Genomic DNA, 72089 nt, shown 5'->3' with positions numbered 1-72089 from the left:
AGGAATGAATAGAAAATATACAGAAGATGAATACTGTATAATGACGCTTTGGGATAGACAGCATATTGGCTTTGTAATGTTGGGAATTAGGCTTCTGCTTAGTTAGAACATTCAACTACCATCACTCAGGCTAGCCTGATCCCAGATCTGTTTGTGCTGTTTAGTCCTATGGTGGTTGTCACAAACAGACCAGGAACCAGGCTACTCGGGCCAACTCATGTGAGGTCATTCTTTACTATTCTGGTTCTTGTTATTATCAGATTGTAACGCGACCATGCCTTCGGTCTGAGCACACTCCTCTCGTGCCGACCCGAACTAACCAACCAGGCCAGTCCAGTACAGCTTGGCTCAGTTCGGTTCGGCTCAGTCGTGTGAAACAACTTATAAAGATCCTTACTGAGCCATCAAGCATCAATAGATAGAATCCACTGTATGTTACATTCCATCAAGCATAGACAGAGAGAATCTGACTGTGGACAGAGATTGAGAAGTACTCTGAATAGTTATTGTTTCGATATTCTCATTTTCTACTGAATTAATGAGTGATTTGATTAATCAAGGGTTATTAATAACGTCGGAGGGTTTGGGCCCATTGTGTTTCTCATCTGACTTTCCCCTTACCTCTATAACCCCTGAGGTCATCAGACTGTCTGACCTTTCACCTCTGACCCCTGAGGTCCTAAACTCATTTGTTGTATTTTCATCAGACACAGGTTGGGGGCTGCTGGCGACTAATGGGGGTTTATTTTGTCGGTTAGCTAAGTGGAAGATAAAAGAGAGGCAGGGATTGTCAGGCACCTTCTGTGACATCATGAAGTTGAGGCTTTTCTGTAAAATGGTTTTGGAAAATATTATTTTTTATTTAGGTGTGTTGTTGTTGGTCAAATACGACATGGTTTTGTGCACCGATGCTGCCAAATTCAGCGACGTGTAAGTTACTACATGTGGTCAAGTTAAGAGTTGTGGACTTTTGTCTCAAATAGGCCTCAAAACATGTTAACTAATCATCTTTGTCTCACCTGTCACAGTTGCAATATGTTTAACAGTTGGACTTGTGTTCATAACCTTCTACTCTGAATACAGACCCTTCAAATGATTAACTTATTAACCTAAGGGTCCACTATGATAGTGGGGTCCAATATATATATATATATATATATATATATATATATATACACAACTGAGCAACGCTCTCAGAAACCACATGCAGAAACTAAGTCCATAGAGTGGTACAGATTATAAACTTAAAAAAGCCATAAAGTCACAATGCATTACACTGCTAGCTAATTGTAAATATACTCATGCATAAAATCTGGGCTCTAGCAGTTGTTTGGCAGTGGCTAATTGTAATGCTACACTTCAACACAGAAGTATAGGTCATAAAGACAAAGAAGGAATGCGTGAAAATTAACAAAATGGCGGTCTTAAACTTTTAACAGAAGAACAGATTGTTTTGTTTTTGTAACGTGTAAAACTGTGGGCTCATTCTGCAACTATTCCCAATCCAGAAAGCCAAGTGAATATAACTGGAGTCCCTCAAAAAAAAAAAAAAAAAAAATAGATAACTGAAAAAAAACAACCTCAAACAACAAAAGATGAGAAAAAATTGTCACATTAACAAGAGAGCATAAGACGAGTATTTGTTTTTTGGTAAGCGCACCTCTTCAACTATTACAAATATCACAACTTAAAATGTATAAAGCTTTTTTTTTGTTTGTTTGTCTTGTACAGTCACAGTTACCAAAAGAAGAGCAAGTGAATCATTTATTACATACGCTAGAATAACATTACCCTAACCACTAGTATCTATGAGGTATATCCCATAACATTAAGGAGAGCACGGTCTGCGCTGTTGTCATGCCACACATTTTTTGTTCTTTCATTTAAAGCTTTGCAACCATTTGGAGGACGAAAGAAGAAGAGGGAAGGAAACATAGATGTGGAAATCCTTTGGTATTATTTATCTTAGTTGTTTGCTTAGTGATTAGCATTGCAAAGCACCACAGAGACGGACCAACACACAGTCCACTAGTTAACATGCTGTCTGGCTAGTCTAGACGCTGAGCACCGCAGAGACAGACCAACACATTGTCCACTAGTTAACATGCTGTCTGGCTAGTCTAGACGCTGAGCACCACAGAGACGGACCAACACACAGTCCACTAGTTAACATGCTGTCTGGCTAGTCTAGACGCTGAGCACCGCAGAGACAGACCAACACACTGTCCACTAGTTAACATGCTGTCTGGCTAGTCTAGACGCTGAGCACCGCAGAGACAGACCAACACACAGTCCACTAGTTAACATGCTGTCTGGCTAGTCTAGACGCTGAGCACCGCAGAGACAGACCAACACACAGTCCACTAGTCAACATGCTGTCTGGCTAGTCTAGACGCTGAGCACCGCAGAGACAGACCAACACATTGTAGTCTAGACGCTGAGCACCGCAGACCAACACACAGTCCACTAGTTAACATGCTGTCTAGCTAGTCTAGACGCTGAGGTATTCACAGGAATAAAAAGTACAGAGGTGTTCACTTCGCTTTGGTACAAGCAAGGCACTCGTCCCCCATGGCCCCATTGGTTATCTCATACTTTGCAACAAAAGCCCTCTCTCTATGTCTTTGTTACAGCATCCCCATTGGAAAAGTAACATAGCTGGCTGAATATGTAAGAGATAATCAACGCGGGGCTGTGCGTCGTGTGGGAAATAATAAACGACGTGGAAGGTGTTACCGGAACCTTCCGCAGAGTTGTAAATTAGTTTCCAAAGAGCACATAAGAGTTTATTATCCTTTTTTTTATACAAAGCTATGTTAGAAATGTGTTCATTTTTTTGGGGTCACTAGAAATGTTTTCGACATTCACTGAAGTAGCTTGCAAGTTTACTAGATAGCTACAGTAATTGCTTTGGTAACCAAACAAACAAGTCTAGTTTAGCGAGAATTGTGATTCAACGATACCATGAATGTTTTAAATTCTACTTTTTGCTTTCAAACAAAGCTGAAACATATTACACGTACCAAATGAACTTCCTAGCCCTCGTTCAGAGTGCTGATTGGTTGACAGTCATGGTATATCAGACCGCCCTTGAATTATACCGTTGGAAAATAATTTGATAAGGTCTATATGCCTATGTTATTTAAGCAATAAGGCCCGAGGAGGTGTGGTATATGCCGCGATGCGTCGTGCTTAAGAACCGCCCTTAGCCGTGGTATATTGGCTATATATCACATACCCCCCCCCACACACACACGTGTCTTATTGCTATTATAAGCTGGTTACCAATGTAATTAGAGCAGTAAAAATACATGTTTTGTCATACCCGTGGTATACGGTCTGATATACCATGGCTGTCAACCAATCAGCACTCTGGGCTCGAACCACCCAGTTTATGAAGGGCCTTTATACCATGGCATTGTTGATGACTCGTTTCTGATGGGCTTGAAGGGCATTCTAGAGCGTGCATTTGTTTCCCTATGGAGCAACGGAATAATTCAATGGACAAGAAATTCATTTATACATGTGACTATGTTTGAAATGCTTTTGAAAGCAAAAAATACTTTTTTAAAAACATTATTGGCATTGTTGAATTCGATTAAGTAACATAGGCATATAACCCTATTTTCTCAGCTAATAAGGAGAGAATCAACTGTGGTCTCAGTATTATCATACCACTCCATTGAGTCCCAGATCAACTGTTGCCACTCTCATCTCTCAAGTCTATTTGCATAATTCCATTTATCTTGTAATATATATGCTGAATTGTAATAGGCTACACATAGATGAACATGGCAACACTTGATGAAGTCGTGTCTTTTCATAAATGATAATGGTCCCAAGTTCCAACAGATTCCACATGATTTGTCTCTCATTTGAACTCTATATTACCTTTCCAAACAGGAGCTGGGGCATGATTAGTATAAGTTCTAAGGAGGACACTACTAATTGAATTATTACAGGTGTTCTGTTTTGGCTAACCCTTAACGCGTCAGGGTAACATCCTAGTATGTATCGTTCAGAGCCCCTTCACCAGTGCCTTTGGTTTCTTTGTGTTGAGGTGTCTTTGGTTTGGTTTAAATCACAACGTTGCACTGAAGCAATAGGCAGGGAAAAGGGTTGTGGTTTTGGAATTCCACACACTGTTTGTTTTTCATTGCTTGATTTGTCTGATTGTTAGCTTGATATTTGGGGATTGAGGTGAGGCATTTTAAATTGATTGGACTGCAGCCCTCTCTTCCCAGGCAATAGAAACAAATATAGCTAATATAATTTTAGTTTGATAAGATGGACACAGTGTTTTTGACTAATTATTCGGACTTTTGTGTTTGTAGATTTCAGAAACATTTTGTTTTCCGCCATTGCTTGTTTGGTCCTTACATTTAAAACAGGAAGAAAAATCCAAAGTTTGGGAATATTATTATTATATATATATTATATTTGGGGATATTATTGTAGTTTGTTCTTCATGTGAAGCAGCGTAACCAGCCCGTTGGGCTGCCTTAATGCTTTAGCGCAAAATGGTGTTGTTTTTTTTGTTTTGTTTTTTTCACAACAACTCAATGTGTGGTTTGGACACATGTGTACTGTGATCTGGTGAAGGGCTTTCTGAAACACATAGCATTGATCATACATCACCAACACACACCCTCACCTTCCCTAACCCAACACACACCCTCACCTTCCCCTGTACACCTGTTATTGTAGGGGAGGAGAAGGCATGCACGAAAGAGAGAGAGAGGGAGAGAGAGGGAGGGAGAGAGAGAGAAAGAGAAAAAGGAGGGGAGAGGGAAGGAGAAAGAGAACGAGAGATAATATCAAAATGAAAGCATGGGCCAAGCGCAGACCGTACTAGAGAAAACATCTTTGGTATCTTTGGTTTCATCAACACGATTCAAATGGAAAGGTCCTTTTTGCTTCTCACTATAGAAATAGAAATGTTTTTGTTTTTTTACAAGCCAGTCTTGGAAGCAGCTAGTTTACAGGAATCCTCTGTTTTCCATCTATATCAAGTGAAACAACGAACAACTTCTCAGCGTTCCAGTTATCTTTGGTGAGTTTGTCTGTCTCAATCAACGTGTGGCACCTGTCCTATCAGAGGTGAGTCTGTCTGTCTCAATCAACGTGTGGCACCTGTCCTATCAGAGGTGAGTCTGTCTGTCTCAATCAACGTGTGGCACCTGTCCTATCAGAGGCACAAACATCTTGTCCATCATGGTAAGCAGAATAATGCAAATGTCTCACAAATAAAACTAAATCATTCATTAATAAATCACAGAAGAAGAAAAACGATGCAGTGCTCATTCATTATCTTTTCATCAGCAGATTGAGTCATTCTCTTTTCATGAACAGATTGATTCATTATCTTTTCATGAACAGATTGAGTCATTATCTTTTCATGAACAGATTGATTCATGATCTTTTCATCAGCAGATTGATTCATTATCTTTTCATGAACAGATTGAGTCATTATCTTTTCATCAACAGATTGATTCATTATCTTTTCATCAACAGATTGATTCATTATCTTTTCATGAACAGATTGAGTCATTATCTTTTCATCAACAGATTGATTCATTATCTTTTCATGAACAGATTGAGTCATTATCTTTTCATCAACAGATTGATTCATTATCTTTTCATGAACAGAATGAGTCATTATCTTTTCATCAGCAGATTGATTCGTTATCTTTTCATGAACAGATTGATTCATTCTCTTTTCATCAACAGATTGTTTTCATCGGAAATAAGAAAGTAAATGAAAAATCTAAATGAGTTGTAATAATGTAGTGGCAACATTCATCATTCCAGCTACCCTGACATTACTACAATTGGAAAACATTCTTCTGTCATTATTAACTAAACAATTAAACACAGGCTCTGTTGCTCATTAAAGTAAAGCTAACTAATAATAAATTAACTGGGTAGGACATAAGCACTGTAGCATTCTTAAATACCCATAAATATTAATCCAAAAAATTACATCTAATTAAATAACATTAAATAATTAAGTTTTAAAAAACTATAATGTGTACTAACACACCTCAAAAAAAAAACATTTCTTTGACAGCATCATCAAAAGAAAACAGGACAAACAATGTAAACTTTGACAAGCTAATCAGGGTAAAGGGTTCCAAGGGAGATTTGGCAATATAAATTAATTCTCAATTAATTAAAACAAATATAAATTACATGAAAAAAAAAAAAAACATATATTGAAAAAAAAACTAGGAAAGACAACGTAATTGTATATTAGGCATTGGTAAAAACGAACGTAAGCACTAAAGTCAAGCAATGAAAACCTCTTTGGATTTTGCTTTCATACCCATGGTTGGTGCATGTTCCTCAAGACCAGGGTTAGGACCAGACCAGGAGAGCTAGGGCCGTGGCAGAGCATCTTTGGACTAGAAGCCTTACAATGAGACAACTAGGAAAGGATAAAGCTATTCGACCGATACATGAGCAGTTTCACTCAACAGGTTGAACTACTGTTCTGTTTTCTATATTTGGTTTTGCTTATTGTGAACGTGTGGAGTAGTTGTGTTTTTTGTTTTCCCCAAAAAGAACTGAAGTCATACAGGATGTGCCTAAGAGCACCCAACCCCTCTGTCCCCTACTGTACCCTCCTTCACAAACATGGACGCTGTGGAGAGTAAGGTAAACAGATGAGATGACAGACCCGACAGAGAGGTGTGTGTAGTGTACCACAAAGTGTGACTGATTGTAAGTCTGAGTACAACAGCATGTTAGTTAGTGGATCTGGAAGGATTGTGGTGTGCTGTACACCAGTTATCTTTGGTGTGTACTGTAGTTTCACATAGTTTCACAGAATCATGTTTCTCTACAGACTGCAGTGACAGATACACCTGAATCCTCCGGGCATGATGTTCCCTAGTGGACCGGACAGACGGAGAAACCGAGGTAGTCAGTGTCCAGTGAAAGGGAGTGATGGAGAGGATGTATCATACCTACTGAATCACACAGTGTCATGTTGAAGAAGGAGCGTACCCTTAAAATCCCACATACATGTACTAATATGCATGCATGTACTGGGTAGCGCTAGCTATACAGTATGGATGCATGTATAGTCGACATTGTCAGGAAAATAAACGTTGGGGTTGAAACTGCTATAGGAATAATTATGAATCTTTGGTTTTGTAGCTGATGAGGTTTTCGTTGTTCTTTTTCCATTTTTTTTTGTTGAAAAACTGCATAGGCACACGTTAAAGACAACCTTCCAACTTTCAGAGACGCGTCATTCTGCTACTGCATCGGCATTGCCTCCACACGTGTTTAAACCCTTTCAGTCCTATCCTGCTTCCCCTTGAAATGTCATGACCAATCAGAACGGAACAAAGCTACTTCTCTGTTCCCTCTGACGTCTGTCCTCCACTTCCTCCTCTTTCATCATCATCATCATCATCATCGCCGCTCACGTTTATAATTATCATCCTCTTTTTTTAGGACAGTTTTGTTGTAGAACAGTTAGGTGCAGAAAAAGTTTCTTTGGTTTCGATTTGTCAATAAATAGAAAAAGTCTCAAGTGTCCATTTCTGGTCCTTCAAGCCTTCGGCTTTTGCTTCTGTACCACGAAAAACCTGTGTTCTACGGGACAAGGGGCTGCTTACCAGTGACTTTACTTCTGCTGTTTGATCGATGGCTGATAGACAGCGATAGGAGTTTGACGTGATTGAACTCTTAAGGGGTTGACTTGACAGGGAGGGCGGTATATTTACAGAATGCGTAATATATTGCATGATTTTTATTGTGTTTTAATGGAGTCCTCAACACAAAAATGAGTTGTCTGTATAATCATTAGTGTTGTACCATAACGGGTAAATGCTCAGAATAGTTCAGGTAAGGGGGTTCTTTCTTAGCCTGGCGCCCAAGGTGTTGGCTGTACAAGTCGACATAGCCAGATCTGGGACCCAGGCTAAGGCTGTCTGTCACCTATAACGTACTGAGCATCCATCTGACATATCAGCGACAGAACCTTGTCAAGAGACGGAACCGACAGCGATCGTCTTTGAGATCGTCCTTTTTTTCTTTTACAAAAGGCCCTGATCAGCCCAACCTAGTTTATCTCACAGAGGTCACAGAGACCGCTGACTGGTCCAGAGTCTTATGCTGGCGTCCCAAATGCCATTCTATTCCCTATAAAGTGCACTATTTTTGACCAGAGGCCTATGGAACCCTAGTCTAAAGTAGTGCACTAGAGGCCTATGGGCCATTGCTCAAAAGTAGTGCACTTTATAGGGAATAGAGTGGCATTCCACACACAGTCCTACTGGTACGTTAGTTAGGAGGAAGGCTAGCATGGATCTGATTGATGTTGTTATTAAAATATAATGGTTGTTATGGTTAGATCAACCATATTAAGCTTAGGTAGAATCATAACTTTTGTCTTATCAGAGACGTTCTATAATATAAAGCCAGGAAACTGTGAGGAAAACGTCTCCTCAGGGGTGTGTCCTACTGTAGCTTAGTGTGTATGTTAATGTGTGGATGTGTCCTACTGTAGGTTAGTGTGTATGTTAATGTGTGGGTGTGTCCTACTGTAGCTTAGTGTGTATGTTAATGTCTGGGTGTGTCCTACTGTAGGTTACTGTGTATGTTAATGTGTGGGTGTGTCCTACTGTAGGTTTGTGTGTGTGTGTGTGTGTGTGTGGGTGTCATGATTACACTATGGAGATCATAGTACTATACTGTGTGTGTGTAAGAGTGGGTGGTCTAGTAGTAGCAGTAGTAGTAGTAGCAGTAGCAGTAGTAGTAGTAGTAGTAGCAGTAGTAGTAGTAGTAGCAGTAGTAGCTGTAGTAGTAGTAGATGTAGTAGTAGATGTAGTGGTAGTAGGTGTAGTAGTAGTAGATGTAGTAGATGTAGTAGTAGTAGATGTAGTAGTAGTAGATGTAGTGGTAGTAGATGTAGTGGTAGTAGATGTAGTAGTAGTAGATGTAGTAGTAGTAGATGTAGTAGTAGTAGATGTAGTGGTAGTAGTAGTAGATGTAGTAGTAGTAGATGTAGATGTAGATGTAGATGTAGTAGTAGTAGCAGTAGATGTAGTATATGTAGTAGTAGCAGTAGTAGCAGTAGCAGTAACTGTAGTAGTAGTAGATGTAGTAGTAGTAGATGTAGTAGATGTAGTAGTAGATGTAGATGTAGTAGTAGTAGATGTAGTAGTAGTAGGTGTGTTGTAGTTGTAGATGTAGATGTAGTGGTAGTAGGTGTGTTGTAGATGTAGTAGTGGTGGTAGTAGGTGTGTTGTAGTTGTAGATGTAGTAGTAGTAGGTGTGTAGTAGTAGTAGATGTAGTAGTAGTAGATGTAGTAGATGTAGTAGTAGATGTAGTAGTAGTAGGTGTGTAGTAGTAGTAGATGTAGATGTAGTGGTAGTAGGTGTGTTGTAGATGTAGTAGTAGTAGGTGTGTAGTAGATGTAGTTGTAGATGTAGATGTAGTAGTAGTAGGTGTGTAGTAGATGTAGTAGTAGTAGGTGTGTAGTAGATGTAGATGTAGTAGTAGTAGATGTAGTAGTAGATGTAGTAGTAGTAGATGTAGTTGTAGATGTAGATGTAGTAGTAGTAGATGTAGTAGTAGTAGTTGTAGATGTAGTAGATGTAGTAGTAGTAGATGTAGTAGTAGTAGGTGTGTAGTAGTAGTAGATGTAGATGTAGTAGTAGTAGGTGTGTAGTAGTAGATGTAGATGTAGTAGTAGTAGGTGTGTAGTAGTAGTAGATGTAGATGTAGTGGTAGTAGGTGTGTAGTAGTAGTAGATGTAGATGTAGTGGTAGTAGGTGTGTAGTAGTAGTAGATGTAGATGTAGTGGTAGTAGGTGTGTAGTAGTAGTAGATGTAGATGTAGTGGTAGTAGGTGTGTAGTAGTAGTAGTAGATGTAGTAGTAGGTGTGTTGTAGATGTAGATGTAGTAGTAGTAGGTGTGTTGTAGATGTAGATGTAGTAGTAGTAGGTGTGTAGTAGTAGTAGATGTAGATGTAGTGGTAGTAGGTGTGTAGTAGTAGTAGATGTAGATGTAGTGGTAGATGTAGATGTAGTAGTAGGTGTGTAGTAGATGTAGTAGTAGATGTAGTAGATGTAGTAGATGTAGTAGTAGATGTAGTGGTAGTAGGTGTGTTGTAGTAGTAGATGTAGTAGTAGATGTAGTAGATGTAGTAGATGTAGTAGTAGATGTAGTGGTAGTAGGTGTGTTGTAGATGTAGTAGTAGTAGGTGTGTAGTAGTAGTAGGTGTGTAGTAGATGTAGATGTAGTGGTAGTAGGTGTGTAGTAGTAGTAGATGTAGATGTAGTGGTAGTAGGTGTGTAGTAGTAGTAGGTGTGTAGTAGATGTAGATGTAGTGGTAGTAGGTGTGTAGTAGTAGTAGATGTAGTAGATGTAGTAGTAGATGTAGTGGTAGTAGGTGTGTTGTAGTTGTAGATGTAGTAGTAGATGTAGTAGTAGGTGTGTAGCAGATGTAGTAGATGTAGTAGATGTAGTAGTAGATGTAGTGGTAGTAGGTGTGTTGTAGATGTAGTAGTAGTAGGTGTGTAGTAGTAGTAGGTGTGTAGTAGTATGTAGAGTAGTAGATGTAGTAGTAGGTGTGTAGTATGTAGTAGAGGTGTGTTGTAGTAGTAGGTGTGTAGTAGATGTAGTAGTAGATGTAGTGGTAGTAGGTGTGTTGTAGATGTAGTAGTAGGTGTGTAGTAGATGTAGTAGTAGATGTAGTAGATGTAGTAGTTGTAGTAGTAGATGTAGTGGTAGTAGGTGTGTTGTAGTAGTAGTAGTAGTAGGTGTGTAGTGGTAGTAGGTGTGTAGTAGTAGTAGGTGTGTTGTAGTAGTAGGTGTGTTGTAGATGTAGTAGTAGTAGGTGTGTAGTAGTAGTAGGTGTGTAGTAGTAGTAGATGTAGATGTAGTAGTAGTAGATGTAGTGGTAGTAGTAGTTGTAGTGGTAGTAGTAGGTGTGTAGTAGTTGTAGATGTAGTGGTAGTAGTAGGTGTGTAGTAGTTGTAGATGTAGTGGTAGTAGTAGGTGTGTAGTAGTAGTAGATGTAGATGTAGTGGTAGTAGGTGTGTAGTAGTAGTAGGTGTGTAGTAGATGTAGATGTAGTGGTAGTAGGTGTGTAGTAGTAGTAGATGTAGTAGATGTAGTAGATGTAGTAGTAGATGTAGTGGTAGTAGGTGTGTTGTAGTTGTAGATGTAGTAGTAGATGTAGTAGTAGGTGTGTAGTAGATGTATGTAGTAGGTGTGTATGTAGGTGTGTAGTATGTAGTAGTAGTAGTGTGTGTTGTAGAGTAGTAGTAGTAGGTGTGTAGTGTAGTAGGTGTGTAGTAGTAGTAGATGTAGTGTAGTAGTAGTAGTTGTAGTGTAGTAGTAGTTGAGTGGTAGTAGTAGGTGTGTAGTAGTTGTAGATGTAGTGGTAGTAGTAGGTGTGTAGTAGTAGATGTAGTGGTAGTAGTAGATGTAGTAGATGTAGATGTAGTGGGTAGTAGGTGTAGTGGTTGTAGTTGTAGATGTAGTGGTAGTAGGTGTGTAGTAGATGTGTAGTAGTAGATGTAGTAGAGGTGTAGTAGTAGTAGGTGTGTTGTAGTAGATGTAGTAGTAGAGATGTAGTGGTAGTAGATGTGTAGTTGTAGATGTAGTAGATGTAGTAGGTAGATGTAGTAGTAGTAGGTGTGTAGTAGTAGGTGTGTAGATGTATGTAGTGGTAGTAGGTGGTGTAGTTGTAGATGTAGTAGTAGTAGTAGATGTAGTGGTAGTAGTGTGTAGTAGTAGTAGTGTGTAGTAGTAGTAGGTGTGTTAGTAGATGTAGTAGTAGTAGTAGATGTAGTATGTAGTAGTAGATGTAGTGGTAGTAGGTGTGTTGTAGTTGTAGATGTAGTAGGTGTGTAGTAGTAGTAGTAGATGTAGTAGATGTAGATGTAGTGGTAGTAGGTGTGTTGTAGTAGTAGTAGTGGTGTGTAGTGGTAGTAGATGTAGTGTAGTAGTAGTAGGTGTGTGTGTAGTAGTTGTAGATGTAGTGTGTAGTAGTAGGTGTGTGTAGTAGTAGTTGTAGATGTAGTAGTAGTAGTAGTAGTAGGTGTGTAGTAGTAGTTGTAGTAGTAGTAGTGTGTAGTAGTAGTAGTAGGTGTGTAGTAGTTGTAGATGTAGTGGTAGTAGTAGGTGTGTAGTAGTTGTAGATGTAGTGGTAGTAGTAGGTGTGTAGTAGTTGTAGATGTAGTGGTAGTAGTAGGTGTGTAGTAGTTGTAGATGTAGTGGTAGTAGTAGGTGTGTAGTAGTTGTAGATGTAGTGGTAGTAGTAGGTGTGTAGTAGTTGTAGATGTAGTGTTAGTAGTAGGTGTGTAGTAGTTGTAGATGTAGTGGTAGTAGTAGGTGTGTAGTAGTTGTAGATGTAGTGGTAGTAGGTGTTCTTCAGCCTCTGTTTAGAAATGGCATCCTGAGTTTTCTAATATGTGAAGAACATTCTGCATTGAGCTGCAGCTTCAGTTCTATTGCAAAGAATATGTGCTTCAATATTGTGCTCACATGCTATACAGACCACGACATATGTTGAGAGAGAGCTAAGTTTAGTAGTCGCTTTACACTGTATAGAGTGTGTGTGTGTGTGTGTGTGTGTGTGCGTGCGTGCGTGCGTGCGTGCGTGCGTGCGTGCGTGCGTGCGTGCGTGCGTGCGTGCGTGCGTGCGTGCGTGCGTGCGTGCGTGCGTGCGTGCGTGCGTGCGTGCGTGCGTGCGTGCGTGCGTGCGTGCGTGCGTGCGTGCGTCTAGTCATGCGTTGTGTTTACATATTTTGTCGGTAGCTGGTTGTGGAAGAGTCTCCAAGTCAAATACCTCCCTCTCCTCTCATAAGACTCTGATGATGCTGTTGTAGAAACCTCTCTAATATCACATCTCTATTCTAAGTTATAATACCAGATAAGGTTTTGCTTATAGGTATGTATGTATGTATGTATGTATGCATGTATGTATGTGTGTATATAGATATATTTAATATGTAGTCTGCATTATTCCAGTTATTATGTAACCGAAAGGTTGCAAGTTCAAATCCCCGAGCTGACAAGGTACAAATCTGTCGTTCTGCCCCTGAACAGGCAGTTAACCCACTGTTCCTAGGCCGTCATTGAAAATAAGAATTTGTTCTTAACTGACTTGCCTAGTAAAATAAAGGTAAAATACATTTTTTTTAAAATAAAAAATACTTATTACTGGAATTTAGAAAACATAATACTGGGTAATTGGATTGTTAATATAAGTATCCTATATGATGATGTCAAGAAGTCCTGCTCCGAGAGATTTTTAGGACATTCTGTGGTTAATTCTTTGGTGGGTTAGCTGTGGTTTCAATCCAATATTGCATATATATAATTGACATCATATATATATATATATATATATATATATATATATATATATATATATTAGCATATAATACTTGGTCTATGGTTTGTGGGCTAATGTTTTGAGGGACATTATAAAAAACTAGAATAGAGCAAATGAACTGTGTTTCATTATGATAAAGCTTTAGTTTTCAGATAGACATTAGAATAGCCTTGGACTGGTGGTATCATTCAGGCAGTGTGCAAAGGGCGGTGGGATTTACTCTGTTCATCAACGCATAAATCTTTTATAAACGGATCTGATTTCATTTTGCCAGTAAACAGCCCCTTTCCTTTTTAAACTCATTTTGAAAAAGAAAAATGTAAAAAGTTTTTGGTTTCCTAGTGGTGGATCGACGTGCCCCTTCCTTGGTGCACTGACCCCCTCCCCCCCCCCTTCCCAGCCCCTTACCCCCAACCGGACCCGTCCCAACCCTCCCACAACCCTAACTCCCCCCCACACCCACCCACCCACTATCCATCACACTTTGGTACAAGAGCTGGAGGCTGTGGAGGCTCCTCCCGGACTCCCCTCGTCCATCCATTTGTCCAGGCTGCGCCTGCGGGCGTTCATGAAGAAGTTGCTGACGGTGGTGAGTTCCAGTCCCAGCTGCTGAGAGATGGTCATCTGCATCTCTTTGGACGGACGCTTGTTCTCCTTGAAGATGGCCAGCAGGGTGCGACGTTGCAGGTCAGTAAAAACCAGCCGGGATTTCTTTGGTGTGTTGTTCCTTTCCTTGCTTGGGTCTTGTTCTTTTCTTTTGCACGCTTTAGGAGGGAAGGGAAGACAAAACACAGAGAGACAGGGTAGGATGAGAAGAAGAAGAAGAAGAAGAGAGAATATGTTAGTAGTCATATGTAGGAATGATCCTACATAGAGAGAGAGAGAGGTGAAGATGTGATTTTGGGTGAGGTAGAACAGACCTGTGTACCTGTCTTAGATAAATATCAGGTTATAAACATACACTACACCCCCTCTATGACGTGTGTGTGTGTGTGTGTGTGTGTGTGTGTGTGTGTGTGTGTGTGTGTGTGTGTGTGTACATCATTCTTGTTAAGTTTTTCCGCATATATACATAATTTATAAAGTTATATAACAGTAATATTTATGTAAAACGTGCAGTGTCAATGATATAAACATTTCAATCATTATTAGATCTGAAAAGCCAACATCTTCTGTAAATGTTGGTCGTGCACTATAACCACAACCTCAATTTTTCACATTCTACCATGAGTCCAGACAGTGCAGCCATGTGTAAGATATGTTGTGGAAGAACCACTCTGCCCTCCAAGTAATTGCTTTTAGTGCCCTCTCTCTCTGTTCCAAACTAACCTTACACGTGTCAGACATTTTCATGTCTGCCTGACCTGTCTAGAGTTCTCGAAGTGTTGCAATGTGAACAGCTTAATAACTTCGACAGGTCGGCTTACATGTAGCCAATAGTTTATAACATCAACAGGTCGGCCTATGTGTAGCCAATAGCTTAATAACATCAACAGGTCGGCCTATGTGTAGCCAATAGTTTAATAACATCAACAGGTCGGCCTATGTGTAGCCAATAGTTTATAACTTCAACAGGTCGGCCTATGTGTAGCCAATAGCTTATAACTTCAACAGGTCGGCCTATGTGTAGCCAATAGCTTAATAACATCAACAGGTCGGCCTATGTGTAGCCAATAGCTTAATAACTTCAACAGGTCGGCCTATGTGTAGCCAATAGCTTAATAACATCAACAGGTCGGCCTATGTGTAGCCAATAGCTTAATAACTTCAACAGGTCGGCCTATGTGTAGACAATAGCTTAATAACTTCAACAGGTCGGCCTATGTGTAGCCAATAGCTTAATAACATCAACAGGTCGGCCTATGTGTAGCCAATAGCTTATAACTTCAACAGGTCGGCCTATGTGTAGCCAACAGCTGATAAGATGCAAAGGAAAAACAAAATATCGAGGTAGAAAAACACTCTTCTACAGCACAGAACCAAACACTACCCATTCAGAAGTCTTCAGTCAGTGGGCTAGAACCAAACACTACCCATTCAGAAGTCTTCAGTCAGTGGGCTAGAACCAAACACTACCCATTCAGAAGTCTTCAGTCAGTGGGCTAGAACCAAACACTACCCATTCAGAAGTCTTCAGTCAGTGGGCTAGAACCAAACACTACCCATTCAGAAGTCTTCAGTCAGTGGGCTAGAACCAAACACTACCCATTCAGAAGTCTTCAGTCAGTGGGCTAGAACCAAACACTTACCCATACAATAGTGTCACACCCTGATCTGTTTCACCTGTCTTTGTGATTGTCTCCACCCACCTCCAGGTGTCACCTGTTTCCTCATTAGTCCCTGGGTACTTATTCCTGTGTTCCCTGCTTGTCTGTTGCCAGTTCGTCTTGTTTGTCAAGTCCTGTTCTCCTGCTTTTTCCTTTTCTCTGTTTGTGCTAGTCCTCCCAGTTTTGACCCTTGCCTGCCTTGACTCTGAACCCACCTGCCTGACCATACAGCCTGCTCTGACCTCGAGCCTGCCTGCCACTAATGGACTCTGACCTTATGAACTTTTGCCTGTCCACGACCATTCTCATGCCTACCCCTTGGATTATAATAAATATCAGAGACTCGAACCATCTGCCTCCCGTGTCTGCATCTAGGGTCTCACCTTATACTATGAGTCTGGGTCTTGACTTGTGCCCATATACAGTAGTATTCAGTCACTGGGTTAGAACCAAACACTACCCATACAGTAGTCTTCATTCAGAAGGCTGGAACCAAACACTACCCATACAGTAGTCTTCAGTTGGTGGGCTAGAAACAAACACTACCAATATAGTAGTCTTCAGTTGGTGGGCTAGAACCAAACACTACCAATATAGTAGTCTTTGGTCAGTGGGCTGGAACCAAACACTACCCATATAGTAGTCTTTAGTCAATGGGCTAAAACCAAACACTACCCATACAGTTGTCTTCAGTCAGTGGGCTAGAACCAAACACTACCCAAACACTAGTATTCAGTTTTTGGGCTAGAAATAAAACCTCTCCATGAACTAGTATTCAGTCAGTGGGCTAGAACCACACACTACCCATACAGTTGTCTTCAGTCAGTGGGCTAGAACCAAACACTACCCATACACTAGTATTCAGTTTTTGGGATAGAAACAAAAACTCTCCATAAACAAGTATTCAGTAAGTGGGCTAGAACCAAACACTACCCATACAGTAGCCTTCAGTCGTAGGGCTAGAACCAAACACTACCCATATGGAAGTCTTCAGTTGGTGGGCTAGAACCAAAAACTACCCATATAGTAGTCTTCAGTGGGTTGGCTAGAACCAAACAAAGCTAATATTGCAGTATTCACTTAGTGGGCTAGAACCAAACAATGCCAATATAGCAGTATTCAGTCAGTGGGCTAGAACCAAACACTACCCATATAGTAGTCTTCAGTCAGTGGGCTAGAACCAAACACTACCCATACAGTTGTCTTCAGTCAGTGGGCTAGAACCAAACACTACCCATACACTAGTATTCAGTTTTTGGGCTAGAAACAAAAACTCTCCATAAACAAGTATTCAGTAAGTGGGCTAGAACCAAACACTACCCATATAGTAGCCTTCAGTCGGTGGGCTAGAACCAAACACTAATTAAATAGTAGTCTTCAGTTGGTGGGCTAGAACCAAACACTACCCATATAGTAGTCTTTGGTCAGTGGGAAAGAACCAAACACTACCCATATAGTAGTCTTCAGTAATTGGGCTAGAATACAACACTACCCATATAGTAGTCCTCAGTCAGTGGGCTAGAACCAAACACTAATCACATAGTAGTCTTCAGTCGGTGGGCTAGAACCAAACACTAATTAAATAGTAGTCTTCAGTTGGTGGGCTAGAACCAAACACTAATTAAATAGTAGTCTTCAGTTGGTGGGCTAGAACCAAACACTACCCATATAGTAGTCTTTGGTCAGTGGGAAAGAACCAAACACTACCCATACACTAGTATTCAGTTTTTGGGCTAGAAACAAAAACTCTCCATAAACAAGTATTCAGTAAGTGGGCTAGAACCAAACACTACCCATATAGTAGCCTTCAGTCGGTGGGCTAGAACCAAACACTAACCACATAGTAGTCTTCAGTCGGTGGGCTAGAACCAAACACTAATTAAATAGTAGTCTTCAGTCGGTGGGCTAGAACCATAAACTACCCATATGGTCGTCTTCAGTTGGTGGGCTAGAACCAAAAACAACCCATACAGTAGTCTTCAATCAGTGGGCTACAACCAAACACTACCAATATAGTGGTCTTCAGTTGGTGGGCTAGAACAAAACACTAGCCATGTAGTAGTCTTCAGTCAGTGGGCTAGAACCAAACACTACCCATACACTAGTATTCAGTCAGTGGGCTAGAACCAAACACTGCCAATATAGTAGTCTTCAGTCAGTGGGCTAAAACCAAACACTACCCATATAGTAGTCTTCAGTCAGTGGGCTAGAACCAAACACTACCCATATAGCAGTATTCAGTCAGTGGGCTAGAACCAAACACTACCCATATAGTAGTCTTCAGTCAGTGGGCTAGAACCAAACACTGCCAATATAGCAGTATTCAGTCAGTGGGCTAGAACCAAACACTGCCAATATAGTAGTCTTCAGTCAGTGGGCTAGAACCAAACACTACCCATATAGTAGTCTTCAGTCAGTGGGCTAGAACCAAACACTACCCAATATAGTAGTCTTCAGTAGTAGAACCAAACACTACCCATATAGTAGTCTTCAGTCAGTGGGCTAGAACCAAACACTACCCATATAGTAGTCTTCAGTCAGTGGGCTAGAACCAAACACTACCCATATAGTAGTCTTCAGTCAGTGGGCTAGAACCAAACACTACCCATATAGTAGTCTTCAGTCAGTGGGCTAGAACCAAACACTGCCAATATAGCAGTATTCAGTCAGTGGGCTAGAACCAAACACTGACAATATAGTAGTCTTCAGTCAGTGGGCTAGAACCAAACACTACCCATATAGTAGTCTTCAGTCAGTGGGCTAGAACCAAACACCACCCATATAGTAGTCTTCAGTCAGTGGGCTAGAACCAAACACTACCCATATAGTAGTCTTCAGTCAGTGGGCTAGAACCAAAAACTACCCATATAGTAGTCTTCAGTCAGTGGGCTAGAACCAAAAACTGCCAATATAGCAGTATTCAGTCAGTGGGCTAGAACCAATCATTGCCAATATAGTAGTCTTCAGTCAGTGGGCTAGAACCAAATACTACCCATATAGTAGTCTTCAGTCAGTGGGCTAGAACCAAACAGTGCCAATATAGTAGTCTTCAGTCAGTGGACTAGAACCAAACACTACCCATATAGTAGTCTTCAGTCAGTGGGCTAGAACCAAACAGTGCCAATATAGTAGTCTTCAGTCAGTGGACTAGAACCAAACACTACCCATATAGTAGTCTTCAGTCAGTGGGCTAGAACAAAACACTACCCATATAGTAGTCTTCAGTCAGTGGGCTAGAACCAAACACTAGCCATATAGTAGTCTTCAGTCAGTGGGCTAGAACCAAACACTAATTAAATAGTAGTCTTCAGTTGGTGGGCTAGAACCAAACACTACCCATATAGTAGTCTTTGGTCGGTGGGCTAGAACCAAACACTAATTAAATAGTAGTCTTCAGTTGGTGGGCTAGAACCAAACACTACCCATATAGTAGTCTTTGGTCAGTGGGAAAGAACCAAACACTACCCATATAGTAGTCTTCAGTAATTGGGCTAGAATACAACACTACCCATATAGTAGTCCTCAGTCAGTGGGCTAGAACCAAACACTAACCACATAGTAGTCTTCAGTCGGTGGGCTAGAACCAAACACTAATTAAATAGTAGTCTTCAGTTGGTGGGCTAGAACCAAACACTACCCATATAGTAGCCTTCAGTCGGTGGGCTAGAACCAAACACTAATTAAATAGTAGTCTTCAGTTGGTGGGCTAGAACCAAACACTACCCATATAGTAGTCTTTGGTCAGTGGGAAAGAACCAAACACTACCCATATAGTAGTCTTCAGTAATTGGGCTAGAATACAACACTACCCATATAGTAGTCCTCAGTCAGTGGGCTAGAACCAAACACTAACCACATAGTAGTCTTCAGTCGGTGGGCTAGAACCAAACACTAATTAAATAGTAGTCTTCAGTTGGTGGGCTAGAACCAAACACTACCCATATAGTAGTCTTTGGTCAGTGGGAAAGAACCAAACACTACCCATACACTAGTATTCAGTTTTTGGGCTAGAAACAAAAACTCTCCATAAACAAGTATTCAGTAAGTGGGCTAGAACCAAACACTACCCATATAGTAGCCTTCAGTCGGTGGGCTAGAACCAAACACTAACCACATAGTAGTCTTCAGTCGGTGGGCTAGAACCAAACACTAATTAAATAGTAGTCTTCAGTCGGTGGGCTAGAACCATAAACTACCCATATGGTCGTCTTCAGTTGGTGGGCTAGAACCAAAAACAACCCATACAGTAGTCTTCAATCAGTGGGCTACAACCAAACACTACCAATATAGTGGTCTTCAGTTGGTGGGCTAGAACAAAACACTAGCCATGTAGTAGTCTTCAGTCAGTGGGCTAGAACCAAACACTACCCATACACTAGTATTCAGTCAGTGGGCTAGAACCAAACACTGCCAATATAGTAGTCTTCAGTCAGTGGGCTAAAACCAAACACTACCCATATAGTAGTCTTCAGTCAGTGGGCTAGAACCAAACACTACCCATATAGCAGTATTCAGTCAGTGGGCTAGAACCAAACACTACCCATATAGTAGTCTTCAGTCAGTGGGCTAGAACCAAACACTGCCAATATAGCAGTATTCAGTCAGTGGGCTAGAACCAAACACTGCCAATATAGTAGTCTTCAGTCAGTGGGCTAGAACCAAACACTACCCATATAGTAGTCTTCAGTCAGTGGGCTAGAACCAAACACTACCCATATAGTAGTCTTCAGTCAGTGGGCTAGAACCAAACACTACCCATATAGCAGTATTCAGTGAGTGGGCTAGAACCAAACACTACCCATATAGTAGTCTTCAGTCAGTGGGCTAGAACCAAACACTGCCAATATAGCAGTATTCAGTCAGTGGGCTAGAACCAAACACTGACAATATAGTAGTCTTCAGTCAGTGGGCTAGAACCAAACACTACCCATATAGTAGTCTTCAGTCAGTGGGCTAGAACCAAACACCACCCATATAGTAGTCTTCAGTCAGTGGGCTAGAACCAAACACTACCCATATAGTAGTCTTCAGTCAGTGGGCTAGAACCAAAAACTACCCATATAGTAGTCTTCAGTCAGTGGGCTAGAACCAAAAACTGCCAATATAGCAGTATTCAGTCAGTGGGCTAGAACCAATCATTGCCAATATAGTAGTCTTCAGTCAGTGGGCTAGAACCAAATACTACCCATATAGTAGTCTTCAGTCAGTGGGCTAGAACCAAACAGTGCCAATATAGTAGTCTTCAGTCAGTGGACTAGAACCAAACACTACCCATATAGTAGTCTTCAGTCAGTGGGCTAGAAAAAAAACACTACCCATATAGTAGTCTTCAGTCAGTGGGCTAGAACCAAACACTAGCCATATAGTAGTCTTCAGTCAGTGGTCTAGAACCAGACACTGCCAATATAGTAGTCTTCAGTCAGTGGGCTAGAACCAAACACTACCCATATAGTAGTCTTCAGTCAGTGGGCTAGAACCAAACACTACCCATATAGTAGTCTTCAGTCAGTGGGCTAGAACCAAACACTACCCATATAGTACTCTTCAGTCAGTGGGCTAGAACCAATCACTACCCATATAGTAGTCTTCAGTCAGTGGGCTAGAACCAAAAATAACCCATATAGTAGTCTTCAGTCAGTGGGCTAGAACCAATCACTACCCATATAGAAGTCTTCAGTCAGTGGCCTAGAACCAAACACTACCCATATGGTAGTTTTCAGTCAGTGGGCTAGAACCAAACACTACCCATATGGTAGTTTTCAGTCAGTGGGCTAGAACCAAACACTACCCATATAGTAGTCTTCAGTCAGTGGGCTAGAATCAAACACTACCCATATAGTAGTTTTTTCAGTCAGTGGGCTAGAACCAAACACTGCCAATATAGCAGTATTCAGTCAGTGGGCTAGAACCAAACACTGCCAATATAGTAGTCTTCGTTCAGTGGGCTAGAACCAAACACTACCCATATAGTAGTCTTCAGTCAGTGGGTTAGAACCAAACACTACCCATATAGTAGTCTTCAGTCAGTGGGCTAGAACCAAACACTACCCATATAGTAGTCTTTAGTCAGTGGGCTAGAACCAAACACTACCCATATAGTAGTCTTCAGTCAGTGGGCTAGAACAAAACACTACCCATATAGTAGTCTTCAGTCAGTGGGCTAGAACCAAACAGTGCCAATATAGTAGTCTTCAGTCAGTGGGCTAGAACCAAACACTACCCATATAGTAGTCTTCAGTCAGTGGGCTAGAACCAAACACTACCCATATAGTAGTCTTCAGTCAGTGGGCTAGAAACAAACACTACCCATATAGTAGTCTTCAGTCAGTGGGCTAGAACCAAACACTACCCATATAGTACTCTTCAGTCAGTGGGCTAGAACCAATCACTACCCATATAGAAGTCTTCAGTCAGTGGGCTAGAACCAAACACTACCCATATAGTAGTCTTCAGTCAGTGGGCTAGAACCAATCACTACCCATATAGTAGTCTTCAGTCAGTGGGCTAGAACCAAACACTACCCATATAGTAGTCTTCAGTCAGTGAGCTAGAGCCAAAAACTACCCATATAGTAGTCTTCAGTCAGTGGGCTAGAACCAAACACTACCCATATAGTAGTGTTCAGTCAGTGGCCTAGAACCAAACACTACCTATATAGTAGTTTTCAGTCAGTGGGCTAGAACCAAACACTACCCATATAGTAGTCTTCAGTCAGTGGGCTAGAACCAAACACTGCCAATATAGCATTATTCAGTCAGTGGGCTAGAACCAAACACTGCCCATATAGTAGTCTTCAGTCAGTGGGCTAGAACCAATCACTACCCATATAGTAGTCTTCAGTCAGTGGGCTAGAACCAAAGCACTACCCATATAGTAGTCTTCAGTCAGTGGGCTAGAACCAATCACTACCCATATAGTACTCTTCAGTCAGTGGGCTAGAACCAAACACTACCCATATAGTAGTCTTCAGTCAGTGGGCTAGAACCAAACACTACCCATATAGTAGTCTTCAGTCAGTGGGCTAGAACCAAACACTACCCATATAGTAGTCTTCAGTCAGTGGGCTAGAACCAAACACTACCCATATAGTAGTCTTCAGTCAGTGGGCTAGAACCAAACACTACCCATATAGTAGTCTTCAGTCAGTGGGCTAGAACCAAACACTACCCATATAGTAGTCTTCAGTCAGTGGGCTAGAACCAAACACTGCCAATATAGTAGTTTTCAGTCAGTGGGCTAGAACCAAACACTACCCATATAGTAGTCTTCAGTCAGTGGGCTAGAACCAAACACTACCCATATAGTACTCTTCAGTCAGTGGGCTAGAACCAAACACTGCCAATATAGTAGTCTTCAGTCAGTGGGCTAGAACCAATCACTACCCATATAGTAGTCTTCAGTCAGTGGGCTAGAACCAATCACTACCCATATAGTAGTCTTCAGTCAGTGGGCTAGAACCAAACACTACCCATATAGTAGTCTTCAGTCAGTGGGCTAGAACCAATCACTACCCATATAGTAGTCTTCAGTCAGTGGGCTAGAACCAAACACTACCCATATAGTAGTCTTCAGTCAGTGAGCTAGAACCAAACACTACCCATATAGTAGTCTTCAGTCAGTGGGCTAGAACCAAACACTACCCATATAGTAGTCTTCAGTCAGTGGGCTAGAACCAAACACTACCCATATAGTAGTCTTCAGTCAGTGGGCTAGAACCAAACACTACCCATATAGTAGTCTTCAGTCAGTGGGCTAGAACCAAACACTACCCATATAGTACTCTTCAGTCAGTGGGCTAGAACCAAACACTACCATATAGTAGTCTTCAGTCAGTGGGCTAGAACCAAACACTACCCATATAGTAGTCTTCAGTCAGTGGGCTAGAACCAAACACTACCCATATAGTAGTCTTCAGTCAGTGGGCTAGAACCAAACACTACCTATATAGTAGTCTTCAGTCAGTGGGCTAGAACCAAACACTACCCATATAGTAGTCTTCAGTCAGTGGGCTAGAACCAAACACTACCCATATAGTACTCTTCAGTCAGTGGGCTAGAACCAAACACTACCCATATAGTAGTCTTCAGTCAGTGGGCTAGAACCAAACACTACCAATATAGTAGTATTCAGTCAGTGGGCTAGAACCAAACACTGACCCATATAGTAGTCTTCAGTCAGTGGGCTAGAACCAAACACTACCCATATAGTAGTCTTCAGTCAGTGGGCTAGAACCAAACACTACCAATATAGTAGTATTCAGTCAGTGGGCTAGAACCAAACACTACCAATATAGTAGTCTTCAGTCAGTGGGTTAGAACCAAACACTACCCATATAGTAGTCTTCAGTCAGTGGGCTAGAACCAAACACTACCCATATAGTAGTCTTTAGTCAGTGGGCTAGAACCAAACACTACCCATATAGTAGTCTTCAGTCAGTGGGCTAGAACCAAACACTACCCATATAGTAGTCTTTAGTCAGTGGGCTAGAACCAAACACTACCCATATAGTAGTCTTCAGTCAGTGGGCTAGAACAAAACACTACCCAAATAGTAGTCTTCTGTCAGTGGGCTAGAACCAAACAGTGCCAATATAGTAGTCTTCAGTCAGTGGGCTAGAACCAAACACTACCCATATAGTAGTCTTCAGTCAGTGGGCTAGAACCAAACACTACCCATATAGTAGTCTTCAGTCAGTGGGCTAGAACCAAAAACTACCCATATAGTAGTCTTCAGTCAGTGGGCTAGAACCAATCACTACCCATATAGTAGTCTTCAGTCAGTGGGCTAGAACCAAACACTACCCATATAGTAGTCTTCAGTCAGTGGGCTAGAACCAAACACTACCCATATAGTAGTCTTCAGTCAGTGGGCTAGAACCAAACACTACCCATATAGTAGTCTTCAGTCAGTGGGCTAGAACCAAACACTACCCATATAGTAGTTTTCAGTCAGTGGGCTAGAACCAAACACTACCCATATAGTAGTCTTCAGTCAGTGGGCTAGAACCAAACACTGCCAATATAGCAGTATTCAGTCAGTGGGCTAGAACCAAACACTGCCAATATAGTAGTCTTCAGTCAGTGGGCTAGAACCAAACACTACCCATATAGTAGTCTTCAGTCAGTGGGCTAGAACAAAACACTACCCATATAGTAGTCTTCAGTCAGTGGGCTAGAACCAAACAGTGCCAATATAGTAGTCTTCAGTCAGTGGGCTAGAACCAAACACTACCCATATAGTAGTCTTCAGTCAGTGGGCTAGAACCAAACACTACCCATATAGTACTCTTCAGTCAGTGGGCTAGAACCAATCACTACCCATATAGTAGTCTTCAGTCAGTGGGCTAGAACCAAACACTACCCATATAGTAGTCTTCAGTCAGTGGGCTAGAACCAAACACTACCCATATAGTAGTCTTCAGTCAGTGGGCTAGAACCAAACACTACCCATATAGTACTCTTCAGTCAGTGGGCTAGAACCAAACACTACCCATATAGTAGTCTTCAGTCAGTGGGCTAGAACCAAACACTACCCATATAGTACTCTTCAGTCAGTGGGCTAGAACCAATCACTACCCATATAGTAGTCTTCAGTCAGTGGGCTAGAACCAAACACTACCCATATAGTAGTCTTCAGTCAGTGGGCTAGAACCAAACACTACCCATATAGTAGTCTTCAGTCAGTGGGCTAGAACCAAACACTACCTATATAGTAGTTTTCAGTCAGTGGCCTAGAACCAAACACTACCCATATAGTAGTCTTCAGTCAGTGGGCTAGAACCAAACACTACCCATATAGTACTCTTCAGTCAGTGGGCTAGAACCAAACACTACCCATATAGTAGTCTTCAGTCAGTGGGCTAGAACCAAACACTACCCATATAGTAGTCTTCAGTCAGTGGGCTAGAACCAAACACTACCCATATAGCAGTATTCAGTCAGTGGGCTAGAACCAAACACTACCCATATAGTAGTCTTCAGTCAGTGGGCTAGAACCAAACACTACCAATATAGTAGTATTCAGTCAGTGGGCTAGAACCAAACACTGACAATATAGTAGTCTTCAGTCAGTGGGCTAGAACCAAACACTACCCATATAGTAGTCTTCAGTCAGTGGGCTAGAACCAAACACCACCCATATAGTAGTCTTCAGTCAGTGGGCTAGAACCAAACACTACCCATATAGTAGTCTTCAGTCAGTGGGCTAGAACCAAACACTACCCATATAGTAGTCTTCTGTCAGTGGGCTAGAACCAAAAACTGCCAATATAGCAGTATTCAGTCAGTGGGCTAGAACCAATCATTGCCAATATAGTAGTCTTCAGTCAGTGGGCTAGAACCAAACACTACCCATATAGTAGTCTTCAGTCAGTGGGCTAGAACCAAACAGAGCCAATATAGTAGTCTTCAGTCAGTGGACTAGAACCAAACACTACCCATATAGTAGTCTTCAGTCAGTGGGCTAGAACCAAACACTACCCATATAGTAGTCTTCAGTCAGTGGGCTAGAACCAAACACCAGCCATATAGTAGTCTTCAGTCAGTGGTCTAGAACCAAACACTGCCAATATAGTAGTCTTCAGTCAGTGGGCTAGAACCAAACACTACCCATATAGTAGTCTTCAGTCAGTGGGCTAGAACCAAAACTACCAATATAGTAGTCTTCAGTCAGTGGGCTAGAACCAATCACTACCCATATAGTACTCTTCAGTCAGTGGGCTAGAACCAATCACTACCCATATAGTAGTCTTCAGTCAGTGGGCTAGAACCAAAAATAACCCATATAGTAGTCTTCAGTCAGTGGGCTAGAACCAAAATAACCCATATAGTAGTCTTCAGTCAGTGGGCTAGAACCAATCACTACCCATATAGTAGTCTTCAGTCAGTGGCCTAGAACCAAACACTACCCATATAGTAGTCTTCAGTCAGTGGTCTAGAACCAAACACTACCCATATAGTAGTTTTCAGTCAGTGGGCTAGAACCAAACACTACCCATATAGTACTCTTCAGTCAGTGGGCTAGAACCAATCACTACCCATATAGTAGTCTTCAGTCAGTGGGCTAGAACCAAACACTACCCATATAGTACTCTTCAGTCAGTGGGCTAGAACCAATCACTACCCATATAGTAGTCTTCAGTCAGTGGGCTAGAACCAAAAATAACCCATATAGTAGTCTTCAGTCAGTGGGCTAGAACCAAAAATAACCCATATAGTAGTCTTCAGTCAGTGGGCTAGAACCAATCACTACCCATATAGTAGTCTTCAGTCAGTGGCCTAGAACCAATCACTACCCATATAGTAGTCTTCAGTCAGTGGCCTAGAACCAAACACTACCCATATGGTAGTTTTCAGTCAGTGGGCTAGAACCAAACACTACCCATATAGTACTCTTCAGTCAGTGGGCTAGAACCAATCACTACCCATATAGTAGTCTTCAGTCAGTGGGCTAGAACCAAACACTACCCATATAGTACTCTTCAGTCAGTGGGCTAGAACCAATCACTACCCATATAGTAGTCTTCAGTCAGTGGGCTAGAACCAAAAATAACCCATATAGTAGTCTTCAGTCAGTGGGCTAGAACCAAAAATAACCCATATAGTAGTCTTCAGTCAGTGGGCTAGAACCAATCACTACCCATATAGTAGTCTTCAGTCAGTGGCCTAGAACCAATCACTACCCATATAGTAGTCTTCAGTCAGTGGCCTAGAACCAAACACTACCCATATGGTAGTTTTCAGTCAGTGGGCTAGAACCAAACACTACCCATATAGTAGTCTTCAGTCAGTGGGCTAGAATCAAACACTACCCATATAGTAGTTTTTTCAGTCAGTGGGCTAGAACCAAACACTGCCAATATAGCAGTATTCAGTCAGTGGGCTAGAACCAAACACTGCCAATATAGTAGTCTTCAGTCAGTGGGCTAGAACCAAACACTACCCATATAGTAGTCTTCAGTCAGTGGGTTAGAACCAAACACTACCCATATAGTAGTCTTCAGTCAGTGGGCTAGAACCAAACACTACCCATATAGTAGTCTTTAGTCAGTGGGCTAGAACCAAACACTACCCATATAGTAGTCTTCAGTCAGTGGGCTAGAACAAAACACTACCCATATAGTAGTCTTCAGTCAGTGGGCTAGAACCAAACAGTGCCAATATAGTAGTCTTCAGTCAGTGGGCTAGAACCAAACACTACCCATATAGTAGTCTTCAGTCAGTGGGCTAGAACCAATCATTGCCAATATAGTAGTCTTCAGTCAGTGGGCTAGAACCAAATACTACCCATATAGTAGTCTTCAGTCAGTGGGCTAGAACCAAACAGAGCCAATATAGTAGTCTTCAGTCAGTGGACTAGAACCAAACACTACCCATATAGTAGTTTTCAGTCAGTGGGCTAGAACCAAACACTACCCATATAGTAGTCTTCAGTCAGTGGGCTAGAACCAAACACTGCCAATATAGCAGTATTCAGTCAGTGGGCTAGAACCAAACACTGCCAATATAGTAGTCTTCAGTCAGTGGGCTAGAACCAAACACTACCCATATAGTAGTCTTCAGTCAGTGGGCTAGAACAAAACACTACCCATATAGTAGTCTTCAGTCAGTGGGCTAGAACCAAACAGTGCCAATATAGTAGTCTTCAGTCAGTGGGCTAGAACCAAACACTACCCATATAGTAGTCTTCAGTCAGTGGGCTAGAACCAAACACTACCCATATAGTACTCTTCAGTCAGTGGGCTAGAACCAATCACTACCCATATAGTAGTCTTCAGTCAGTGGGCTAGAACCAAACACTACCCATATAGTACTCTTCAGTCAGTGGGCTAGAACCAATCACTACCCATATAGTAGTCTTCAGTCAGTGGGCTAGAACCAAAAACTACCCATATAGTAGTCTTCAGTCAGTGGGCTAGAACCAAACACTACCCATATAGTAGTCTTCAGTCAGTGGGCTAGAACCAAACACTACCTATATAGTAGTTTTCAGTCAGTGGCCTAGAACCAAACACTACCCATATAGTAGTCTTCAGTCAGTGGGCTAGAACCAAACACTACCCATATAGTACTCTTCAGTCAGTGGGCTAGAACCAAACACTACCCATATAGTAGTCTTCAGTCAGTGGGCTAGAACCAAACACTACCCATATAGTAGTCTTCAGTCAGTGGGCTAGAACCAAACACTACCCATATAGCAGTATTCAGTGAGTGGGCTAGAACCAAACACTACCCATATAGTAGTCTTCAGTCAGTGGGCTAGAACCAAACACTGCCAATATAGCAGTATTCAGTCAGTGGGCTAGAACCAAACACTGACAATATAGTAGTCTTCAGTCAGTGGGCTAGAACCAAACACTACCCATATAGTAGTCTTCAGTCAGTGGGCTAGAACCAAACACCACCCATATAGTAGTCTTCAGTCAGTGGGCTAGAACCAAACACTACCCATATAGTAGTCTTCAGTCAGTGGGCTAGAACCAAAAACTACCCATATAGTACTCTTCTGTCAGTGGGCTAGAAACAAAAACTGCCAATATAGCAGTATTCAGTCAGTGGGCTAGAACCAATCATTGCCAATATAGTAGTCTTCAGTCAGTGGGCTAGAACCAAATACTACCCATATAGTAGTCTTCAGTCAGTGGGCTAGAACCAAACAGAGCCAATATAGTAGTCTTCAGTCAGTGGACTAGAACCAAACACTACCCATATAGTAGTCTTCAGTCAGTGGGCTAGAACAAAACACTACCCATATAGTAGTCTTCAGTCAGTGGGCTAGAACCAAACACTAGCCATATAGTAGTCTTCAGTCAGTGGTCTAGAACCAGACACTGCCAATATAGTAGTCTTCAGTCAGTGGGCTAGAACCAAACACTACCCATATAGTAGTCTTCAGTCAGTGGGCTAGAACCAAACACTACCCATATAGTAGTCTTCAGTCAGTGGGCTAGAACCAAACACTACCCATATAGTACTCTTCAGTCAGTGGGCTAGAACCAATCACTACCCATATAGTAGTCTTCAGTCAGTGGGCTAGAACCAAAAATAACCCATATAGTAGTCTTCAGTCAGTGGGCTAGAACCAAAAATAACCCATATAGTAGTCTTCAGTCAGTGGGCTAGAACCAATCACTACCCATATAGTAGTCTTCAGTCAGTGGCCTAGAACCAATCACTACCCATATAGTAGTCTTCAGTCAGTGGCCTAGAACCAAACACTACCCATATGGTAGTTTTCAGTCAGTGGGCTAGAACCAAACACTACCCATATAGTACTCTTCAGTCAGTGGGCTAGAACCAATCACTACCCATATAGTAGTCTTCAGTCAGTGGGCTAGAACCAAACACTACCCATATAGTACTCTTCAGTCAGTGGGCTAGAACCAATCACTACCCATATAGTAGTCTTCAGTCAGTGGGCTAGAACCAAAAATAACCCATATAGTAGTCTTCAGTCAGTGGGCTAGAACCAAAAATAACCCATATAGTAGTCTTCAGTCAGTGGGCTAGAACCAATCACTACCCATATAGTAGTCTTCAGTCAGTGGCCTAGAACCAATCACTACCCATATAGTAGTCTTCAGTCAGTGGCCTAGAACCAAACACTACCCATATGGTAGTTTTCAGTCAGTGGGCTAGAACCAAACACTACCCATATAGTAGTTTTTTCAGTCAGTGGGCTAGAACCAAACACTGCCAATATAGCAGTATTCAGTCAGTGGGCTAGAACCAAACACTGCCAATATAGTAGTCTTCAGTCAGTGGGCTAGAACCAAACACTACCCATATAGTAGTCTTCAGTCAGTGGGTTAGAACAAAACACTACCCATATATTAGTCTTCAGTCAGTGGGCTAGAACCAAACACTACCCATATAGTAGTCTTTAGTCAGTGGGCTAGAACCAAACACTACCCATATAGTAGTCTTCAGTCAGTGGGCTAGAACAAAACACTACCCATATAGTAGTCTTCAGTCAGTGGGCTAGAACCAAACAGTGCCAATATAGTAGTCTTCAGTCAGTGGGCTAGAACCAAACACTACCCATATAGTAGTCTTCAGTCAGTGGGCTAGAACCAATCATTGCCAATATAGTAGTCTTCAGTCAGTGGGCTAGAACCAAATACTACCCATATAGTAGTCTTCAGTCAGTGGGCTAGAACCAAACAGAGCCAATATAGTAGTCTTCAGTCAGTGGACTAGAACCAAACACTACCCATATAGTAGTCTTCAGTCAGTGGGCTAGAACAAAACACTACCCATATAGTAGTCTTCAGTCAGTGGGCTAGAACCAAACACTAGCCATATAGTAGTCTTCAGTCAGTGGTCTAGAACCAGACACTGCCAATATAGTAGTCTTCAGTCAGTGGGCTAGAACCAAACACTACCCATATAGTAGTCTTCAGTCAGTGGGCTAGAACCAAACACTACCCATATAGTAGTCTTCAGTCAGTGGGCTAGAACCAAACACTACCCATATAGTACTCTTCAGTCAGTGGGCTAGAACCAATCACTACCCATATAGTAGTCTTCAGTCAGTGGGCTAGAACCAAAAATAACCCATATAGTAGTCTTCAGTCAGTGGGCTAGAACCAAAAATAACCCATATAGTAGTCTTCAGTCAGTGGGCTAGAACCAATCACTACCCATATAGTAGTCTTCAGTCAGTGGCCTAGAACCAATCACTACCCATATAGTAGTCTTCAGTCAGTGGCCTAGAACCAAACACTACCCATATGGTAGTTTTCAGTCAGTGGGCTAGAACCAAACACTACCCATATAGTAGTCTTCAGTCAGTGGGCTAGAATCAAACACTACCCATATAGTAGTTTTTTCAGTCAGTGGGCTAGAACCAAACACTGCCAATATAGTAGTCTTCAGTCAGTGGGCTAGAACCAAACACTGCCAATATAGTAGTCTTCAGTCAGTGGGCTAGAACCAAACACTACCCATATAGTAGTCTTCAGTCAGTGGGTTAGAACAAAAACACTACCCATATAGTAGTCTTCAGTCAGTGGGCTAGAACCAATCACTACCCATATAGTAGTCTTCAGTCAGTGGGCTAGAACCAAACACTACCCATATAGTAGTCTTCAGTCAGTGGGCTAGAACCAAACACTACCCATATAGTAGTCTTCAGTCAGTGGGCTAGAACCAAACAGTGCCAATATAGTAGTCTTCAGTCAGTGGGCTAGAACCAAACACTACCCATATAGTAGTCTTCAGTCAGTGGGCTAGAACCAAACACTACCCATATAGTAGTCTTCAGTCAGTGGGCTAGAACCAAACACTACCAATATAGTAGTCTTCAGTCAGTGGGCTAGAACCAAACACTACCCATATAGTAGTCTTCAGTCAGTGGGCTAGAACCAAACACTACCCATATAGTAGTCTTCAGTCAGTGGGCTAGAACCAAACACTACCCATATAGTACTCTTCAGTCAGTGGGCTAGAACCAAACACTACCCATATAGTAGTCTTCAGTCAGTGGGCTAGAACCAAAAACTACCCATATAGTAGTCTTCAGTCAGTGGGCTAGAACCAATCACTACCCATATAGTAGTCTTCAGTCAGTGGGCTAGAACCAAACACTACCCATATAGTAGTCTTCAGTCAGTGGGCTAGAACCAAACACTACCCATATAGTAGTCTTCAGTCAGTGGGCTAGAACCAAACACTACCCATATAGTAGTTTTCAGTCAGTGGCCTAGAACCAAACACTACCCATATAGTAGTTTTCAGTCAGTGGGCTAGAACCAAACACTACCCATATAGTAGTCTTCAGTCAGTGGGCTAGAACCAAACACTACCCATATAGCAGTATTCAGTCAGTGGGCTAGAACCAAACACTACCAATATAGTAGTCTTCAGTCAGTGGGCTAGAACCAATCACTACCCATATAGTAGTCTTCAGTCAGTGGGCTAGAACCAATCACTACCCATATAGTAGTCTTCAGTCAGTGGGCTAGAACCAAACACTACCCATATAGTAGTCTTCAGTCAGTGGGCTAGAACCAAACACTACCCATATAGTAGTCTTCAGTCAGTGGGCTAGAAACCAAACACTACCCATATAGTACTCTTCAGTCAGTGGGCTAGAACCAATCACTACCCATATAGTAGTCTTCAGTCAGTGGGCTAGAACCAAACACTACCCATATAGTAGTTTTTTTCAGTCAGTGGGCTAGAACCAAACACTGCCAATATAGAAGTCTTCAGTCAGTGGGCTAGAACCAAACACTACCCATATAGTAGTCTTCAGTCAGTGGGCTAGAACCAAACACTACCCATATAGTAGTCTTCAGTCAGTGGGTTAGAACCAAACACTACCCATATAGTAGTCTTCAGTCAGTGGGCTAGAACCAAACACTACCCATATAGTAGTCTTTCAGTCAGTGGGCTAGAACCAAACACTACCCATATAGTAGTCTTCAGTCAGTGGGCTAGAACCAAACACTACCCATATAGTAGTCTTCAGTCAGTGGGCTAGAACCAAACACTGCCAATATAGTAGTTTTCAGTCAGTGGGCTAGAACCAAACACTACCCATATAGTAGTCTTCAGTCAGTGGGCTAGAACCAAACACTACCCATATAGTAGTCTTCAGTCAGTGGGCTAGAAACAAACACTACCCATATAGTAGTCTTCAGTCAGTGGGCTAGAACCAAACACTACCCATATAGTACTCTTCAGTCAGTGGGCTAGAACCAATCACTACCCATATAGAAGTCTTCAGTCAGTGGGCTAGAACCAAACACTACCCATATAGTACTCTTCAGTCAGTGGGCTAGAACCAATCACTACCCATATAGTAGTCTTCAGTCAGTGGGCTAGAACCAAAAACTACCCATATAGTAGTCTTCAGTCAGTGGGCTAGAACCAATCACTACCCATATAGTAGTCTTCAGTCAGTGGGCTAGAACCAAACACTACCCATATAGTAGTCTTCAGTCAGTGAGCTAGAGCCAAAAACTACCCATATAGTAGTCTTCAGTCAGTGGGCTAGAACCAAACACTACCCATATAGTAGTTTTCAGTCAGTGGCCTAGAACCAAACACTACCTATATAGTAGTTTTCAGTCAGTGGGCTAGAACCAAACACTACCCATATAGTAGTCTTCAGTCAGTGGGCTAGAACCAATCACTGCAATATAGTAGTATTCAGTCAGTGGGCTAGAACCAATCACTACCAATATAGTAGTCTTCAGTCAGTGGGCTAGAACCAAACACTACCCATATAGTAGTCTTCAGTCAGTGGGCTAGAACCAAACACTACCCATATAGTAGTCTTCAGTCAGTGGGCTAGAACCAAACACTACCCATATAGTACTCTTCAGTCAGTGGGCTAGAACCAAACACTACCCATATAGTAGTCTTCAGTCAGTGGGCTAGAACCAAACACTACCCATATAGTACTCTTCAGTCAGTGGGCTAGAACCAATCACTACCCATATAGTAGTCTTCAGTCAGTGGGCTAGAACCAAAAACTACCCATATAGTAGTCTTCAGTCAGTGGGCTAGAACCAAACACTACCTATATAGTAGTTTTCAGTCAGTGGCCTAGAACCAAACACTACCTATATAGTAGTTTTCAGTCAGTGGTCTAGAAATGAAGGGTAAAAATCAGCTCCACTTTGTTGTATGTCATCAAATGTCAACATTCCGTTCCAAGATGGCTGCCATGCCTCCCAGACACAAATACATTGCTTTCTAGCAAACTCGCCATGCACCTCAGAATCCACACAGACAGACATGCTGGTGCACAAACATACTAGCGAACAAGCCAATGGACAGACACAAGACAAAACACACATAGCATTACTCATCATGTACCATTAAATCTGAAATCCCAACCCTGTATGGAAAAAAAATCCTTCCGATATCATATTTGCTCTTTTTCATCAGCCTGCTGACATGAACTATTTTATTCATTTACAATAGCCCTTCAATCCATTCTTGATGTTTCACATCATTATTCTGTATAACCATTATTCTGTATAACCATTATTCTGTATAACCATTATTCTGTGTATAACCATTATTCTGTATAACCATTATTCTGTGTATAACCATTATTCTGTATAACCATTATTCTGTGTATAACCATTATTCTGTATAACCATTATTCTGTGTATAACCATTATTCTGTATAACCATTATTCTGTATAACCATTATTCTGTCTTTCACCATTATTCTGTATAACCATTATTCTGTGTATAACCATTATTCTGTATAACCATTATTCTGTATAACCATTATTCTGTGTATAACCATTATTCTGTATAACCATTATTCTGTGTATAACCATTATTCTGTATAACCATTATTCTGTATAACCATTATTCTGTATAGAACCATTATTCTGTGTAACCATTATTCTGTATAACCATTATTCTGTATAACCATTATTCTGTCGTTCACCATTATTCTGTATAACCATTATTCTGTCGTTCACCATTATTCTGTATAACCATTATTCTGTCGTTCACCATTATTCTGTATAACCATTATTCTGTATAACCATTATTCTGTATAACCATTATTCTGTATATAACCATTATTCTGTGTATAACCATTATTCTGTATATAACCATTATTCTGTATAACCATTATTCTGTATATAACCATTATTCTGTATAACCATTATTCTGTATAACCATTATTCTGTATAACCATTATTCTGCATATAACCATTATTCTGTATATTACCATTATTCTGTATATAACCATTATTCTGTATATAACCATTATTCTGTATAGAACCATTATTCTGTAAATAACCATTATTCTGTATAACCATTATTCTGTATAACCATTATTCTGTATAACCATTACTCTGTATAGAACCATTACTCTGTATATAACCATTATTCTGTATAACCATTATTCTGTATAACCATTATTCTGTGTATAACCATTATTCTGTATAAACATTATTCTGTGTATAACCATTATTCTGTATAACCATTATTCTGTGTATAACCATTATTCTGTATAACCATTATTCTGTGTATAACCATTATTCTGTATAACCATTATTCTGTATAACCATTATTCTGTCTTTCACCATTATTCTGTATAACCATTATTCTGTGTATAACCATTATTCTGTATAACCATTATTCTGTATAACCATTATTCTGTGTATAACCATTATTCTGTATAACCATTATTCTGTGTATAACCATTATTCTGTATAACCATTATTCTGTATAACCATTATTCTGTATAGAACCATTATTCTGTGTAACCATTATTCTGTATAACCATTATTCTGTATAACCATTATTCTGTCGTTCACCATTATTCTGTATAACCATTATTCTGTCGTTCACCATTATTCTGTATAACCATTATTCTGTCGTTCACCATTATTCTGTATAACCATTATTCTGTATAACCATTATTCTGTATATAACCATTATTCTGTGTATAACCATTATTCTGTATATAACCATTATTCTGTATAACCATTATTCTGTATATAACCATTATTCTGTATAAACATTATTCTGTATAACCATTATTCTGTATAACCATTATTCTGCATATAACCATTATTCTGTATATTACCATTATTCTGTATATAACCATTATTCTGTATATAACCATTATTCTGTATAGAACCATTATTCTGTAAATAACCATTATTCTGTATAACCATTATTCTGTATAACCATTATATTCTGTATAACCATTACTCTGTATAGAACCATTACTCTGTATATAACCATTATTCTGTATAACCATTATTCTGTATAGAACCATTATTCTGTATAACCATTATTCTGTATAGAACCATTATTCTGTATATAACCATTACTATATACCTGTTATTCTGTATAGAACCATTACTCTGTATAGAACCATTATTCTGTATAGAACCATTACTCTGTATATAACCATTATTCTGTATATAACCATTACTATATACCTGTTATTCTGTATAGAACCATTACTCTGTATAGAACCATTATTCTGTATAGAACCATTACTATATACCTGTTATTCTGTATATAACCATTATTCTGTATAGAACCATTACTATATACCTGTTATTCTGTATATAACCATTATTCTGTGTATAATCTCCCAGTGGAGACAGAAGTGTCTGGAGCTGTGTCCCTGACACTCATCTCCAGGCCTGGGTTTAAGGTTTGATCCCCCTTAATTAGGTATGCACAACTGAGACCCAGATAGATCGATAAAAACTCAATTGAGTACAAAACTATTATGTAAGGGGAACTATCCAAGGAAGAGGGTTGAGGGTTGTAAAATAAACATGGGTCTATCCCAACATCTCCCCCTAATCCTCCTCTTCCCCCTATCCTCTTCTACCCCATATCTCCCTAATCCTCCTATCCCCCTAATCCTCCTCTACCACTATCTCCCTAGTCCTCCTCAACCCCTATCCTCCTAATCCTCCTATCCCCCTAATCCTCCTCTCCCCCTATACCACTATCCCCCTAATCCTCCTATCCTCCTAATCCTCCTCTCCCCCTAGTCCTCCTCTACCCCTATCCCCCTAATCCTCCTCTCCCCTAGTCCTCCTCAACCCATATCCCCCTAATCCTCCTATCCCCCTAATCCTCCTCTCCCCCTAGTCCTCCTCAGCCCCTATCCCCCTAATCCTCCTAAAATTTCTACCCTAAACCGCCTCCAACCACATTTTAGAGAATTTGGCAGTATGTCCAACCGGCAGAGCCCAAGACCTCTACATCCGGCTTCTTCACCTGTTGGATTGTCTGAGACCAGCCACCTGGGCAACTGATGAAACAGAGGAGTATTTCTGTCTGTAATAAAGCTATTTTGTGGGGAAAAACTCATTGTGATTGGCTGGGCCTGGCTCCCCAGTGTGTGGGCTTGGCTCCCAAGTGGGTGGGCCTATGCCTTCCCAGGCCCACCCATGGCTGTGCCCCTGCCCGGTCATGTGAAATCCATACATTAGTGCCCAATTAATTTATTTAAATTGACTAATTTCCTTATATGAAGTGTAACTCGGTAAAATCGTTGAAATTGTTGCGTTTATATTTTTGTTCAGTATAGTTAAATAAAACATATAGGCCTAGTTTATATCTAGTTTTAGGCATTAATATACCACTCACACAGCCGCTAACTGATGTAGGCTGAATATCCAGCTAGGAAACAGAAGGCTATGAAGCATGTCCAAGATGTAAAAATAAAGACACAAGGTTTACTTAATAGGCCTAATTAGAAATAATGTCATTTTATACCGTTCATAGCAGAAACCAATTCGTATGTTTATAGCCCAGAGGGCTCTGTCCTGTTTCTCTCTCACACCCATCATAACACTTGAAATGTGAAACTAAAAACAATTCCACCAGGAGGTGGCAGTATTCACTGACAATTCTCTCAGACAGACACCACTGATATGCTTGTAATTGTAACGGGGGAGTTTCTTCTTGCTAACTAGGACTAATCCTAGCGCATCATTACAGTTTTTCTCAGTCGAGTTGGTGGTGCATTTCTTAGATCAAAAGTGCAATTCTTGATACTACTTGTACAAATTCCAAATCATCTAGTCACTTGTGCACATCATTAAAGCAATTTTTTATTCCTTTGAACAAATTGCAATTGATAATGTACCAAGTGTCAGCTTTTTTTCCCCACTGGTTGTCCAGTCTCTTTCAATCAATAACCCACATACAGTAATATGTAAATAGCACTGTTGAAATTGATATATGCCATAGAAGTGCAGCCGTGTGCATTTTCAATACAGTAACTGTAAACTAGGACTAATCCTAGCGCATCATTAGAACAGACGAAACTGCCTGCGTATGATGATGGATTATGTCACAATTATTACGGAGACGTTTCACAATAACACAATTTAGGCTAGCCCATCCCAGCTATAAGGTCAAATAAATGTAAACCTACTCATATAGAAACTGAGATCTCTGTAGTGCATCAAAACAATGAAGAATGTTGCAGTGGTTGTTGTCTTTAACAGCTGTATTCGAGCTCCATTTTGTTTTGGTGCAGAATTGCAGTTTAGTTTATAAATGCATTGATAAAGGGGTACATGGGACTGACAACATGAAATAGGCCGACTATGAAGCTTCAAACATAGGCTATTCACTCACCCTGTGGTTGCAACATGCCAACATTATAATGTAGCTATAGACTAACAATAGAAACGGGAGACTTATTGGTGGTTGCTAAAAATTAATTGGTGACTAATCTAAGTATCTCATCGAACAAATCCCAATTCAAATTTCATGACCGTAAATTGTTACATACAGTAAATGATGTTACTAAAATACTATTGCCTAGGTTTATGTCAGATTACTGATAAAACAACATCAAAAAGGCTTCCTGGTAACCATGTTACAAAAAGGCTTCCTGGTAACCATGTTACAAAAAGGCTTCCTGGTAACCATGTTACAAAAAGGCTTCCTGATAACCGTAAAACAAAAAGGCTTCCTGGTAACCATGTTACCAAAAGGCTTCCTGGTAACCATGTTACCAAAAGGCTTCCTGGTAACCATAAAACAAAAAGGCTTCCTGGTAACCATGTTACCAAAAGGCTTCCTGGTAACCATAAAACAAAAAGGCTTCCTGATAACCATAAAACAAAAGCACGTTAATTAAGGCCAACACCTTCATGTGATGATGAAATTATCTATTATGTATATTAGTATTATATCTATTATGCCTCATAATGTTCTATCATGCTTAGGCTACCCAGGATGCATAAAAACGTCAGGCCCATGTAAAAGTTTCAATCTCCTCCGTCAATGAAAGTCTATGCTCCAGTGATTCAATCAAGGTTCATTCCGTACATACCTACACGTACGCTAAGGTCACAAGACACAGGCCTCCTTACTGTCCCTAGAATTTCTAAGCAAACACTTGGAGGCAGGGCTTTCTCCTATAGAGCTCCATTGTTATGGAACGGTCTGCCTACCCATGTGAGAGACAACGACGCGGTCTCGACCTTTAAGTCTTTATTGAAGACTCATCTCTTCAGTAGGTCCTATGATTGAGTGTAGTCTAGCCCAAGGGTGTGAAGGTGAACGGAAAGGCACTGGAGCGACGAACCGCAGGTTCCCCTCTCTCCAGTTGGATTCTCTGCCTCTAACCCTATTATTACAGGGGCTGAGTCACTGGCTTACTGGTGCTCTTCCATGCCATCCCTAGGAGGGGCGCGTCACTTGAGTGGGTTGAGTCACTGACGTGATCTTCCTGTTGGAGTATTTTACCTGTCTTATCAGGTGTCCTGTGTGAATTTAAATATGCTCCCTCTAATTCTGTCAGTCTCCCCCTCCCCTGAGCCCTGGGAACATGCCTCAGGACTACCTGGCCTGATGACTCCTTGCTGTCCCTGGTCGACTCTCTCTCTATTCCGCAACTGCTGTCTCTAACTCTGAATGATCTGCTATGAAAAGCCAACTGACATTTACTCCTGAGATGCTGACCTGTTGCACCCTCTACAACCATCTGACCCTGCTGGTCATCTATGAACGTTTGAACATCTTGGCCATGTTCTGTTATAATCTCCACCCGGCACAGCCAGAAGAGGACTGGCCACCCCTCATAACCTGGTTCCTCTCTAGGTTTCTTCCTAGGTGTTGGCCTTTCTAGGGAGTTTTTCCTAGCCACCGTGCTTCTACACCTGCATTGCTTGCTGTTTGGGGTTTTAGGCTGGGTTTCTGTACAGCACTTTGAGATATCAGCTGAGGTAAGAAGGGCTTTATAAATACATTTGATTGATTGATGGATCAATGAGGTAGGCTTCCCTCACTCTTTCGTCAGAGGGATAAGTAGCCTATAATAGGATGTGGTATGTTTCTAACGGGACACTGCTAAGGAAGATCCTCAGTGAAGATATTATACCACATCTAACCAGCGTAGAGCTGTCTGATTTGTCACGTTTTGAGGTGCTTCTTGTAGCTTTTTTTTGTTGGAGTCAAACCATGAATTCGTTGAATTATTTTCTACCAGTATTTCATATCGATTGTCACGAATATCACCCCTTCTTGTTCGGGTGGCGCTCGACGGTCCCGGTCGCGGTCGCCGGTCTACTAGCTGCCACCGATCCTTTGTTCTGTGTTCGTTTTGGTTTTGTCTAATTGGTTTCACCTGTTCCTTGTTTGGTTGTTAGGGAGGGGTTATTTAAGTTCGTTTAGCCCGCTTCTGTTTGTGCGGGCTTGTTCTTCTGTATTTGTGAGAGGTGTTAGTGTTTTGTTGGGTTTTCTCGCTGTCCTAGTATTTCACAATAGGGTACTATTTTGTTTTATAGTTACACCTGTGTTGGGTATAACTATTTTGTTTTATAGTTACACCTGTATTGGGTATAACTATTTTGTTTTATAGTTACACCTGTGTTGGGTATAACTATTTTGTTTTATAGTTACACCTGTGTTGGGTATAACTATTTTGTTTTATAGTTACACCTGTGTTGGGTATAACTATTTTGTTTTATAGTTACACCTGTGTTGGGTATAACTATTTTGTTTTATAGTTACACCTGTGTTGGGTATAACTATTTTGTTTTATAGTTACACCTGTGTTGGGTATAACTATTTTGTTTTATAGTTACACCTGTGTTGGGTATAACTATTTTGTTTTATAGTTACACCTGTGTTGGGTATAACTATTTTGTTTTATAGTTACACCTGTGTTGGGTATAACTATTTTGTTTTATAGTTACACCTGTGTTGGGTATAACTATTTTGTTTTATAGTTACACCTGTGTTGGGTATAACTATTTTGTTCCTGTGATTTGTTTGGACATTAAAGCGTGTTTTTCCCCGCATCCTCTGCTCTCTGGCCTGACTCCACCCCCTCTGCTCTCTGGCCTGACTCCACCCCCTCTGCTCTCTGGCCTGACTCCACCCCCTCTGCTCTCTGGCCTGACTCCACCCCCTCTGCTCTCTGGCCTGACTCCACCCCCTCTGCTCTCTGGCCTGACTCCACCCCCTCTGCTCTCTGGCCTGACTCCACCCCCTCTGCTCTCTGGCCTGACTCCACCCCCATTCACTCATTGAGCGTTACATCCTCTGCTCTCTGGCCTGACTCCACCCCCATTCACTCATTGAGCGTTACATCCTCTGCTCTCTGGCCTGACTCCACCCCCATTCACTCATTGAGCGTTACATCCTCTGCTCTCTGGCCTGACTCCACCCCCATTCACTCATTGAGCGTTACATCCTCTGCTCTCTGGCCTGACTCCACCCCCATTCACTCATTGAGCGTTACATCCTCTGCTCTCTGGCCTGACTCCACCCCCATTCACTCATTGAGCGTTACATCGATGTTGCGCACCATAGGCTAATGAGAATAGAATGATGAGTGTCATGTCTTGGGTTCTCTGGCTGTTGGTTTCTGGTATTAATATCCAATTGGCCCAAGAGAAAACTATAGTAAAGGTAAATAAAGACTATTTCTATATGTGAAAATCCTCTACTATAAATTACGCATATTAATTCTGATTTTTCTATGACATATAAAGATCTACAGTTGAAGTCGGAAGTTTACATACACCTTAGCCAGATACATTTAAACTCAGTTTTAAACTATTCCTGACATTTAATCCTTGTAAGAATTCCCTGTCTTAGGTCAGTTAGAATCACCACTTTATTTTAAGAATGTGAAATGTCAGAATAATAGTAGAGAGAATGATTTATTTCAGCTTTTATTTCTTTCATCACATTCCCAGTGGGTCAGAAGTTTACATACACTCTCTTAGTATTTGGTAGCATTGCCTTTAAATTGTTTAACTTGGGTCAAACGTTTTGGGTAGCCTTCCACAAGCTTCCCACAATAAGTTGGGTGAATTATGGCCCATTCATCCTGACAGAGCTGGTGTAACTGAGTCAGGTTTGTAGGCCTCCTTGCTCGCACACACTTTTTCAGTTCTGCCCACAAATTTTCTATAGGATTGAGGTCAGGGCTTTGTGACGGCCTATTCAATACCTTGGCTTTGTTGTCCTTAAGCCATTTTGCTACAACTTTGGAAGTATGCTTGGGGTCATTGTCCATTTGGAATACCCATTTGCGACCAAGCTTTAACTTCCTGACTGATGTCTTGAGATGTTGCTTCAATATATCTGCATCATTTTCCATCCTCATGATGCCATCTATTTTGTGAAGTGCACCAGTCTGTCCTGCAGCAAAGCACCCCGACAACATGATGCTGCCACCCCCGTGCTTCACGGTTGGGATGGTTTTCTATAACTTGCAAGCATCCCCTTTTTCTTAAACATAATGATGGTCATTATGGCCAAACAGTTCTATTTTTGTTTCATCAGACCAGAGGACATTTCTCCAAAAAGTACGATCTTTGTCCTCATGTGCAGTTGCAAACCGCAGTCTGGCTTTTTTATGGCAGTGGCTTCCTCCTTGCTGAGTGGCCTTTCAGGTTATGTCGATATAGGACTCGTTTTACTGTGTGTATAGATACTGTTGTACCTGTTTCCTCCAGCATCTTCACAAGGTCCTTTGCTGTTGTTCTGGGATTGATTTGCACTTTTCGCACCACAGTATGTTCATCTCTAGGAGACAGAGCGTGTCTCCTTCCTGAGTGGGATGACGGCTGCGTGGTCCCATGGTGTTTAAACTTGCGTACTATTGTTTGTACAGATGAACGTGGTACCTTCAGTCATTTGGAAATTGCTCCCAAGGATGAACCAGACTTATGGAGGTCTCCAATATTTTTTCTGAGGTCTTGGCTGATTTCTTTTGATTTTCCCATGATGTCAATCAAAGAGGCACAGAGTTTGAAGGTAGGCCTTGAAATACATCCACAGGTACAACTCCAATGGACTCAAATGATATCAATTAGAATCAGAACTTCTAAAGTCATGACTTCCAAGCTGTTTACAACTTAGTGTATGTGTTACCCCCTGATCTGTTTCATCTGTGGTTGTCTCCACCTCCTCCAGGTGTCCCTTATTTCCCCCAGTGTATTTATCCTTGTGTTTCCTGTCTCTCTGTACCAGTGTATATATCCTTGTGTTTCCTGTCTCTCTGTCCCAGTGTATTTATCCTTGTGTTTCCTGTCTCTCTGAGCCAGTGTATTTATCCTTATGTTTCCTGTCTCTATGTCCAAAGTATTAATCCTTGTGTTTCCTGTCTCTCTGTGCCAGTGTATTTATCCCTGTGTTTCCTGTCTCTCTGTGCCAGTGTATTTATCCTTGTGTTTCCTGTCTCGCTGTGCCAGTGTATTTATCCTTGTGTTTCCTGTCTCTCTGTGCCAGTGTATTTATCCTTGTGTTTCCTGTCTCTCTGTGCCAGGGTATTTATCCCTGTGTTTCCTGTCTCTCTGTGCCAGTGTATTTATCCTTGTGTTTCCTGTCTCTCTGTGCCAGTGTATTTATCCTTGTGTTTCCTGTCTCTCTGTGCCAGTGTATTTATCCCTGTTTCCTGTCTCTCTGTGCCAGTGTATTTATCCCTCTGTTTCCTGTCTCTCTGTGCCAGTGTATTTATCCTTGTGTTTCCTGTCTCTCTGTGCCAGTGTATTTATCCTTGTGTTTCCTGTCTCTCTGTGCCAGTGTATTTATCCCTGTTTCCTGTCTCTCTGTGCCAGTGTATTTATCCCTCTGTTTCCTGTCTCTCTGTGCCAGTGTATTTAGCTCTGTGTTTCCTGTCTCTCTGTGCCAGTGTATTTATCCCTGTTTCCTGTCTCTCTGTGCCAGTGTATTTAGCTCTGTGTTTCCTGTCTCTCTGTGCCAGTGTATTTAGCTCTGTGTTTCCTATCTCTCTGTGCCAGTGTATTTAGCTCTGTGTTTCCTGTCTCTCTGTGCCAGTGTATTTAGCTCTGTGTTTCCTGTCTCTCTGTGCCAGTTCGTCTTGTATGTTTCCAAGTCAACCAGCGTTTTTCCTGTTCGCCTGCTTTTTGCATTCTCCTTTTTCTAGTCCTCCTGGTTTTGACCCTTGCCTGTTTCTGGACTTTGTACCCTCCTGCCTGACCATTCTGCCTGCCTTGACCAAGAGCCTGTCTGCCACTCTGTACCCTCCTGCCTGACCATTCTGCCTGCCCTGACCACGAGCCTGTCTGCCACTCTGTACCCTCCTGCCTGATCGTTCTGCCTGCCTTGACCACGAGCCTGTCTGCCACTCTGTACCCGCCTGCCTGACCATTCTGCCTGCCTTGACCACGAGCCTGTCTGCCACTCTGTACCCTCCTGCCTGATCGTTCTGCCTGCCTTGACCACGAGCCTGTCTGCCACTCTGTACCCGCCTGCCTGACCATTCTGCCTGCCTTGACCACGAGCCTGTCTGCCACTCTGTACCCGCCTGCCTGACCATTCTGCCTGCCTTGACCAAGAGCCTGTCTGCCACTCTGTACCCTCCTGCCTGACCATTCTGCCTGCCTTGACCACGAGCCTGTCTGCCACTCTGTACCCTCCTGCCTGACCATTCTGCCTGCCTTGACCAAGAGCCTGTCTGCCACTCTGTACCCGCCTGCCTGACCATTCTGCCTGCCTTGACCACGAGCCTGTCTGCCACTCTGTACCCGCCTGCCTTGACCACGAGCCTGTCTGCCACTCTGTACCTCCTGGACTCTGATCTGGTTTTGACCTTTTTGCCTGTCCTCAACCATTCTCTTTCCTACCCCTTTGGATAAATAAACATTGTCAGATTCCAACCATCTGCCTCCTGTGTCTGTATTTGGGTCTCACCTTGTGCCTTGATAGTAGGTAACCTCCTGACCCACTGGAATTGTGATACAATGAGTTATGAGTGAAATAATCTGTCTGTAAACAATTGTTGGAAAAATTACTTGTGTCATGCAAAGTATATCAAATACATAATTGGAAACTAATGATAGTGTAAACCACATGTTTTAGAGCCTGACATTACATACTGTAGTGTAAACCACATGTTTTAGAGCCTGACATTACATACTGTAGTGTAAACCACATGTCTTAGAGCCTGAATCTACATACTGTAGTGTAAACCACATGTTTTAGAGCCTGACATTACATACTGTAGTGTAAACCACATGTTTTAGAGCCTGACATTACATACTGTAGTGTAAACCACATGTCTTAGAGCCTGAATCTACATACTGTAGTGTAAACAACATGATTTAGAGCCTGAATCTACATACTGTAGTGTAAACCACATGATTTAAAGCCTGACACTACATACTGTAGTGTAAACCACATGTCTTAGAGCCTGAATCTACATACTGTAGTGGAAACCACATGATTTAAAGCCTGACATTACATACTGTAGTGTAAACCACATGTTTTAGAGCCTGACATTACATACTGTAGTGTAAACCACATGATTTAGAGCCTGACATTACATACTGTAGTGTAAACCACATGTTTTAGAGCCTGACATTACATACTGTAGTGTAAACCACATGATTTAGAGCCTGACATTACATACTGTAGTGTAAACCACATGATTTAGAGCCTGACATTACATACTGTAGTGTAAACCACATGATTTAGAGCCTGACATTACATACTGTAGTGTAAACCACATGATTTAGAGCCTGACATTACATACTGTAGTGTAAACCACATGATTTAGAGCCTGACATTACATAGTGTGTCAAGTCAAGTGAGACTCTGGGTTTTTAAGTGGTCAGAGGACATGTAAGAAAAGGAGAACAGAAAGAGCACTTTTGCTTTCCACATCAAATGGTTTAATTTTTACCCATCAGCCCTGGTCCGCAAAGTGATTACATGCTATGATCGGGTCGGTCTCACTGCCAAGCTACAAGAAAGAGAGGAAAAAACCTTTTCAGAATAACTCCCAAAACGAGCATCACGACCCAACATTGACCATTAAAACTATATAAACAGATCAATAGGAACATTCTATTGACACAGGTGCGTAATGGTTACTTCACACTACATTCCAAATAAGAACCAGACCCAATGGAAAGTCAGCTAAATTTGTCTGAGATCAACTGTATACTAGCTTGCCAAATGGAGAAACACCTTATTCCCTATATAGTGCACTATTTTTGACCAAAGCCCCCTAAAGCCCTATGGGCCCTGGTTAAATGTAGTGCATTAAATAGGGAATAGGATTATCATTTGATAGCTTATCAACTGGCAGCTTCATTAAATAGTACCAACAATAAACCAGTCTCAATGTCAACAGTGAAGAGGCGACTCCGGGATTCTGGCCTTCTAGGCAGAGTTTCAAAGAAAAAGCCATATCTCAGACTGGCCAATAAAAAGAAAAGATTAAGATGGGCAAAAGAACACAGACACTGGACAGAGGAACACTTCCTAGTCGCCTCTTCACTGTTGACTTTGAGACTGGTGTTTTACAGGTACTATTTAATGAAGCTGCCAGTTGAGGACTTGTGAAGCATCTGTTTCTCAAACTAGACACTCTAATGCACTTGTCCACTTGCTCAGTTGTGCACCGGGGCCTCCCACTCCTCTTTCTATTCTGGTTAGAGCCAGTTTGCGCTGTTCAGTGAAGGGAGTAGTACACAGCATTGTACGAGATCTTCAGTTTCTTGGCAATTTCTCTCATGGAATAGCCTTCATTTCTCAGAACAAGAATAGACTGATGAGGTTCAGAAGAAAGTTTTTTTCTGGCCATTTTGAGCCTGTAATCGAACCCACAAATGCTGATGCTCCAGATACTCAACTAGTCTAAAGAAGGTCTGTTTTATTGCTTATTTAATCAGGAGAACAGTTTTCAGCTGTGCTAACATAATTGCAAAAAGGGTTTCTAATGATCAATTAGTCTTTTAAAATGGTAAACTTGGATAAGCTGACACAAGGTGCCATTGGAACACAGGAGTGATGGTTGCTGATAATAGGCCTCTGTACACCTATGTAGATATTTCATAAAAACATCTGGCATTTCCAGCTACAAAAGTCATTTACAACATTAACAATGTCTACAATGTATTTCTGATCAATTTGATGTTATTTTAATGTACAATCAATGTGCTTTTCTTTGAAAAACAAGGATATTTCTAAGTGACCCCAACTTTTAGCTAGCGGATGTCCTTAATGTGCTGCAGCTCTTAGCTCTCTATTCTAGCTAGCTAGCAGATGTCCTTAATGTGCTGCAGCTCTTAGCTCTCCAGCCTAGCTAGCTAGCAGATGTCCTTAATGTGCTGCAGCTCTTAGCTCTCTGGCCTAGCTAGCTAGCGGATGTCCTTAATGTGCGGCTGCTCAGAGATGATAGTGTCGGATAAAGAGAGATGAGAATGACTGGCAGACACTTCTGGCTAACAACAGACATACAGACACTTCTGGCTAACAACAAACAGGCAGACAGACACTTCTGGCTAACAACAGACAGGCAGACAGACACTTCTGGCTAACAACAAACAGGCAGACAGACACTTCTGGCTAACAACAGACAGGCAGACAGACACTTCTGGCTAAAAACAGACAGGCAGACAGACACTTCCTGCTAACAGACAGGCAAACAGACACTTCCTGCTAACAGACAGGCAGACACTTCCTGCTAACAACAGACATGCAGACAGACACTTCCTGCTAACAGACAGGCAGACAGACACTTCCTGCTAACAGACAGGCAGACAGACACTTCCTGCTAACAGACAGGCAGACAGACACTTCCTGCTAACAACAGACATGCAGACAGACACTTCCTGTTAACAGACAGGCAGACAGACACTTCCCGCTAACAGACAGGCAGACAGACACGTCCTGCTAACAGACAGGCAGACAGACACTTCCTGCTAACAACAGACATGCAGACAGACACTTCCTGTTAACAGACAGGCAGACAGACACTTCCTGCTAACAGACAGGCAGACAGACACTTCCTGCTAACAGACAGGCAGACAGACACTTCCTGCTAACAGACAGGCAGACACTTCCTGCTAACAGACAGGCAGCAGACAGACACTTCCAGCTCTTTCTGCTAACAATAGACAGAGATGTCATACTCTACATGTGCACTGTGAGTCTAACTGACATAATTTCATAGCATTCATCCCTATCAGAGACTGCACAAAGGATAGATTGTGAGATTGTTTAAATGCTTAACAGACAGGCAGACAAAACTGACTTCCTGCTAACAGACAGGCAGCAAAACAGACACTTCCTGACTAACAGACGCAAACAGACAGACTGAGACAGACACTTCCTGCTAACAGACAGCAAAATGCAGACTCTCACTGCTAACAGACAGGCAGACACTTCCTGCTAACAGAATTTCAGACAGCACTTCTCCAAACTATCACAGACTGCACAAAGTGATAGATTCCCGTGAGATGACTGCAGACACTTAAATGACTTGGCACGCAAACTGACTGGCACGCAAACTGACTGGCACGCACACACACGCAAACTGACTGGCACGCACACACACGCAAACTGACTGGCCACTGAACAGACAGAGACACAGAATGACTGACACGCAAAACTGACTAAACTGACTGGCACGCAAACTCCTTGTCTGACTACCACGCAAACTGACTACGCACTGACACAGCAAGGACTGACACGCAAAAGACAATTTGGCACGCAAAGACACACTGACACACAGACTGGCACAAACTATCTGAGGCAAAGACACACGCAAACTGACACACACATACGTGACTGATTGAGCAAACTGACCAAACTGACTCTCTCAAACTGACACCAGTCTGACTGGAATCAACACGCAGACTTAATGGCAGCAAACTGATGATACGCCGCACTGACACGCAAAACTGGGTGACTGGCACGCAAACTGACTGGCAGCAAACTGACTCTGAGGCACGCAAATCTTTCACGTGACTCGCAAACTTTTAGTGTCAAACTGACTGCAAACTGATCACGCAAACAGGAAATAGTCAAACTGTCTCGTCTGGGCACGCAAAACTTGAGTTGCTTTAAACAACCAAACATCACTAGTCAAAATAAACTGCATAAACGACGCGCAAACCACACACCGCGCAAACTGACTGCTGCACACACCGCAAACTGACTTGACTCAATAGTGTCAAACTGTCAAACTGACTGGCACGCAAACTGACTGACACGCAAACTGACTGACACGCAAACTGTCCATTAGGGATTTCTCCACACAAGACACAGCAGACACACAGAGTTTGCAGCCTAAAAACAGACACGCACAAAAATGACATCAAACTGTTCAAACTTGACAGACACACACTGTATTTACTTTAGTGATGTCACTGACTGAGGAAATAGTCTCAGAGGGATCCACGCAAACAGAATTAAAATAAAAATTAAACTGAGTTTGACAGCACACACACACACGCAAACTGACTAAAAGACACAGAGACACAGACAAATGACAGCACACACTGATACCTGGCGCCAAACTGACTCAGATTTTTCTTTCTACGACAACTGATGAATCTTATTAATACTCCTCACTACTACAGATTCACTTTAGACCGTCAAACAACTGACTGATTCAACCAAACTTCAACTACTGTAGCAAACTGACTGTTAAAACTCACTGACTGAATCTTGGTTGCTTTAATCAAACACATAGTAAACACAAACTGACTGTTCACGCAAACACTGGATTGACTGACACGCAAATGACTGGCACGCAAAATGATCAACCAAACATAGTCTCTTCTCTCTAATCAGGATAAAACTGTAGGAATCAGCAGTGTTGGATGATGACATCACCAGCCAGCGTCCAAAGGTCTGTAACCAGACTTATTTATTAGCCCTGTGAAACAACCAATTACAGTTCATTTTCATCGACTTTTAGTGATGTCACTGTACTGATGAGGAAATAGTCTCAGAGGGATTTTGGTCAATTAAAATAAAAAATCCTGTTCCTTCCTATAACCAAGTATGTACCATTAGGGATGGACACACACAGACACACAGACACACACACACACACAGACACGCACACACACACACACACACAGACACACAGACACACACACACGCACACACAACCTAGGATACGCTCAGACCCAAATGAATCAACAAGCACTTTTAGTTATTTTTCTTTTCTACGACAACTGATGAATCTTATTAATACTCCTCACTACTACAGATTCATATAGCAAGGTATCAACCACATAGTAGTCAAACTGTTCAGCGTCTTGGTTGCTTTATTCAACCACATAGTAGTCAAACTGTTCAGCGTCTTGGTTGCTTTAATCAACCACATAGTAGTCAAACTGTTCAGCGTCTTGGTTGCTTTAATCAACCACATAGTAGTCAAACTGTTCAGCGTATCTTGGTTGCTTTAAATAGAATATGGCCGACAAATTTATCCTAAAACAAAATGACTAATCCAGTAAGATTCTGAAAAAGTTAAATAGTTTGATTGCTACTAAAACATCACATATCCAGAAGCATGGTGTTGGTTCAGTGCTTTTGTCTAGAGACAGAGAGGGGCTGCATGTGACCCAGTAAGTGAGTCTCTGTTTGGTTTAAGAAGAGAGCAGGGTCAATAAACATTGCCCTTTACACATCCAGTGTGTTGACAGCATCAAGATGAAGAAACAAAAAGTGGTACAGAGATCAACAGAGAGTCACTGTTGGATGGTTTGGCCAGTCAGACCTGGCTAGCAGATCATCATCAGCATGCTTTAACTGGGGAGGAGAAATACTGCCATACTCAAGCTTTCTGTTATCTAGACTGGAAAACAGACGTAAACACACTGTGATAGTGGGACACATGTTGCTCAGTAAAACAGATCCTTACACCGTAGTTTACAACATTGGCGAATTTATCTTGAATCCCAAAGCCAGGTGAACTCATCATCTCACTGGATAATGTAGGACACTTCAACCTATCTCCTGACAAAAGAAACCAAAATGCAAAACAAATATATATATATACACACGTTTATAAACATCCTCTCATCATTTTAAACTGGTAAATGTCTGAGATAATAGTGTGTTTTCATCACAATGTTACTTACTATTAGCATAAGTAGGCCTACTTGGACTTTAAATGGCTTTAAACCACATATTAAAGACCATTATCAACAATTGGATTTCTCAAATCCAATATCACATGTAATCCAATAGTGAATATACCCCAGTCTAAAATTAATCCAATATCACATGTAATCCAATAGTGAATATACCCCAGTCTAAAATTAATCCAATATCACATGTAATCCAATAGTGAATATACCCCAGTCTAAAATTAATCCAATATCACATGTAATCCAATAGTGAATATACCCCAGTCTAAAATTAATCCAATATCACATGTAATCCAATAGTGAATATACCCCAGTCTAAAATTAATCCAATATCACATGTAATCCAATAGTGAATATACCCCAGTCTAAAATTAATCCAATATCACATGTAATCCAATAGTGAATATACCCCAGTCTAAAATTAATCCAATATCACATGTAATCCAATAGTGAATATACCCCAGTCTAAAATTAATCCAATATCACATGTAATCCAATAGTGAATATACCCCAGTCTAAAATTAATCCAATATCACATGTAATCCAATAGTGAATATACCCCAGTCTAAAATTAATCCAATATCACATGTAATCCAATAGTGAATATACCCCAGTCTAAAATTAATCCAATATCACATGTAATCCAATAGTGAATATACCCCAGTCTAAAATTAATCCAATATCACATGTAATCCAATAGTGAATATACCCCAGTCTAAAATTAATCCAATATCACATGTAATCCAATAGTGAATATACCCCAGTCTAAAATTAATCCAATATCACATGTAATCCAATAGTGAATATACCCCAGTCTAAAATTAATCCAATATCACATGTAATCCAATAGTGAATATACCCCAGTCTAAAATTAATCCAATATCACATGTAATCCAATAGTGAATATACCCCAGTCTAAAATTAATCCAATATCACATGTAATCCAATAGTGAATATACCCCAGTCTAAAATTAATCCAATATCACATGTAATCCAATAGTGAATATACCCCAGTCTAAAATTAATCCAATATCACATGTAATCCAATAGTGAATATACCCATCCCAGTCAATATCACATGTAATCCAATAGTGAAGTCTAAAATTAATCCAATATCACATGTAATCCAATAGTGAATATACCCCAGTCTAAAATTAATCCAATATCACATGTAATCCAATAGTGAATATACCCCAGTCTAAAATTAATCCAATATCACATGTAATCCAATAGTGAATATACCCCAGTCTAAAATTAATCCAATATCACATGTAATCCAATAGTGAATATACCCCAGTCTAAAATTAATCCAATATCACATGTAATCCAATAGTGAATATACCCCAGTCTAAATTAATCCAATATCACATGTAATCAATAGTGAATATACCCCAGTCTAAAATTAATCCAATATCACATGTAATCCAATAGTGAATATACCCCAGTCTAAAATTAATCCAATATCACATGTAATCCAATAGTGAATATACCCCAGTCTAAAATTAATCCAATATCACATGTAATCAATAGTGAATATACCCCAGTCTAAAATTAATCCAATATCACATGTAATCCAATAGTGAATATACCCCAGTCTAAAATTAATCCAATATCACATGTAATCCAATAGTGAATATACCCCAGTCTAAAATTAATCCAATAAATGTAATCCAATATACCCCAGTCTAAAATTAATCCAATATCACATGTAATCCAATAGTGAATATACCCCAGTCTAAAATTAATCCAATATCACATGTAATCCAATGAATATACCCCAGTCTAAAATTAACCCAATAGTGAACAGTCTAAAAATTAATCCAATATCACATGTAATCCAATAGTGAATATACCCCAGTCTAAAATTAATCCAATATCACATGTAATCCAATAGTGAATATACCCCAGTCTAAAATTAATCCAATATCACATGTAATCCAATAGTGAATATACCCCAGTCTAAAATTAATCAATATCACATGTAATCCAATAGTGAATATACCCCAGTCTAAAATTAATCCAATATCACATGTAATCCAATAGTGAATATACCCCAGTCTAAAATTAATCCAATATCACATGTAATCCAATAGTGAATATACCCCAGTCTAAAATTAATCCAATATCACATGTAATCCAATAGTGAATATACCCCAGTCTAAAAATTAATCCAATATCACATGTAATCCAATAGTGAATATACCCAGTCTAAAATTAATCCAATATCACATGTAATCCAATAGTGAATATACCCCAGTCTAAAATTAATCCAATATCACATGTAATCCAATAGTGAATATACCCCAGTCTAAAATTAATCCAATATCACATGTAATCCAATAGTGAATATACCCCAGTCTAAAATTAATCCAATATCACATGTAATCCAATAGTGAATATAGTCCCCAGTCAATAAAATTAATCCATATATCACATGTAATCCAATAGTGAATATACCCCAGTCTAAAATTAATCCAATATCACATGTAATCCAATAGTGAATATACCCCAGTCTAAAATTAATCCAATATCACATGTAATCCAATAGAATATACCCCAGTCTAAAATTAATCCAATATCACATGTAATCCAATAGTGAATATACCCCAGTCTAAAATTAATCCAATATCACATGTAATCCAATAGTGAATATACCCCAGTCTAAAATTAATCCAATATCACATGTAATCCAATAGTGAATATACCCCAGTCTAAAATTAATCCAATATCACATGTAATCCAATAGTGAATATGTCTAAAATTAATCCAATATCACATGTAATCCAATAGTGAATATACCCCAGTCTAAAATGAATCCAATATCACATGTAATCCAATAGTGAATATACCCCAGTCTAAAATGAATCAATATCACATGTAATCAATAGTGAATATACCCCAGTCTAAAATTAATCCAATATCACATGTAATCCAATAGTGAATATACCCCAGTCTAAAATTAATCCAATATCACATGTAATCCAATAGTGAATATACCCCAGTCTAAAATTAATCCAATATCACATGTAATCCAATAGTGAATATACCCCAGTCTAAAATTAATCCAATATCACATGTAATCCAATAGTGAATATACCCCAGTCTAAAATTAATCCAATATCACATGTAATCAATAGTGAATATACCCCAGTCTAAAATTAATCCAATATCACATGTAATCCAATAGTGAATATACCCCAGTCTAAAATTAATCCAATATCACATGTAATCCAATAGTGAATATACCCCAGTCTAAAATTAATCCAATATCACATGTAATCCAATAGTGAATATACCCAGTCTAAATTAATCCAATATCACATGTAATCCAATAGTGAATATACCCCAGTCTAAAATTAATCCAATATCACATGTAATCCAATAGTGAATATACCCAGTCTAAAATTAATCCAATATCACATGTAATCCAATAGTGAATATACCCCAGTCTAAAATGAATCCAATATCACATGTAATCCAATAGTGAATATACCCCAGTCTAAAATGAATCCAATATCACATGTAATCCAATAGTGAATATACCCCAGTCTAAAATTAATCCAATATCACATGTAATCCAATAGTGAATATACCCCAGTCTAAAATTAATCCAATATCACATGTAATCCAATAGTGAATATACCCCAGTCTAAAATTAATCCAATATCACATGTAATCCAATAGTGAATATACCCCAGTCTAAAATGAATCCAATATCACATGTAATCCAATAGTGAATATACCCCAGTCTAAAATTAATCCAATATCACATGTAATCCAATAGTGAATATACCCCAGTCTAAAATTAATCCAATATCACATGTAATCCAATAGTGAATATACCCCAGTCTAAAATTAATCCAATATCACATGTAATCCAATAGTGAATATACCCCAGTCTAAAATTAATCCAATATCACATGTAATCCAATAGTGAATATACCCCAGTCTAAAATTAATCCAATATCACATGTAATCCAATAGTGAATATACCCCAGTCTAAAATTAATCCAATATCACATGTAATCCAATAGTGAATATACCCCAGTCTAAAATTAATCCAATATCAATCCATTAAGGCAAAAAAAGGATTTCCCTCTAAATACACATCTAACTAACTCCACATTACACTAGTTATATTTCTATCTGTCGAACATTACTACATGTTATTTTTTTGTTTACTTTGTTTTAACATACCATAGTTTTGGGTCCCTGTGCACAATGTTGTCAGTGTCTGACAATGCATCCCATTTGACCCAATCATGGCGTGCTCTCTACTGGTACCTGTAAGGGAGGAGGCACACAGGGAAAAGGCTTGGTGTGGTGATCCGGTTTGTTGTTGTTATAGCCGCTGTCTGTTTACCTACTACAACATTAGGAGATTAATACACACTAATTTACATACTGCATTTCTCCTTCCCGTTTTAAAATACCCATTATTAGGATACCACTTCAGTGTACGTCAGATAGAAACCACACGTTGTGCCTTCGCAAAGTATTCAGATCCTTTTTTCTACATTTTGTTATGTTACAAGCCTTATTCTAAAAAATGGATTAAATTCACTTTTTTCCTCATCAATCTACACATAATACCCCATAACGACATCACAATACCCCATAATGACATCACAATACCCCATAACGACATCACAATACCCCATAACGACATCACAATACCCCATAACGACATCACAATACCCCATAATGACATCACAATACCCCATAATGACATCACAATACCCCATAACGACAAAGCAAAAAAACGTTTTTTAGAAATGTTTTGCAAAGTATTCTCAGACCCTTTACTCAGTACTTTGATGAAGGACCTTTGGCAGTGATTACAGCCTTGAGTCTTCTTGGGTATGACGCTACAAGTTTGGCACGCCTGTACTTGGGGAGTTTCTCCCATTCTTCTCTGCAGATCCTCTCAAGCTCTTTCAGGTTGGATGGGTAGCGTTGCTGCACAGCTACTTCCAGGTTTCTCCAGAGATGTTCGATCGGGTTCAAGTCCAGGCTCTGGCTGGGCCACTCAAGGACATTCAGAGACTTGTCCCGAATACACTCCTGGCTGTGTGCTTAGGGACGTTGTCCTGTTGGAAGGTGAACCTTCATCCCAGTCTGAGGTCCTGAGCACTTTGGAGCAGGTTTTCATCAAGAATCTCTCAGTACTTTGCTCCGTTCATCTTTCCCTCAATCCTGACTAGTCTCCAACATCTCCACAGCATGATATTGCTACGCTTCACCATAGGGATGATGCCAGATTTCCTCCAGATGTGATGCTTGGCATTCAGGCCAAAGAGTTCAATCTTGGTTTCATCAGACCAGAGAATCTTGTTTCTTATGGTCTGAGAGTCCTTTAGGTGCCTTTTGGCAAACTCCAAGTGGGCTGACATCTGCCTTTTAATGAGGAGTGGCTTCCGTCTGGCCACTCTATCATAAAGGCCTGATTAGTGGAGTGCTGCAGAGATGGTTGTCTTTCTGGAAGGTTCTCCCATCTCCACAGAGGAACTCTGGAGCTCTGTCAGAGTTACCATCTGGTTCTTGGTCACCTCCTGACCAAGGCCCTTCTCCCCCGATTGGTCAGTTTGGCCAGGAGGCTAGTTCTAGGAACAGTCTTGGTGGTTCCAAACTTCTTCCATTAAGAATGATGGAGGCCACTGTGTTCTTGGGGACCTTCAATGCTGCAGACATTTTTTGGTACCTTTCCCCTGATCTGTGACTCGACACAATTCTGTCTCAGAGTACGGACAATTCCTTTCAACCTCACGGCTTGGTTTTTGCTCTGACATCCACTGTCAACTGTGGGACCGTATATAGACAGGTGTGTGCCTTTCCAAATCATGTCCAATCAATTGAATTTACCACAGGTGGACTCCAATCAAGTTGTAGAAACATCTCAAGGATGATCAATGGAAACAGGGTGCACCTGAGCTCATTTTCAAGTCTCATAGCAAAGAATTTAAATACTTATGTAAATAAGGTATTTCTGTTTTTATTTTTAATAAATTTGTCAAAATCTGTAAAAACCTGTTTTCACTTTGTCATTATGGGGTTTTGTGTTTAGATTGATGAATGAAAAAATATATATTATCAATTTTAGAATTAGGTTGTACACTTATACTTCACTGTATACTTCATTCTTCAAAGTAATTTATAAAACTAAAAAAATCTAAATCAATAAAGCACATGATCATGTTGACTTTTAATTCATCAATAATTTCTGGATGAGTGCTCTCCTACAAACATCAAGGCTAACTGACAGTTAAGCCAAAACTAGAATAGCACACACACTGCCACTCTCAATTTATGCCTGAAAAACCAGGAAAATCACATATAAAACATAGAATTTTAGGCTGCAATAAATAATCATCCCAGACACATTTCAGTTCAGTTTTTCTCAAACTAAAGTGTGAAATCAACAGACAGGTTCAGTCTTTGGTCTGAGGCGGTTGATGTGGGTGTTGTGAGAAAGAGAGAGAGAGGGCAGCAGAGATACTGTCGCTCCAGTGCTGGGAAGAAGGTAAAACCCCGCCTGCGTCATCAGTTTTACTGGAACAGCTACCGTATCGGGTTCAACAGATCAATGCGAACTGGGTCCACGCGTTTATGTTATTGTTGCCGGCATTAATGCCCTTTTAATCTTGTGGAGATTATCGCCATCGATCCACATCCATACTGCCTAACAGATTTGTTTGGAAAAAAAGTGACAACTGCACAACCGACAGAATGGCAGGAGCGACAATAAACAAAATGTCCTGTGTGTTTTCGTTAGATATGTTTCCCCCTTCTTTGTTTTTACTGTGCCCAAGTACATCACATGAACATCATTTTCCTACAACGTAATTTCATGTTAAATGTGACATAGAATATTTGCTTTTTCTAATGGCCTACTTTAGCTTCGGTCTAATTTCACAGTGACGCCAGAGGAATATTGTGCGAAATACATTCGGTCTATATGGTTTTAATTTCACAAAAGAGGTAGAGGTATTGGAGTGTATTTTTCTATGTAGAAATTATTATAGTGTTAAAGATATTTCTCCCTAAATCGCTATAATTTCAACGTCACAAACACCATAGTTAATTTAAAAAGATTTACATAATTTTATTTTAGAAATAAAAGCAATATAGACCTACGCTTTTTTTCGATGGTCTATAGTTAAGGATGCATTTATTATCCAATTTTTGTTTCTTATTTGTTTATAGGCCTATTAATTTGTTTATTTTGCATATAATTCCACTCATTCGTTAATTATGAATAGGCTTAATAACGTCTACCTGTTCAATCTCAACAGTCCAGAATTCTATCGTGACGCATGTCCTGTGTGATTTATTTATTTTGTCAAGTTATTTCAGCTGGACTGTAAACCGCATATCAATGACGTCGGCTCGGCTAGCTGTAACCGGGAATGTTGTCGGGTCCGTGGCAGGCACATGGAGATGTCAGCCAGGACCAGGACAGGCCTGATTACATGCAGCAGTGTGAGTGCCGGTGGAATAAGTTTGAGTCAAGTGTCACGTTTCATTTGACTACAACTAATAAAGCTGTGACAGGGCCATTTCCCCCGCTGAAACCAGGCAGAGAAAGGGCACCCGTTCAATTCTCTCTGCCTAGGAGCTGTTGTATCAAATAATTAGTAGGCCTATGACCAACAGCTACTGCAACGGTGGTTATTGCCTAAATACCTATTGACTATTAATAAACCTATATTTATGTAGACCTACTTGACATAAACTGACTAATTGGAGAGAAAAACATTACGCATTTACAACCACATTTTTTTTTACATAATCTTATGATTCATCATTTTCAATCCGTGATATTTATAGACGTAATTGTTCTATTACACCCGCTGAATCTGCACAACGAACAGCGAACAAAAGCCTCGCGCCCTGCTCCACGTTTTGCCTAACTGGTTAACCCACGACAAGGTGACGTTTTGTGCTCGAGCTGTGGGTCACGCCGAGATTTATATCAATAATTCATTGAGCCGCGCGCTCTGCAGCTTCTGTTCTTCTTTTCAATTCCCTGGCTGCTGCCTCGCACCGAACCGATCACATAATACCTTCCCCCAAAAGCCCTGAGCTGCCTGGCCGCAGAGTTACCGCCTTCTGTAAACGAAGGATGCTGCTGCGGGGAAGAAGGGAAGTCTGCAAAGCCTTTCCCCTATATCATTTAAGGCTAACCAATGGTATAGGCTATATTTGTTGATGTTGTCATGGTGTCAATTGTGTTTACAATCGCTCCATTAACTCATGTTAATATTAAAACGGCCTTCAACGTTCGCTGCATGAAGTCATGGCATTTAACTGATCGCGGAAGGAAAATAATGTGACAGGTGACGATATGGAGCAACCTAATATCTTTCCATCCGTACAATATTAGAGTCATTGCATTATAGCCTCTTCAGAAAATGTCCCTGTTGTTCTTCTAATCACTACATTACGTATTGTATCTATACATGACATCTGATGGTGTAGTTGTTTTGTTGTACAGTTTTTTAGCAGGCTGCAATTTTGAATCATATCCTTTTAGAAAATGCGCAGAATTTGAAATATTGATCCACTATTCGCAGCTGGTCGGTCTGGTCTTCCTTTCCAAACCTCATCTCCATCAGGCAACATCCCCCCTCGATTTAGTCAAAACAGTCAACTTTCCACACTATACTTACGCACATAAATATGCGGCCTATACGCCTGTAATAATTTACATTTAGGATAGTCCATATTGAGTTATTCATCTGTGAAAAATACATTGCCGTCACTAATAGGCAATATTTGTTTGCTTAAAATTACTAGTGTATTAATTTAATGTACAGTGTATTTAAACACTATTTTTTTGTATGATTGTGAGAAGAGTGAACTAAAAGAAAAGAGGAAACCTCAGTAAATACAATTCCACAATCAATTCTGAAAGGGAACCAACTATAGAGAGGGTACATCTGTTCGCTTGGACGGAACAAAAGAAAGCCCGTCTCGTCGTTCCACGTGTTCTCGCTAGAGGGTGCACCAGCCTTACTATAAGGCTACCATGCATGTATTTACCCGCTTTTCAACGCATCCCAGGCTTTGATTGGAAAAATCTCATCACAATCAACAGCATTCTCTGTCAGTCTGTCTGTCTGTCTCTGTCCCCTTCTCTCTCCTCAATGAGGGAACACGCACAGAACAAGTCATAGCAATGTATTTGCACAATATTCCTTAGGCTTCATTAATAGCCTGCCTACTCCAGGTGTAAATATGTCTATTCAATAAAAATACAATTGTATATATATATATATAAACACACACACACTATATATATATATGTGTATAAAGAATTGAAAGGCCTCCCCCATAAAAACAAACGGCAAACTTGTGTATAATTATTATATTTTTCAGGGGATTTTCAAATTAGGTGCTCTGCTGTTTTTCAGTGCTGCACATTTTTAAAAATGAGTGTCCAATCTATCTGCTTATAATAATTTAATAATGACATTAAAATAAAGCCACACATGACATTTCATCAGAAGAACTTGCTCATCACTAAAAGAGAATCCCCCCCCCCCCCCCAAAAAAAAAATGTAGGCCTATACGCTAGAATATCAGTAGCATAAATAGATAATAAATCCCCCCCCTCCCTATTAAATAGCCTATTATTACATGGATAAATAATATTAGAGAGAAATCATTTGACCTTGTCATTGATATCGAGATTTGATTTGATTTGATTTTTTTGGATCCTCGTTATTATGGATCACTAATAACAATACTACTACTTTCATCTGAAATAAATGTCATTTATCTAGCCTACTCAGTACTGAGAGGTATAGATAGATAGATAGATAGATAGATAGATAGATAGATAGATAGATAGATAGATAGATAGATAGATAGATAGATAGATAGATAGATAGATAGATACTGAACTGTGTTTTATTACAGGGCTATAGCCTGACTACAAGCAGAGGCAGGCAGGCAGGCAACAGACATCAGCAGAGACGGGTCGGTTTTATTGAGGATACCTTGTCTTACCTGCAAGCCGTAGGGCTGACATCCTCTGAAACTCGGGTTCCTGCAGCCACTTCCACATCCTTCGAAAGGTCTCCCTTCCAGATTTAAGTTTACTCCAAGGTTTGGGGTTCCTTAAGAGGTCTGAAAGGGTGCCTTGCGAGCGACACAGCACCCTCTGAGCGAATATAGCCTGTGGGATGCTGTACCGCTTCAGTTCAGCTGTGATCCTTTGTGCCACTTCTTTGGTGTTGATCTCTTCAAGCTGCCCCGAGTTGTTACCTTGTTGTCCCGAGGAGGAGGGCGGTCTGTCCCGGTTGGAAGCCAACACAGGCCCGTGGGATTGAGAGTGGCCCGGGTGCCCGGTGTGGTGCATCCCGTTCAAATGCGGCATCATACCTGCCGTGGGGCCACCGAGGCCTCGTGAGAGGTGTTGATCACCCCTGGACAGCATGGCAGTGTGGGCATCGAAGTTGGAGCTTAGCATCTTGTCGTGCCCATGAGTGCCATAGTTATGGAGGTTTTGCTGTGTATTATGAAGAGAACCCAAACCATTGCCAAGAGGGCTGCTGGCCAGGGGGGATAAACTCTGACCCATCCCGGTCATGTCCTTATGATAGTGACTGTAGAGGTTGTTCATTGCTGGTAAACCCCTCTCGTCCCGCATCAGCGTGAAACTCCCGCTTACGTTCCCAGAGAGACGCTGGTGGTGATGGTGATGGTGATGCGGATGGTGGTATTTGTCCGAAACGGTTGAAATGGGGGGTAACGGTTGAAGTGGAGTTAACGTGGTGTATGTGCCGTTCATACCCATCCCCGGTGGAGATGTATCACACGGCATGCTCATAGCGTGATGGAGCGGGTGCGATAATTCTGGTCGGTACTCTCCGGCTCCGTCCAGAATCGTTGCCATGCTGGACACCATGGCGGACCGCGACGATGCAGCAGCCAGATCCTGATGTAACCGTAAAGAAGCCCCCGCGTTCCGGTTGTGATGGGGGCTGTGGCTGTTCATCAAGTCCTGGTCATGGCTCAGTCCGCCATGCAGATTGCCAATGCTGTCCATTGTCATCTCTGGGTTCATGGCGTAGGCATCCAAATCCTTGGCCAGGCATCGATAGGCGTTATAAGCAGTCTTCATTCAGCCCTCATTCAGTCCATTGATCTAGTTTATGTTTTGTGCCGGGATGGGTATTTCCTTCGTTTTGTTTTCTCTAAGGCCTCTTGTTTGTTTTTTTTGTTTTTGTTTTTTTACATTTAAAAACAATTCCGCTCTCTATCAGACGGGCCAGTGCTGAGTCTACCTAGATCCATGTCCGAGCCTCTCCTCCTCCTACGTATTATGTTTAGGCAAGAGGAGCTGTCCAGGATGGGCTTGCTGAACGAACAGCCTAACTCCGCTGGCGGGGAGGGGACTCACTGTTACGAACGGCTGATCTGACCACCCAGAGTCGCTACTTGGTTCAAATAAAGGCATTTCATTGGCTGCTTCTCCCATATTCATTTTTTTACGCGTAGAGCAAGTCAGATATAAAGGGTGGTAGAGATTTATACGCGTCTCTTGCATCTGGAGTCTGTCAGAAAGTATAAATGTCTTCTCAACTTCCTCAGCTGTAATAGTTTAACAAGACACACTTTTCAGTGAGAGACTTTATTGATAGCATGGGTTAAATAGGTACATGGTCAACATTGGGCCATACTTATTTGATTGTTTTTTTTTTGCATAGGCCTACAAGAACAAACTGGCTACCGACCAGTGGGTGCAGAATTAGATTAATAAATTATTACATGATTTGGATATTCATGTAAGTCTGTGGCGCTTATATTTGTCCATTTTCATGTGTTTTTGGCATATCCCAACGCCCCCTTAGAGGGGGGTCATGGCATGTCGTTATAAAACCCAATTAGCGTTAAGTGCCTTGTCAGCTGGGGGATTCGAACTAGCAACCTTTCGGTTACTGGCCTAATACGCTAAATACTAGGCAACCGGTTGTCACCGGAGGCTGCTTTATGGTGTTTCAAATTTTAATGTTACGTGCTCAGTAAAATGCATTTCTGTCAAGTTCGAAAACCAACCATGCATTAATCTATATCAATGTACTACACAAGGACAATTTAGGTTAGGCCTATATAAATAAACAAATAAGTAATATTTGTAGAGCTATTGTCATCATCATGTCCACATTCCTCCTGTTTTGCCAATTTGACCAAATATATAGGTGAGGAAAACAACATAGCAAGTGCAAAGTTACGATTTTTACCATCATTTAACTAGGCAAGTCAGTTAACAAATTCTTATTTACAATGAAGGCCTATGAACAGTGGGTTAACTGCTTTGCTCCGTGGCAGAACGACAGACGTTTTACCTTGTTATCTCAGGGATTCGATCTTGCAACTAGCCCAACGCTCTAACCACTAGGCTACCTGCTGCCCTCTTTAGCAAGAGTAACATGCTCAAACAAAGTGCAGATAGCCTTCTGTTCACATTTCAATCATTGAAAACTAGACCAAATGATTTCTCTCTTTCTTTCTCTCTCTCTCTCTCTCTCTCTCTCTCTCTCTCAAGTAGATCTGAGTCAGAAATATAACAATTATAAGATTGTTCAGGATATATGAGTTGTGTTATTCAAATCTGAATTCATCCTGTATGATACATTATCTCTCTCCCACTTTCCATGTGTTCTCTTCTTGACCATACCCAGATTTCTCAAAATCCCCTATTCTCCAGATTAACTTTACATCCTTATTCTCCAGATTAACTTTACATCCCTATTCTCCAGATTAACTTTACATCCCTATTCTCCAGATTAACTTTACATCCCCATTCTCCAGATTAACTTTACATCCCTATTCTCCAGATTAACCCTACATCCCTATTCTCCAGATTAACCTACATCCCTATTCTCCAGATTAACCTACATCCCTATTCTCCAGATTAACCTACATCCCTATTCTCCAGATTAACTCTATATCCCTGTTCTCCAGATTAACCTACATCCCTATTCTCCAGATTAACTCTATATCCCTATTCTCCAGATTAACTCTATATCCCTATTCTCCAGATTAACTTTACATCCCTATTCTCCAGATTAACCTACATCCCTATTCTCCAGATTAACCCTACATCCCTATTCTCCAGATTAACCTACATCCCTATTCTCCAGATTAACTCTATATCCCTATTCTCCAGATTAACTCTATATCCCTATTCTCCAGATTAACTTTACATCCTCATTCTCCAGATTAACCTACATCCCTATTCTCCAGATTCATTTTACATCCCTATTCTCCAGATTAACCTACATCCCTATTCTCCAGATTAACCCTACATCCCTATTCTCCAGATTAACCTACATCCCTATTCTCCAGATTAACTCTATATCCCTATTCTCCAGATTAACCTACATCCCCATTCTCCAGATTAACCTACATCCCTATTCTCCAGATTAACCCTACATCCCTATTCTCCAGATTAAATTTACATCCCTATTCTCCACACCTTTGTATCTTTGGTCTTTTGAAGCAGCAGTTGTACCACTCAGTATGAGGTCTAAATTCATATTACTACCCCGTTTGTAAAAAATAAAAATAAACTGGAAAATTGCTTACTAGCTGTCTCAAATGATAGTCGCCTGACAGTTGCCCTCCTTGAAGCAGGGCTGTTAGATAAACAGAATTGTCTCCTTGAGCCAACACTCTTACGGTACAAATGTCAATAGCAGAGCAATGTTTTTGAAACAGCTGAAATGTATAGATATTCCGATATTAGATATTGTCCTTATATTTATTGACTTGTTTTATTTCGTTTTACCAGAAATTGCAGTAACAGCCTGTTACATTCTGAAATTGTAGCAGTAGTTGTCAATTGCACTGAGTCACTTGAAACAATAGAAGCCTCTAAAAAAAACACCACTAAAAACATGTCAAATGTAGATCATACAAACAGGATATATATTTTGAATTTTTAACATTGTGTGATGATTTCAGAGGTGACACCACATGTCCCAAATAAGTGTGGGGTCAATTGTTTTCTTGGGGCCAAGAGTTTTTCCTGATCTGGTAGTACGCTAACCTAACCAACTCCGGACCCTAGTTGTAGCATATGTCATAGTAATAAATCAGCTATAAACATGGTCTATGGTCTATGATGGGACCAGATTCATAATCTAATCAGATCAAATCCTATAACAACTTGTAGAAAAACTCCTAGAACTACTCCTGGAACAACTCCTAGAACAACTCCTAGAACAACTCCTGGAACAACTCCTAGAATAACTCCTAGAACAACTCCTGGAACAACTCCTGGAACAACTCCTAGAACAACTCCTGGAACAACTCCTAGAACAACTCCTAGAACAACTCCTTGAACAACTCCTAGAACAACTCCTGAAACAACTCCTAGAACAACTCCTAGAACAACTCCTAGAACAACTCCTTGAACAACTCCTGGAACAACTCCTAGAACAACTCCTAGAACAACTCCTGGAACAACTCCTGGCTCAGGGAGGATGAGAACATTTAAACGTTTTACACAGAAAGAGACAACTGCGATTGGACAAAAACTAAAACAGGGCTGAACTGGCTGTATGCATGGTTGTGTAACAGTATAACTTTAGTCCGTCCCCTCGCCCGAACCAGGGACCCTCTGCACACATAGACAACTGACACTCACGAAGCATCGTTACCCATCGCTCCACAAAAGCCGCGGCCCTTGCAGAGCAAGGGGAACAACTACTTCAAGGTCTCCGAGCAAGTGACGTCACCGATTGAAACACTATTAGCGCGCACCCCCGCTAGCTAGCTAGCCATTTCACATCGGTTACTTTTGCATCGTGTAGGCCTTTGCATCTGTAATTTAAAAACTACCTCACAGTATGTCATCACTATGATATTGATTGATTAATTTCAGTCGATCTTCTTGGATTAAAACGGTTTAGGTAGCCTAACCACCTGAAGTTTGAATATAAACCAAATTCTATCAGTCACATTTTCTCAGAACACAAATAAATGGGCCTAATTTAGGTTATAAATGCATAGCTTTCCCCTGGCCCAGATGGGATCAGTAGGCTGCTCTAGGCTACCTGTGGTTGTTATCAGTAGGCTGCTCTAGGCTACCTGTGGTTGTCGTCAGTAGGCTGCTCTAGGCTACCTGTGGTTGTCGTCAGTAGGCTGCTCTAGGCCACCTGTGGTTGTTATAAGTAGGCTGCTCTAGGCTACCTGTGGTTGTTATAAGTAGGCTGCTCTAGGCCACCTGTGGTTGTCCCCTGTAGGCTGCTCTAGGCTACCTGTGGTTGTTATCAGTAGGCTGCTCTAGGCTACCTGTGGTTGTTATCAGTAGGCTGCTCTAGGCTACCTGTGGTTGTTATCAGTAGGCTACTCCAGGCTACCTGTGGTTGTCATCAGTAGGCTGCTCTAGGCTACCTGTGGCTGTCCTCAGTAGGCTCTCCTAGGCTACCTGTGGTTGTTATCAGTAGGCTGCTCTAGGCTACCTGTGGTTGTCACCAGTAGGCTGCTCTAGGCTACCTGTGGTTGTTATCAGTAGGCTGCTCTAGGCTACCTGTGGTTGTCGTCAGTAGGCTGCTCTAGGCTACCTGTGGTTGTCGTCAGGATGCTGCTCTAGGCTACCTGTGGTTGTCGTCAGTAGGCTGCTCTAGGCTACCTGTGGTTGTCGTCAGTAGGCTGCTCTAGGCTACCTGTGGTTGTCGTCAGTAGGCTGCTCTAGGCTACCTGTGGTTGTCGTCAGTAGGCTGCTCTAGGCTACCTGTGGTTGTCGTCAGTAGGCTGCTCTAGGCTACCTGTGGTTGTCGTCAGGATGCTGCTCTAGGCTACCTGTGGTTGTCGTCAGTAGGCTGCTCTAGGCTACCTGTGGTTGTCGTCAGTAGGCTGCTCTAAGCTACCTGTGGTTGTCGTCAGTAGGCTGCTCTAGGCTACCTGCGGTTGTCGTCACTAGGCTGCTCTAGGCTACCTGCGGTTGTCGTCACTAGGCTGCTCTAGGCTACCTGTGGTTGTCGTCAGTAGGCTGCTCTAGGCTACCTGTGGTTGTCGTCAGTAGGCTGCTCTAGGCTACCTGTGGTTGTCGTCAGTAGGCTGCTCTAGGCTACCTGTGGTTGTCGTCAGGATGCTGCTCTAGGCTACCTGTGGTTGTCGTCAGGATGCTGCAGTTGATCAGACGGCAGAACGTTGACAAATCCTTTTTGGTGGTGGGTATAACTTCCATATGAAACAGCCTGATGCAAATCCTGCAGTGAATTCACTTATACCCACATTTTCCGTTCCAATTAGCTTTTACCACATATAATGATTTGCATGATATTGATAAAAAAAACATGAATTCTGGTTTGTTGTAATGTTGTACAGTGGGTCTATGATACTTTAATATTCATGTGAGAGGGTTAATCGTTAATTTGTTATAGGCTAATGCTACTTGATGAAGACATGCTGTTAGGAACTCTGCGCTTTTTTTTAAGCTAAAGAGTGTAGACGAGAAAAGTATCCCTTCAGTTTTCTGAACATGCTTGTTAATTGTTGCATTATTCATGAGTGTAATGTGGTTGGATTATTCAATAGTATAATATGTTTTAGAATAAAAGTTTACGTCATTGTTCAATAGTTTGTGCTTACCGGCTAGTGGCTACTGTTGACTATTTACCGTCAATTTGACCTGCGGACAACCACAAAAATCCACAACGAAAGGTAAGGCAAGGTTTTAATGTGAATTGAAAAGTAGAAATCTCTTTCGCCACTCCGCTGCTCAGACTCTCATTCATATCTCCATTCGGGGACACAGTAATGACAGTGAAACAGCATCACAAAGAAACAGCATTGGTCACATTTGGTTTGAACAGAACAGCTTTAAAAGTAACAGATTTCTCGGAAGCCGCCGGTTGCTTTGGGTCGGGAGGCTGATATTTTCTTTGGACGTGGCGCAGATGTTACTTTTGTTTAAAGACACTGTAATTAAGGAAGAAGGACAGAAGTCTGGAAAAGCGTGACCTATTTCTCTTTTGATCAGCTGTCAAAGGAGGAGCAGGGGGTCCTTTCAAGCATGGGTCTCTTCCTAAACTTTCAGCTGGCAACAGACGAGACCACAAATTGGGAGAACAACCGTATTGTAGGCTACCTGTGGGGTTCCCCCCTGCTCGTTGGTCGTTTGGACAGCGCGCGAACTCACTGCACCGAGACAATTACCGTCCCAGGGATATTATGATAGAATGATGAACGAACGTTTAGGCTTAGCTTTGCTTTCACATCTCTGTTGAGAGGCATTTTTTTTGTATAATTTCCATGTTGGGACTCCCAATCTAGGCGATGCGTCAAAAATACTTACTGCTGGAAATGGTTTAGAGTAGTCAACAAATCAATGTAGCCTATTCCAAAATGAGGCCGAGTCAACATGGTTTCTAAACTATAGGTATATCTGTCCCTTGTAAGGCTATGACCGATTAGCCTATATTGTTTTCCATTTTGTTTGGACATAAAACATGGGTTGTGTGGTGACTACTTTGTACAGTAAAGTATTTAATCTACAAATCACAATAGTAAACTAATTGGAGTTCATTGTAACATCTCTCTGTGTAAACTAGGCCGGTAACATTTGTAGACTCGGTCTATATTCATGTAATAGCCCCGAAAGATGTTATTTTTCAATCATTACATCACACGTTTCCAAAGGACATTCTGCTAAATTAATAATGATTACGATTATCATATAAAACCTGTATAATTGTATATTTTAAGTAGCCTAATATAATCTTATAGGCCTATACAGTAAGAGACACACACTCAAATCTAGCAGAAAACGAGATATTTGCAAAATATCGTTGGCCACAAATTTAAAATCCAATCACCCCTCATAAATGTATCTGAAAGTCTAAAATCAGAATAATATGTATCACTAATAAAACACTATGTGCAAGTCCCTCTGAGCATGATACTTTCTAAACCAAATGGAACGGTAATGTTCAAAAGATAAGCCTGAATAACTCTGGGTCGATCAGGACATTTTTTCTTTCTTATTTTACTTCTTTCATTTTTTTTGTTTGTCCTGGTCTCTCTCTCCTGCCATCTGCTCGGCAAATGCAGTAGTCGAGTATTGATTAGTATCATTGTGCTACAGAGCCCATGCTAATCTATACCGTTAGTGGCAATCCGTTGGCGATTTACATTGCATCTGTTCATACGCTACTATAGCTAGCGATGTGAGTCCATGACCTAGCCCTGTCTACCCCTGGTCACTGTTTCTGAAGCCGTTAGGTAAGTGTCCCACATTCATTTGTGTTAAATGAAGTTTTTTTTTGTCATCGTATCTGTGGAATAAACATGTAATGAGCAGCTCTGAAAATGTAGTGTTTAGAACGGGGCGGCTTCAGTAGGCTTGTGACGGAAGAGAAATAGAGCGGTAGCAGGGGTTCTCTTTAGAGTGCTGCCAGCACTTGACTGACTGGCCGGGAGATACGCACATGCAGCTCTCTGTTGGCTATGCAGAAGTATGTGATTAATCCTAATGTGTGACGATCCAAGTTGATATTCAAAAACTATTTGTTTCAATTTAAAGTAATTGTAAATTGTATACCAAAGAAAATTGAGAAATTACTTGGATTGAAATTGAATGGCTTGGTTTAATGTTAGTTGAGCCACAGTTATTTCTATTCAATCACATATAGGCTCATCTTAAAGTGTGTGTCCAATGAATCCTAACTTAAACCATAAAATAATATTAATTAATTCTACTTTAGGATTGATGCAACTTGTAGTATTAAAATACACGGAGTGTACAAAACATTAGGAACACCTGCTCTTTCCATGCCATAGACTGACTAGCAGTAGTGGAAAGCGTATTCAGTTGTCATACTTGAGAAGAAGTAAAGAGACCTTAATAGAAAATGATTCAAGTAAAAGTGAAAGTCACCCAGTAAAATACTACTTGAAGTATTTTAGATATATATATATATATTTTTTTTAAATATACTCAAGTATGAAAAGTAAATTGTATTGCTAAAATGTACTTAAGTATCAAAAGTAAAAGTACAAGTATAAATCATTTAAAATTCCAAATTCCTTAAACAAACCAGAAGGTACACATTTAAAAAAAAAAATTGTTTAAATGTACAGATAGCCAGGGGAACACTCCAACAGTCAGATATAATTCACAAAAATTTGTGTTTACTGGGTCCACCAGATCAGAGGCCGTAGGGATGATCAGGGATGTTTTCTGTTTAGTGAGTCCTCCAGATCAGAGGCCGTAGGGATGACCAGGGATATTCTATGTTTAGTGAGTCTGCCAGATCAGAGGCCGTAGGGATGACCAGGGATATTCTATGTTTAGTGAGTCTGCCAGATCAGAGGCCGTAGGGATGACCAGGGATATTCTTTGTTTAGTGAGTCTGCCAGATCAGAGGCCGTAGGGATGACCAGGGATTTGCTCATGTAACGAGTACTTTTGGGTGTCAGGGAAAATGTATAGAGTAAAAAGTACACAACTTTTTGGGGGGGATTGTAGTGAAGTAAAAGTTGGCAATAATATAAATATTAAAGTAAAGTACAAAACATGACTAAAGTAGTACTTTAAAGTAAAAAATATATTTTTTTTTAAAGTACTTTACACCACTGCTGACCAGGTGAATCCAGGTGAATCCAGGTGAATCCAGGTGAAAGGATCCCTTATTGATGTTATTATTTAAATCCACGTCAATCAGTGTAGATGAAGGAGAGGAGACAGGTTTAAAGAAGGATTTTTAAGACTTGAGACAATTGAGACAAGGTTATGTGTATTTGTGCTATTCAGAGGGTGAATGGGCAAGACAAAAGATTTAAGTGCCTTTGAAAGGGGTTATGGTAGTAGGTGCCAGGTGCATCGGTTTGTGTCAAGAACTGCAACGCTGCTGGCTTTATCACACTCAACAGTTTCCCATGTGTATCTAGAATGATCCACCACCCAAAGGACATCCAGACAACTGGACACAACTGTGGGGAAACATTGGAGTCAATATCCCTGTGGAAGCATTGGAGTCAACATGGGCCAGCATCCCTGTGGAAGCATTGGAGTCAACATGGGACCAGCATCCCTGTGGAAGCATTGGAGGCAACATGGGCCAGCATCCCTGTGGAAGCATTGGAGTCAACATGGGCCAGCATCCCTGTGGGAAGCATTGGAGTCAACATGGGCCAGCATCCCTGTGGGAAGCATTGGAGTCAACATGGGCCAGCATCCCGGTGGAACACTTTGTAGAGTCCATGCCCCGACGAATTGAGGCTTTTCTGGTGGCAGAAGGGGATACAGCTCAATATTAGGAAGGTGTTCCTAATGTTTTGTACACTCAGTGTAGATTATAAATATTATAATTATGTCATGAATTATTACCATATCACTTCAATCTGTTATCATACTATTATAGTCCTGATATTATGTCATTATTATTATTATTATCAGGCCTACAACTTACATTGCGTTAATCAGTCAGAAATGTTTGCATGCTAATGCATGCTAATAGCGCTAACCATCTGGTATGCCTACAGACAGTTTGGTATGCATGCTAATAGCACTAACCATCTGGGAGGACAACATCCAGTTTGGTATGCATGCTAATAGCGCTAACCATCTGGGAGGAGAACATCCAGTTTGGTATG

The 72089-nt window shown here is 40.8% G+C and overlaps 1 protein-coding gene across 1 annotated transcript; it reads right to left on the bottom strand.

Moving 5' to 3' along the window:
- Window positions 1-13841: 13841 nt before the first annotated feature.
- On the bottom strand, window positions 13842-62785 carry LOC115122474 (one cut domain family member 2-like). Its single transcript, XM_065007754.1, has 3 exons — window positions 61488-62785; window positions 55674-55760; window positions 13842-14128 (listed from the first exon to the last, which is right to left on the bottom strand). The coding sequence occupies exons 1-3, from the start codon at window positions 62602-62604 to the stop codon at window positions 13842-13844; spliced, it is 1491 nt and encodes a 496-aa protein (XP_064863826.1). The 5' UTR covers window positions 62605-62785.
- Window positions 62786-72089: the final 9304 nt, after the last annotated feature.

Source organism: Oncorhynchus nerka, linkage group LG22 (assembly GCF_034236695.1).
Source record: "Oncorhynchus nerka isolate Pitt River linkage group LG22, Oner_Uvic_2.0, whole genome shotgun sequence".
NCBI classification, from domain to species: domain Eukaryota; kingdom Metazoa; phylum Chordata; class Actinopteri; order Salmoniformes; family Salmonidae; genus Oncorhynchus; species Oncorhynchus nerka.
Note: the sequence above shows the minus strand (reverse complement) of the source record. Positions and strands in the feature narration are given on the sequence as shown.

Excerpts from the sequence above, each read along its gene's own strand:
- LOC115122474 (XM_065007754.1), bottom strand. The coding sequence starts at position 62,604 with ATGAAGACTGCTTATAACGCCTATCGATGCCTGGCCAAGGATTTGGAT. Across the intron at positions 55,761-61,487 it reads GTCAGCCCTACGGCTTGCAG|GTACCAGTAGAGAGCACGCC; the intron begins GTAAGACAAGGT and ends CCTCCCTTACAG. Across the intron at positions 14,129-55,673 it reads CACAGGGACCCAAAACTATG|CGTGCAAAAGAAAAGAACAA; the intron begins GTATGTTAAAAC and ends TCCCTCCTAAAG.